We start from the raw sequence: 72,089 nt of genomic DNA on the forward strand, positions 1-72,089 counted from the left end.
CCGTGGGTGTCGGGTTGCCGACCGCTGGTGTTGAATATTAGCTTTCAGAAATTTGCCGATAAAGTATTTATTGATGCATATGTACATAGGATGTTTTTGAAATTCTACTAAGGAGGTAAAAGAAATGTATGTATACGGGAATATTTTAGGTTCAAACTTAGAAATTTCAGATAACGTCTATTCAGACAAATGCACGACAACGTGGACGGGTGCAAATTTTATATATGATAATGCGTAAAATTATTCAAATTGGCCTACATTTTGGTATACTGATTATGTACGTCGCAACTACTTTGGACACACTGCGTGCCAACATTTTGTCCTGCCGTGGGGTATGGTTGTGGTTATGCGTGGATTAGTGATGGTGATGTGGTAGACACATAGATCTTGGATTAAAATTTTGGGCTAGAACAGGGCTACAGTATCCCCTGCCTGTCGTACGAGACTAAAGGGGGACTTCTGGAGTTGCGGGTGGCAAGAATGGGAGCTCTAACCGTCCAGCCAGAGATCCTGGAAAGAACCACTATATGTAAGGCCCCATATAACATGGACGGTTCCTATGGAAAAGTGTAAATAATAATTATTGTATCCTACATGAAACTTATATTTTAAAGAAAGTTTTATTACAGTCTACTAATTAGAGTTTTAGTGTATGATTCTGAAGAAAGCTTGACCAATTTAGGTACACAGTGACGAAAAAAAAGCTTTTATTAATTAAATATTAATGCTACTTTATCGTTAAAATTGTTAAAGGTACAAATTTACGATTACAGTTATTTGTATGTCATATCATATTTTTTTACGCGGGCGAAGCCGCGGGTTCTGCTGGTAATTACATATTTTTTCATACAGTTACAGCTTAGCATAAGATGAGTTCACAGTGACTTTTCAATGGTAACAGGGAGCATTCCTGATAGATGTTTTTGTATTCAAAATTGGGAACAAATGTTAAAAAGTGATACTTTACAGTACTATTATTATTATTTTAATAGTACCTATAGGTATGTGGATAGCTTTCTTACTGCAGCAATAAACGTTTGAAATGCAAAGAAAATATAAATGATTACTATATTTATTTTAGTTTGCAGTGTGACACAACCTTTATAATGCTAATATATATTTAAGTGTGTAATTGTAACGGAGAGTCGCGACTGCGTCCACAAGCGCGCCCCCCGCCGCGCTGCCGCAGCCGCAACCGAGCACCAACACATCGCCTACAGCAGCCCCCTCCGCCGGAAGATTTCCTCCACTCATAGTGGAAAAACTCCCTAACTGGCACCAACACCTCAAGGTGCTCAAGGAGCAGTTAGGGAGGACACCAAATGCACGCCCCTTCGGGCAGGGAGTGAGATTCTCCCCGAAGGACGTCGGTGAGTACAGGCTGATCCAGTCGTACCTCACCGACCTAGAAGCCCGGGAGAGAATCTCCTGGTACACGTACTCCCTGCCAAAGGAACAGAGCTTGAAGGTGGCCATCAGGGGGCTGCCTGCAAATACTGACCCGCAGGACATCGTCGAAGAGCTCCGCGACCTAGGGTACTCACCAGAGTACGCCCGCGCCATCCGGGCCCGCAGAGGACGGCCCGGCTGCATCCATCTCGCTATCCTCAAGCGAACAGAAGACCTCATACCGGGTATATACGCAGTGAGAGAGCTACTGTGTATGCCCGGCATCAAGATCGAGGCATGGCGCGGGAAAAAAGGACCGGCCCAATGCCACCGCTGCCAGCAGTTCCGACATAGTTCGCACAACTGCCACCGGCACTTGGCCTGCGTGCGCTGCGGGGAGCAGCATGCGGCCCATCAGTGCCCAAGACCCAGAGAAGAACCTGCCACTTGTGCGAACTGTGGCGGACCGCATCCCGCAAATCACACCGCATGCCCGGTGTTTCGGCGGGAGGCGCGCAATAAGCGCGCTGGCACGATCGCCCTCTCCACCAGACCGACAGAGAGGCCAAGACTGAATCCGTCGGCCGGTCCTGTACAGCCGCAGCCGGAGGTTGAGCAGCAGCAGGCTGGCTCCCTCATGGCCGCAGCCAACGGACCAACTGACCGTCGCGGAGCTCCAAAGAGGAGCCGAAGAAGGAGGAAGAAGGCTAAGGCCGCCCCCCTTCCAGCACCACCCGCACCAGCTCCCGCTACCCAGAAGAAGAAGCCCAGGAAAAAAGCACGGATCGCCACAACCCCCGCTCCCACTCCCAGAGAGGAGCAGAGCCGGGGGAGCAACAAGGAGGCCTGCGTCAACCAACTGAGGCTGCTGCAGGACTTAACGAAGATGCTGCAGTCCATAATTACTGCACTGAGTGAGGACCACGACGTAGGGCCGGCTGTTCGGAGCGGCATCATAATGATGTCCGCCCATTGCGAGTAGCGGGCCCTACGCCAGTTACAAAGATTCCCCCCGCAGAAAGCGGGGAAGTAAAACCCAGGACCGTCCTGCAGCGCCAGCAGCACCAGACCTCCGCGACCAACTAGGCATGACAGGGGACTCCCTGTCTACCTATCTAACGACCTGCCTGTATTAACGGGCAGCGGGAGCACTCCTCCTTAGAAGGCGAAGCCTTAGCAAGGACACCTTCAGGGCCAAAAGAGGCCCCGGAAGAAGAAACCCACGACGAACGGAGAGAGTAATAAAGCAGACGTGGAACCGATCAGTTGTTTAACTTAATCCGCACCTTACATGGCGACCCTGCCGAGTAATATGAGTGCGCACGCGTGTGGTGTCATTCGGTAACCATCCATATAAAGACTTCGACACGGTGTCTATCCTGTTCTCTGTCTCAACAATGTGCCAATCGACCCAGAATAAGGAAGAAGTATTCTTATCACAAAACGCAGCAATAATGATGGAGCAATGAAGGACATCGGGATGATCCGTGACACATTCAGAAGTTTCCGGGAGTCTGCGTCGTGGCGTCCAAGACGGCCTGGTCCAGTCGCCGCCCGTACTGCGGGTGGGGCAAAAATGGCTTTGTAGGAAAACACCTCTACCTACGAATACCTGCGAGTGATGAACTACGTACCTATAATATGAAGATTGTAAACTCCGATAATAAAGTGTGCGTGTAATTTTATAGGTATGAAAATTATGTATGAGCCGTGTTTAGGGAATTTTATTATAAAAAGCATTTTATAAAAGGATTAATTATGATTGTAATATTTTAATGCCTATATTTACACAACAACAACAAATACACTTTATTTGTACACCACATTTAAGGATACATATAAGACAATAAATAAGATAGTATACAAAAGGCGGCCTTATCGCTTAGAAGCGATTTCTTCCAGACAACCTCTGGGATGGTGTTAAAGAGATATGAAATCGTGAGAAGGTAGGGTGTACACATACAGAAACAAAGTATATACATAGATACATAACAGACATGTCCTGAGTAAATGGCGTAACAGAGGTAAGAACAAACGAAGTTACGTACGAAGGAAATATGTTATGTGGAAGAAGGGATAAAAGGAAGAAGGAAACCAAGTCAAAGCTGCAAGTAATGAGCCTTGACTTGGTTCTTAAAAATATGCAAGGAACTAGATAGACGGATAGATTTAGGAAGGGAATTCCAAAGGCGGACAGCAATAACAGTAAAGGATTTTTTGTAGAAGGAGGAGGAGTGTATAGGAGTGCTGAGGACAAGGTTATTTGTAGAACGTAAAGAGCGGTCATGGGTTAAGTGGAGGTAATTAAAACGATTTTTAAGGTAAGCAGGAGAATTTGGATTACACTTATATTACACTTGGATTACACTTATATCTTATACACGTCTGTTATTTATCTTTTTTTTTATTATTTTAATACTATAGATAAGTATATAGTAGTGTCATGTTATGGCAAAAGAACTTAATGAGATCTTGAAAGAGTTGACGTATATTAAGGATTATTTGATTTAGTTAGGTCCTATAAGAAGGTCGAAACAAGACTTAAGTTCCAAACATAAACGCGCTTGTGAATTGTATGAAAAATTGTTATATGTTTCGAAATGTATTGATAAACAAGTTGCAAAAAATCAAATTAAATCTTCTGACCTTGTATGTATTCAGGAAATTTATGATAGGATAACTTCTTTTTTTTTACGTATTGAGGAACTTTGTTCTACGTGTACCTTTGTAGAGACGAGTAGTACTGACGTAACAATGGAGAAATTTGATCTAAAAACTGCAGTGTCCCTACTGCCGGTCATGACTAGTAGCGAGGAAATTACAAAGTAATTGATTAGTAATATCGAAATGTATGAGTCTATGTTAGACGAGGCCGGAAAAGTCATGCTAGTTAAATTTGTGTTAAAATCTAGGCTTTCTGAATCTGTATGTGTCAAAATTATGCCTCAGTTTCAGATCTTATTTCGGATATGGGACGTTTATCGCTCACCAAAATATCTGATACAGCTATCCAACAACAGCTGTTGCGAGCGAAGCAAGGTGGGAGATCTATCGAGGACTTTGGTAAGTCTGTTGAGAATATGTTCGCTGATCTGACTATTTCCCAGGCTGATGGCGATTCGACTAAATATGAAATATTAAAACCGTTGAATGAGAAAACTTCCATCAAACATTTTTCCGATGGTTTGCGAAATAGTCGCATTAGCACGATAGTAGCGGCTCGTAATTATACTTCTCTGAAAGACGCGATCAGAGCGGCTATGGACGAGTAGTTATCATCGCCTTCCGAAGGAGAGTTCATGAGTTATTCGCCTAGAGTAGCAGGTAAAACGCCTAATAGTTTTTATAGCCGAGGACATAATAACCGTTTTCCTAGGAGTTCTGGTTATCATCATAGGACTCAGTTTACACACCCAGGGAGAGGTGCGACTTCAAATGCATCGTTTACGGGTAATATTTTTTCACGTCGATATGAGCATAACAAACCTTTCGTGAATCGTTCGACTTACGATCGACTTTCGCGTGACAAACAGACTCGTGGTAGGACTCTGATGTTTAGGAACCGTAATTCACTCGGTTCGAGTCGACAAGTTAACGTAGCTCAACAAAATCAGGTAGGAGATACACGTGATACTAATCCTTCAAATCATTTTTTTCGTGCATAATAAAGTAGATAGTTCATGCCGAAACATTAATGCTGTTGCTATAACCACTTTAGGTATTCCGCATACTTGGTTAGTTGACACCGGCGCCTCACTGTCCGCCGTGAGATGCGAAAATTTGATCGCACAAAACATTCCTTTCCATATTGAGAGAATATGTATACGAGGCATAGGTGGTAATGTATATTCGGAGGGATATGTTTACTTGGAATTACAGATAGGGAATGCGAGTGTTACACATAAATTTTATGTTTTTAAAAATTTACCATGTAGAACCGATGGCATATTAGGCCAAGACTTTTTAAGTAAACACAGCTGCATATTAAATTTTGAGTTAAACACTTTATCGATTAATACCAGTTTAGGTACTACAGTTTTAAATTTACAAATGAGAGCCATGGGCTATAATAATTATTTGGTACTGCCCCCTCGGTCTGAGTCGATACATTACGTCGAAACTGATTTAAATCATGATTGTGTAATATTTCCGCAAGAATTATGCGAAGGAATTTTCTTAGGTAGTGCGTAACAACATCAATGACATTTTAGATGCATTGTCTGGTTCAGTTTATTTTAGTCATTTAGACTTAACCCAGAGTTATTATCAGTTAGAGTTGGAGCCAGAAAGTACGCAATATACTGCGTTTACAACTGATAAGCAATATCAACTAAAGCGATTGCCTATTGGTTTGAAAATTAGCGCTAGTGCGTTTAGCCGTGCGATGACAGTGGCAATCAGTCAGTCAATCAGGTTTAAATTACGAAAAATGCTTAATTTATCTGGATGATTTAGTTTGTTTTGGACGAAATATTAATCAACATAACAAAAATTTAATAGACATTTTTGAAAGACTAAGGAAAGTAACCCGACAAAATGTCAGTTTTTAAAGAAAGAGTTATTTTATTTAGGTCAGGTTATTTCAGGAGAAGGTATCAGCCCTGATCCCCAGAAAACAAAAGTCATTCAAAATTATCCTACACCTTGTAATAGTGACGAAGACGATTTGTAGCATTTGCCAATTATTATAGGAAATTTATACCTAATTTTGCAGAGATTACGATACCACTTAACAAACTGTGTCGTAAAGGTAATCAGTTTATTTGGACAAATGAATGTAAAAATCATTTTTAAAATTAAAAAAATCTCTTATAACCCCCCTGTTTTACAATACCCTGACTTTTCTAATGACAACGAGTACATTTTACATACAGATGCTAGTAGCGTTGCAATTGGCTCTATGTTGTGTAACAAAAATAATTTACCCATAGCTTACGCAAGTCGAGCATTAAATAAATCGGAACTTAATTACCCAACGATAGAGAAGGAGTTGCTTGCGATAGTTTGGTCCGTACGTTATTTTAGACCATATTTATTTGGGAAGACTTTTACTATTAGAACAGATCATAGGCCGTTAGTTTACTTATTTAATATCAATAGCCCTAGCAGCCGTCTTATGAAAGGACAATGCCCATGAAAGTATGGACCGCCGTCCAGAGTTGCATCAAATTGAAACTTGTTGTGGACGATGATTAATTAACCAAATACTACCACCAATAATTATTTTTTAGATCAGCACCCGGGTTGTGAAATTATTTACCGAAATGTTACATAACTAAAAATCGAAAATATCCGACGATAGATTGATGGTCGGTTTTAACTGATAGTAGGTACCTATAATGTAGTTCGATTAACATATTCCATTTACTTTTAAAGGTAGTAGGTAAAAAAACCCAAAATAATCCTAAAAAACTAAAATAATCAATTCCGAGTATAAAATACCGCCATTTTAATTTTTAAGCACAACAAATCAACATTTCGTCTTATTTTATCTTAAATGGAATCCCCTCTTCAAAGAAACTATTCTGATCGACAAACTATGTAAAAAAATCAAAAAATAATTTTAATATTACTTTCATTTTGATGCATGAGAAAAATCATTAGTCAAAACTCTAATAGATCTTATTGAATTCCGAGTATAAAATACCGCCATCTTAATTTTTAAGAACAACAATCAACATTTCGTCTTATTTTATCTTAAATGGAATCCCCTGTTCAAAGAAACTATTCTGATCAACAAATAATGTAAAAAAATTAAAAAAAAAATTTAATATTACTTTCATTTTGACGCATGAGAAAAATCAGTACCAAGAATGGGCATTCTCCTTTAGGTTAACTTTGGATGAGTATGACTATAAGATTGAGTATGTGAGAGGAGCGAATAATGTAGCTGCAGACGCATTATCTCGCATAGTTTTGGCATCGGATGAGTTGAAAGATATGAACAGTAATATTATGAATGTAACGACTAGACGAATGAAGAGAGTAGAACATTCTAATTCTTCAAGTGGAAAATCCGAGTCGGTCGACGACAGTTCCACTTCTATAAGTCGGACTGATCACCCGAACGTTGTGGAAATGCTCAGAAACCGAACTCAAGCATATAAATTATAGTAGGAACATATAGGAGTAGAGATAGAATTGAGTTATGTATAAAACATGACAATTTTGTTTATGTGCCCTCTAAATTTACAATTTACGTTAATGTTAATCATCGATTACGTTCTGCGCGAGACGCGTTTATTAGCCTAACGGCGAGCCAGGCGACTTTATAAACAAATTTATGTATTGATATAGGGAGCATAGCTATAGAGCTACATATGGATTAATGTCTGAGTAGCACTTCGACGCGGTCCTTGGTCCTAGTCTATCGGCGACCTTCTCGACTAGCTCACCGTTTCCCCCGTATTTAGAACGTTTGGCCCGGTGCGCATCGTCAAGCGGCCGCTGACCCGAGACCACCTGCACGTCGACAATGACCCCCGCCTCGCCGCCCCGAGAGGCGATGTCGGGCTTCCGGACGCCGACAGCGGTTTCGATCTGAGGCTCCTGCTCAACGGACCATCCTGCCCTACCCAATTCCTCGCTGAGATAGTCAGCGACACAGTTATGGCGTAATATACGACCGCCGTGCGTTCTGTGGCATTGTTGCATGATGTGCGCCGTCGTCTCCCTAACCACGCAACCAGCACGGCAGTTCAACTCCGACTCACGTCCCGTCCTACGACCCCTTGTGTTTCGCACCCTAGAAGGTAGTGCGTTAATGTGGGTCTGAACGCACTGGATGTAATCGCGGCCGTTTAGGTCCCCCATTGGCTTTGTTATCCATTTATTGGATGCTGGGACTTTCGTCGACTCTCTGAGCTCAAATCCGTCGACTGATTGGTGTAAAGTGTCTCGCCAATACTGCGCCACCGTCCTCTCACCGGTCCTCGGGGCATCGGCAGAGAATTTCCGGAGCTGCCTCACGGCCCACTTCAGCTTCTGACGTATCGTGTCAGATTTGGACGCCGCTCTAGCCACTGACCATCGCGACGAGTCCAGCTTCCCGAACCTACGTACAATTAGATCCGGAACGCATGTTCTCAACGACGGGATCGCCAAGCCACCGTCTCTGGTCGAAGCATGAAAGAAGCCGATTGGCACATCCTTCGGAAGCCTCAGCCACTGTCGCACGGAGTGCCGGATCTGCACATCGAGCATTCTGAGCCTATCATGCGAGATGTTGCCCAGCACCAGGCCGTGCAAAAACCTCGGAATGAGGTAAGTTCTGACAACCTCTAGTCGCTGTTGCGGTTTAAGGGGGGCCTTCTTGATGTTTTCGAGGGCCTGTTTTACGTCATGCTCAATTGTGACTGATCCAGAAGATGACATCTCTACTCCCAAATAGCGCCAGTGTTCCTCGCTTTCCACCTGCCTAAGCCAACGACGGCCGAGCTTGAAGCTCCTCGTCGAGACGTAGTGCGGCTTCTTGCGTTTCCCATCCGGCACCATCGAGAGCACGGAGGTCTTCTCCCGGTTGAGTTGGAGTCCCATCATCTCCCCCGTCCTTGCCACAGCGTCGATCGCCTCCTACATCCCCACCTTCGAGCCTGCAAGCAGGACTAGGTCGTCAGCATAGGCCAGAGCCGAGACTCGCTCCCCTTCCAGCCTATAACCAACTTCCTTCGGCAGTGATGCCAGAACGACGTCGAGCGCCAAGTTGAAGAGCAAGGGGGACAACGGATCCCCTTGACGGACCCCTCTGCCTACCACTACAGGCTCGCTGCGGTCGTTACCCACGGCTAAGGTGGTCTGTCCGTGTCGTACAAACGCGCGATATAATCGCAGAAGGCCCCAGGCAGGCCCTTCTCCCTCAGGACGCTGACCAGCGCCGCATGCGACACTGTGTAGAACGCCTTCGCGAAGTCGAGCACTGCGATGTGACACTCCCGCAATTTCTTCCTGCAGTCCCCCAGCACAGCGTCCAGCACAGCCGAATTCTCGAGTGTGCCGTCGGCGCGAACGAATCCGCGCTGTCGTGCATCCGGGGGGCAACAAGCCTCCAGCCGTCGCGCCAGGAGAGCATGCATATGCCGAAGTGGTACCGACGCGATGGAAATCGGACGGTAGTCACCCGGCCCAGCCGGCTCATCCCTTTTCGGCACAAAGACCGTTCGGCATTGCCGCAGTGGCAGAGAAATCTCGCCTCTACTCATCCAGGAGTTGAATATTTCCGCCTGAGTCTTTGCTGCAACTGTACGCCAGTCCTCCGGACGTATACCGTCCGGCCCTGGCGCCGATCTCAGGTCGACTCTGGCCTCCTTCACCTCCTCTTCCGTGAAGGGAGACCACAGCTTCGTCATCGCCAGACGATCCAGTGTACCCCCGTGCTGCCCGTCGCGCCTTACGGCCCTCAGGGCTTCCGGTGTGGGCCCCGAGGCGTCCGACACCTTCTCTAGAATCGGTCGCCAAAAGGCTTCCAACTCGTCGAGTCGGACTTCAGCTGCTGCGCGACCCGGATACTTCCGGAACAGCTCCTGCACCCTGGCGTACTCAAGTCTCCTCCTCCGTTTGGATGTCATCTTCACTTCCGTGGTTTTTCGTGTAAATCCAAGGGCTTTACGCCTTCTAGACGTCACGGATCCCTGCGTCATCCGCTCTGTCGCCCTTGCAAGGAGGTCTTCGACTACGGAAACACAGGTAGACCGAACATCTAGCCGCTGGTCAGCTACTAGCAGCGCATCTTCGGGGCCGCTCATTGGCCGGACTTCAGCAACCACCCCTTCCGGAGGTCCCTCAGCTACATCTTCATCCACCTGCTCCGTTCTATTGCTTTCTGGTGTGGGAGGTGAACCCATAAGGAGGTTAGCGACCATTTCTTTGTATATCTCCTTCCTCCTCACACCTTTAATTGCCTCGAAAGTGCGTCCCAAATTGGGCAAGGCTTTTGCTAGGTCAATGTTGATGTTGCTGGATCCCTCCCGAGTGAGGCGGGTCTCAGTGCTCGCCAAGAGCTCCAGCTCCTCGTCGCGCCACCTTCGCTTCACCTGCGGAGGCGCGGATTTCGCGTTAGCCATTACAGGGTGGGCACGTCGAACGTGAACTCCCAACCCCGTCTTAGTGGCGAAGGATCGCCCACAACCGTCACATCCATAACCGGACGACGTTCCAGGGCCATCAGAGACCCCGGGCTGAACGTCCGGAAGAGAATTGGCAACCCGTCCCGGCTCCTGTGGAACACCGAGAGATCGCCTTATATCCATAATTCGATTCGGTGCACAATTCTTCCCTCTTTGCGGCGGGATGCAAACCCACCGCAGAGGTTCGCCCTCTGCTTTCATTACGCCCCATCCGAAAATAGCAAATAGGCTTGGTATCGTAAACGATACCCTACGGGGCTACTCAAGGACCTCCCCTTGAGTTTCACCTAGGTCACGTCCCAGATCGTAAGGACGCTGCACACCACAAGGGGACCTAGGAACAAGCCTGATTGCGTTCGCCGCAGCAGACCACTCAGATCCGCCACCGCGACCGCAACGGAAACGTGCAATCTCCACACGAGGAAGCATCCTGGAGAACTAATATAGCGCTTTCGGATGCAACCCCCCCTCCCTTGTTAGCTTTGGCAGCGGCGCCGCGTGCAGGCCAAGGGTAGGAGTTGAGCCCAGCTCAACGAAGGCTCCATTGACAGTTTTTGGTCGAGTGTTTGGCAACAATTTCTCACTCTTTTATTTCAGAGAACGAATTGTTCGTGTCTTGTCCAGCTACCAGAAACTGTGAGCAACTGATCGTGCTCCGACCGTTAGGCCCGGCCACTAGGACCGTTAAGAAAGTCATAGTTACTCCCGCCAACTAAAATGGGGTATGCTAGGACCGCAAATGGCGCGAGCAACCTACCTAAAAGGGGGTATGCTAGGACCGCATAGCGCGAGCAGCCTACCTAAATAGTGGGTGTGCTAGGACCGCATGGCGCGAGCAGCCTACCTAAACGGTGGGTGTGCTAGGACCGCATAGCGCGAGCAGCCTACCTAAATGGTGGGTGTGCTAGGACCGCATGGCGCGAGCAGCCTACCTAAAAGGGGGTATGCTAGGACCGCATAGCGCGAGCAGCCTACCTAAATAGTGGGTGTGCTAGGACCGCATGGCGCGAGCAGCCTACCTAAACGGTGGGTGTGCTAGGACCGCATAGCGCGAGCAGCCTACCTAAATGGTGGGTGTGCTAGGACCGCATGGCGCGAGCAGCCTACCAAAATGGCGGGTGTGCTAGGACCGCATGGCGCGAGCAGCCTACCTAAACGGTGGGTGTGCTAGGACCGCATAGCCCGAGCAGCCTACCTAAATGGTGGGTGTGCTAGGACCGCATGGCGCGAGCAGCCTACCTAAATGGTGGGTGTGCTAGGACCGCATGGCGCGAGCAGCCTACCTAAACGGTGGGTGTGCTAGGACCGCAAGTCATGTAAAATGACGAAATAAAATTTGGCGCGAGCAGCCTACCTAAATGTGGGTGTGCTAAGACAAGACCGCACAGGTAAAAGTATTGAAGAAACAAAAGTTTAAGGTATGAGTAAGTTACAAAAAATCAACAAACGGAAATATAACTGCCCAAAGACTACAAAAAAATGTAAATGTAAAGTTGATGAATTTAAACAACTGGGTGTGAACCGCAGATATAATATAAATTAAAAGGCTTGTGGATCAGAGATGCCACGAGAACCTAATAAAATAAATAAGCGGACACTGAATTTCTAAGAATTAAAAGTAAATTAAATGATAACTTCAATGGGAAATAAAAATAAAATCATGCCAATCAATTAAGTGTCAGGGCATGAATATTTGAAGATATGGAAAGCTTGCTAATATGAATTTAATTTCAGGTATATAAAAAGAATGCTTCGAGAGCGAAGCATGGGCAGGAGGGCCGTGTTAGCCTAACGGCGAGCCAGGCGACTTTATAAACAAATTTATGTATTGATATAGGAAGCATAGCTATAGAGCTACATATGGATTAATGTCTGAGTAGTAAGATTTGTTGAATAAAAGAGTTCTGTACTGACAGCCTCTGGGCAAAGACGTATTTTCATTTACCGAATCTCCCAATACTTCTGACACGTTCGTACGAGGTTTACAGTCGTTTTGTAAGAAAATAAACGTAAACGAAGTATATATCGTAAAGAATAACGATACTAAATGTTTAATTAAATGGTTAACCAAGGAAATAAGTAATAATACAAAATGGTCCGGACCGCGACTTTGTGTAATACGAGGAGTATGTAGAAGTGATGATGTAGACGACAGAAGAGTCATAATTAATTAAACGACTTTAATTTATTGCCCACAAGTGGACATGCAGGCGTTAGACGCATGTTAAATAACATTAAACGTTATTATTTTTGGCCAAATATAACAAGTGATGTAAAAAGTTTTGTAAAGAAGTGTGACTTATGTCAACGTCAGAAGCACTCTTTATACGAGTAGTATAGATAGTTGTAGTGTAGCCAGATCGTTTGTAGAGAACTTTATTCTTAGGTATGGCATACCACGTGAAATCTGACCCGACAGAGGCACAGAGTTCATATCGAAAACTATGTCAGAAGTTTGTAAGTTATTGCGTATTAATCAAAACATATTAGAAAATCACGTTTTGATTCTTATGTAAATCCTGTGTCGTACAAGAAAGGTGACCTAGTATTAGTTAAAAATGAAACTGGAAGTAAGTTAACCAAGCCCGTGTATTTAGGCCCTTATCAAATTGTAGAGGACTTAACACCCAATGTAAAAATTTTGAAAGATAACAAGGAAGAGGTTTTGCATAAAAATCGAACTAAATTATCTATCTTCTATATATATAAAAGCGAAAAGATACTCACGTTCAAAACGTATTAATCAAGGTTTTGACTAAACTACTGAAGCTACAATCATAAAATTTGAAATATAGCTTCATTTTATGATGTAGATGCGCACGAAGCACGGATTTTTTGATATTCCACCGTTAAGGGGGTTAAATGGGGGTTGAAAGTTAGTATGAAAGTCCGTCAGTTTTAAAGCAAACTGGATGAAAATTGGTATTTAGCTTTCTGATTTAAAGTAATAAAAATCTAATCTAAGGGTTTTTCCAAAATCAACCCTAAAGGTTGTTAAATAGGGGTTGACAGCTTATCTTAAATTTTTCCATTTTGAAAGCCTGCACTATGAAAGTTAGCCCTTGCTTTACTGGTTAGATATAATAAAACTTTAGTTCTACCGTTTTTGAAAAATCAACCCCTATGTGGGTTAAATAAGGGTTGTAAGTTTGTATGGAATTCCCCCAGTTTTGATGTAAACTCTATGAAAATCGGTATTTGGGATTTCAATTAAAAATAATTAAACACCTTTTTCATTGTTTTTGGAAAATCAACCCTTAAGTTGGTAAAATAGGGGTTGACAGCCTATTTTAAAATTTGCCAATTTGAAAGCCAGCACTATGAAAGTTAGTCATTTCCTTACTGGTTAGATAAAGTGGGACTTTAATTCTACCGTTTTTGGAAAATCAACCCTTACGTGGGTTAAATAAGGGTTGTAAGATTGTATGAAAGTCCTCCAGTTTTGATGTAAACTGTATGAAAATCGGTATTTGGGTTTTCGATAGAAACTAATTAAACACCTATTTCACCATTTTTGGAAAATCTACCCTTAAATTGGTAAAATAGGGGTTGACAGTTTATTTTAAAATTTGCCAGTTTGAAAGCCAGCACTAAGAAAGTTAGCCATTGCCTTACTGGTTAGATATAGTAGAACTTTAATTCTACCGTTTTTGGAAAATCAACCCTTACGTGGGTTAAATAAGGGTTGTAAGATTGTATGTCCTCCAGTTTTGATGTAAACTGTATGAAAATCGGTATTTGGGTTTTCGAAAGAAACTAATTAAACACCTATTTCACCATTTTTGGAAAATCTACCCTTAAGTTGGTAAAATAAGGGTTGTAAGTTTGTATGAAAGTCCCCCAGTTTTAATGTAAATTGTACGAAAATCGGTATTTGGGTTTTCGATAGAAAACAATTAATCACCTATTTCATTGTTTTTGGAAAATCCTCCCTTAAGGTCGTTAAATGAGGGTTGGAATTTTATTTCAAACTCCGTTAATTGGGAAGTAAGGACTATAAAAATTTGCATATGGCTTTCCTGTTGGAAATAATAGAACTTTTTTAACACCATTTATGGAAAATCTACCCTTAAGAGGGTATAATAGGGGTTGAAAGTTTGTTGGGAAGTCCGCAGATTTTGAAGCAAACCCTATGAAAATTGGTATTCTGCTTTCTGATTGAAAATAATAGAACACCTATTTCACCGTTTTTGAAAAATTAACCCTTACTGACGTTCAATAGGGGATGGAACTTTATTTAAAAAACAGTTAATTTGGAAGCAAGGACTGTAAAAAATGGTAATTGGCTTTCTGGTTGGGATTCATACAACTTTTTTAACACCATTTATGGAAAATCTGCCCTTAAGAGGGTATAATAGGGGTAGAAACTTCGTTTAGAAATCCGCAGATTTTGAAGAATAGTCTATGAAAATTGGTATTTTGCTTTCTGGTTGTAAATAATATATCACTTATTTTTCAATTTTTTTGAAAATCAACCCTTAAGGTCGTAAAATAGGGCTTGGAACTTTATTTTATAATTCGTTAATTTGGAAAGAACCACTTTGAAAATTTATCATTGGACTCAATGAAGCATCTGAGTCACTTTATTTTTTCGATCAACCCTTAAGACGGCTACAAAAGGATGTATGCATAATGCCTTTCTATTTACTCATCTGTTTTAGCATTTTAGCAACTCAACAATCAACCCTATTAGGGTACTATAAGTAAAGAAAGTTTCTTTAAAAACCGTTATTGAAGTTACTTCCTTTGGCGTGTCTGGAAAAAGAACAGAGTGCAGAGAGGTTTAGTGTAGGGTGAAATTCCACAACCCGTCATAACATATATTTTTAACATGGGAATGTATTGCGCGTGCTGAAGTGCAGAACAGCGGTTTTTTAGGGTTCCTAAATTATAAAAACGGAACCCTCTTACTAAGACTTCGCTGTCTGTCCGTCTGTCCGTGTGTCACATTTGAAATTCTTACAGGATGCATAACGGTGACCGCTATAACAACAAATACTAAAAATAAAAAAGTTGAATACAAAAAGGGGTCCCCATACAACAAACTGCTATTCGATATTTTTCCAACTAACTTTTGAACCGTTAGAGGAAGACAGTTAAAATTTTCACAATGTGTGTACTTTAATGGCTGCTGCAATATTAAATACTAGAAATTTAAAGAAATGAAAATTTTGGTTGTACGGAACCCTCCAGGTGCGGGTTTGACTCGCACTTGGCAAATTATTAGTAACGCGCAGACCCGCGGGCCACAAGGGACAGTCGCGCGCCACACACCACCCGTGGGTGGTTGCCGACCGCTGGTGTTGAATATTAGCTTTCAGAAATTTGCTGATAAAGTATTTATTGATGTATATGTACATAGGAATGTTTTTGAAATTCTACTAAGGAGGTAAAAGAAGTGTTATATACTCGTATATGTATACGGGAATCTTTTAGGTTCGAAGTTAGAAACGTGAAATTTCAGATAACGTCTATTTAGACAAATACACGACAACGGGGACGGGTGCAAATTAAATGATGATGATGATGATGATGATGATGTTATTTAAATTGGCCTACATTTTGGTATACTGATTAGGTACATCGCAACTACTTTGGACACAATGCGTGCCAAAATTTTGTCCTGCCGTGGGGTATGATTGTGGTTATGCGTGGATTATGATGGTGATGTGGTAGACACATAGACCTTGGATTAAAATTTTGGGCTAGAACAGGGCTACAGTATCCCCTGCCTGTCGTACGAGACTAAAGTGGGACTTCTGGAGTTGCGGGCGGCAAGAATGGGAGCTCTAACCGCCCAGCCAGAGACCCTGGAAAGAACCACTGTATGTAAGGCCCCATATAACACGGACGGTTCCTATGGAATAGCGTAAATAATAATTATTGTCTCCTACATGAAACTTATATTTTAAACGAAGATTCATTACAGTCCACTAATTAGAGTTTTAGTGTATGTTTCTGAAGAAAGCTTGACCAATTTAGGTACACAGTGACAAAAAAAAAGATAAAAAGCTAAAAATTTATTAAATATTAATGCTACTTTATCGTTAAAATGGTTACAGGTACAAATTTACGATAACAGTTATTTGTATGTCATATCATATTTTTTACGCGGGCGAAGCCGCTGGTTCTGCTAGTATGCTACATAAAATTTGATTGTAAAAAATTTATAACTACGTAACAAACTTAAATGTACTTTTATTATTTTTTGAATTCATGTTTATTATTAAGAGGCATTTCATTTTGTTTCTTAATTGTTTATCCTATAGATTATGTAGGTATACAAAAAAATGTTTCAGTTTAATTTTCTTTTCTTGTGGAAGGGCGTGTAGTGTGACACAACCTTTATAATGCTAATATATATTTAAGTGTGTAATTGTAACGGAGAGAGTAATAAAGCAGACGTGGAACCGATCAGTTGTTTAACTTAATCCGCACCTTACAAGTTCGAGACAAAATATTACATACTTTAGCCTCCACTATTACCAGTCAAGTTAATATAAATGATAACCATAGATTAGTAAAGATAATTCGCCGCCTTGAAATTGAATGAAGCCACAAACGGCTTATTTGTAAGTTCTTTTTTTTTAATTCTTGACAAATAAAAACATTTTTAGAGAAAATTTACAAATAAATAACTAATACCGCGTAATTAATATAATAAATAAATAATTATTTCAAACATTTTAGCACGGAGACGTGGCAAAAGTTTTTTACGCAACTATTTCAATTGTCAAAACTGGTTACGTTTTCTTGTTAGGAGCGAGTCATCTTTACTAATCTATGATGATAACTATACATATAATTATGAAACTTGAGAAGTTTGGACTCTGTAAAAAAAAAGAAAAGAAATTCATATAATAATATTTTAAATATTTTGTTTATGTTTCATAAGGAACCACATTTGGTCCATTTGAACCGTTTTGGTGGTATCATTTAGTACACTGTGCTATAGATTGCCTCATCTACGAGTATGCAATCAGAAGTTATACAATAAGTGTTGTTACATACAACTTCTGGGGCCACGGCAGTGCCCCCGCCAAGTTGAAAAACATTTATTTTATAAATACTGTGCTTTTTTGTATTGCATGTATAAGATGCTGAATTATGCTACATTCTCTTATTATATTTTTTAAGTAAAGAAGCCATAAACACACACAGGGAAGAATTAATGAAAGCGCGGAGTCGAAGCAGAATTTATTATTTGATTTTCAGGATGTTTCCTTATTGAACACTGCGTTTCCGACCGGTACAGCGACCGTTCCACCACACAGGTCAGCACCTGCGTGGCGTATTTAGTTCATAGCTGTCTGATGTTTGTCCGTATTGATTCTACAACAGGTCTTTGAACATCTAACAGTCAGTATTCTGTTATCGTCGTTAATACGAAGCTTGAATATTAACGATATCGCATTTTTTATATTAGTACTTTAAAATAATAAGTCACTCATTTGATTACTACAGTTCAAACATAGATACAGTGTACAAATATCATGGCGACGCTCGAGTTAACAGGGAGCGGCATTCTGGTCGGCGACTTCAGCAAGAACAGTTTAATAACGGGAATAGTTATAATACCTCTAATCACTAGTGTGTACCTACTTACGTGTAATTGTAATATCGTTACTCTGTACCGTATATGTGACTAAACTTAAACATGACTACCTTCAAGAAGACTTCGATTACATCAGAAGTGTCCACCGAACCCTGCAGTGTCCAGAAACCGTAAGTGCAGATCACGTTCTTCAAGTTGTAGCAGATCATCATCATCCAGTTCACAATCGGATGGCGATCGGTACGTGAGTACGGACATACCTACTTGACACAGGACTAAAAACCGTGAGTTAAAACATTATTTTGTCACAATATGTGAATTCAAGCTTAGTACAATAAGTAAAAATGGGGGTAGATAAATATCGTTGATGTAAGAGCAAACGCGTTTGAATTGAGAAAACGGATATGTTGAGACTAGTATATTGAAAACAGGATGTAATCTATTATTTTTACCCGACTGCCAAGGAAGGGTTATGTTTTTCGCGCGTATCTTGTATGTTTGTCTTTCTTTATTTGATCCGATCTAACAAACGGCTGGATGAATTTCAACAGTTAAAGTGTCATTAAATTTGTCTCAATGACCCGAGTGTCCCTAGATAGGTGTTAGTAAAAAAAAAATCAAAATGGCGGATTTTTGGCGCGAAATAATAACACATTTAAAAAAAAAAGTTAACCGAACGCATCGAGTAGGGTATCAAATGAAAGGAAATTAAACGGAAATTATAAAAACATATTTGTATATATATATATATATATAACAGTAAGGTGACTGACTGACTAACTAAATGACTTTTTCATTTTTCAGAAATCAACGTACAGCCTAAACCAAGGACCTTACAGTTCTGAAATTTTGCACACAGGTTCTCTATATAGCTTGAATAAGTACTAAGAAAGGCCTTTTGGAAATTCTACACTTAAGAGGGTAAAATAGGGGAAAACAGTTTTTTTGAAATCCTTTAATTTTGTAGCAACCACTATAAAATTTTGTATTTGGCTTTCTGGATAGAAACAAGGACGCACATATTTATCCCCCTCCGAAAAATCAACCCCGTAGAGGGTAAAATAAGGGTTAAAAGTTCATTTGAACAATCGTCAATTTTGAAGCAAACACTATAACATTTTGTATCAGGCTTGTTGGATAAAAATAATGAAATGCTACCTCTAACGAGGTAAAATAATGACCGAAACTTTGGTTTACTGAAGTTATATATTTTATAGACCGTAAATGGTGATTTTTTTCGCGAAATAGTTACACATTTTAAAAAAGTTAACCAAACCTATCGAGTAGGGTGTTAAGAGGAGATTACACATAAATTATATAATATATCTCATATATAAAATTTTAGTGTTAGTTACCGTACTCCTCCGAAACGGCTTCACCGATTTTCACCAAATTTTATATACATATTCAGTGGGTCTGAGAATCGGCCACTATCTATTTTTTTTACACCTAAGTGATAAGGGTTGTTCATCCTTAACATTTATTTGTTTATATGGCAACACAACGTTTGCCGGGTCAGCTAGTACATATACTCGTATATACACATCGAGATGACTGTCTGACTAAATGAGAGAGTTGCTGTGCCAGAGATCAACGCAAAGGGAAACCGCTGAACTTAAGCGTGCTGGAATTTTACACATAGGTTCTTTATATAGCGTAAATGAACACTACGAGGATAAAATAGGATAATATTGTTTCAACATCTTTTGTTTTTGAAGCAGACACCTACTATGAAACTTTGTATTTGGCTTTCTGGATAAAAATATTGAAATGCCTATTTCACTGCTGTTGGAAATTCTACTTCGGCCTTTTTGGTGCAGTCGGGTTTTTGATTTTTTAAATTAATTACTTCTTTTTATTGCTATTATTGGAGACTCAATTAAGAAAAGTACCTAGTTGTGCATACCGGCAATTCTTAATACTGGATCGAATTGTCCTAAGCCTTACATAACTTAACTAATAATTCAGTGGAATGTTAATACTCTCTGAAAACGATATACTTATTTTTTTGTGAACAAACGTTGTTCTTCTCACATTAACAATAACATTGTAAACGGAGGCGTTTACTTTAAAATAAATGCATTTTCTGTGAAGTGTGAAATATAATAAATTTTGCAAGGCTGTTTTTGTGGTAAATCTGATCATTTGGTTATAGTCTGTTGTGTAAAAATACACGTACTTATGAAAAACATTACAAGGATTTTTTTTTTTGATCTTAAATGACATAGACATGGGAACTTAATGTTTGGTAATATGGGCTAATGTGCGCCAGAAATTGCATACAGATTAGATATGAAATTCATTTTTGATAACTTCTCTTGTTAAATTAACTTGGTTCGCGTATGTGCATTTGTTATTATTGTATGGAAGAGACTATACGGTAGCAACAAACGCAGTTACAGAGTACAGTACAGTTAATAAAACGTACTCATTTGGTAGGATGCAAAATGTTTTGTCCCTGTAGTTCCGGGACTAGAATAGGGCTACGGTATCCCCTGCCTGTCGTAAGAGGCGACTAAAAGGGGGCTTCCGGGGTTGCGGGCGGCAAGAGTGGGAGCTCGAACCGTCCAGTATGCTACCCCGGGAAGGACGGCGGTATGTGTGGTCGCATACCGTCGTAATCACCAGATGTTGCGGGAGGAGCGAACGCTCCCCTAGGGCAGAGCCCGATTTAAATTCAAATTCAAATTCAAATTTTTATTGCTCATGCATACAGTACATAATTATGGTGTTACAAGTAGGGTATTCGAACATGCATGTACCCTGCTAGGGCATTGCAATGAAATACATTCACATTAGCTCATATTTATCTTAACTTAGAATCGTCATTGTTTATATAAAATGGAAAATACATTATTATTACATTTTAATAAGTTCATATCAATAAAATGTCAATATTTATACAAAGTCAAATTAATCAATTATATAAAATTTATATTAATGTATGTAAATTGTATTTAATTAAGTACAGGAATGTCAACATTATCATTATTTAGGTTAAAGGTGAGATTTTTATTGATGTAGATTGTAGGTATAGTCATTCAAAAAATTCTTGTAGTGAATAGTAGCATTTACTTATTAATAGTTTCCTCAGTTTGTTTTTAAATGTAATCGAGTCTTCATCTTGGATTTCTTTCGGAATTTTATTATATATTTTGACGCACATAGAATAGGGTCCGGAGCCATACATTGCTAGTCTAGATTGTGGTATTGCGAGTTTGTTCGGATTCGGGCATCGCGCTTGGAGGACTCCGGTTGTGTTCCGTTGGAGATCCCGGAGTTCTCCAACAAGCGCCGAGGACGGCCACCGGGGGGGGTTTTAGTGCGGTAAAAATCCCACATAACCCGACGTCGCTCCCACGTCGTCGGGTACCTTTTGAAGGTTTCCCCCTCGAAAAGAAAAAAAAAAAAAAAAAAAAAGGATGCAATATGTTTATTATGTATAATTGTACAGAAATATAAAATATCCACGTCGTAGATATTTAAATGACTGCAAATAAGCCAGGATCACAACCGTATCGAGTGGCCGATTATACCCACAAGAGAAATTGTAAATGTATTAAAAAAAGGTTTACGTTTATTTGAATATAGTTTGAGTCTTCCACTAATCGTAGCCGAACTCACGCAGTACTATGTAATAAGTAAGCAGGGGTGTAGTGGATGGCCCAGTAATAATTGTTGATCGACACATCAAGTGTGTAACAATTCGAATGCACTGAGGCTGTCCATAATCTCTCCACTAGTGGCTCCCCGTAGCTGCAGTGTACGCAACGGCCACACCCTGGTAACCACTTCGATCAGTGGGCTAAACCTAGTGGAGGGGGCTGTGAGAATCAAGTCACCACAGCTCAACTCAGTAGATCTACTGAGATGTACACGAAGTCTCCATCGGCAAGGAAGGCGAGCACAGTCGATAGGCAATGCTAACGGTGACCGCGGCGATGGAGCAAGGTGACGTGATGTGCCTTTAAGGGCGCCGTTCAAGGTCTTTAAATGACTGGCGGCCAATTCACTGCATCCTTGCTACCACCGATCGTGCCGGGAAACTGGCCGATTGGACAAAGGTAGCATGGGACAAGAGAGTGAGTTTGCACCTGCGCAACTGCTTACTCACTATAACTAGCAAAAAGCGCAGCTTTATAAGGGCTCGCGTATCGTGAATGGTATATTCAGTTTAAGATCCTATATCAAAGATGATGTGGTCACTTATTAATTAACAATAAATTATTAAATCTATCTTTCGTCAGAAGACCTATGAAGAGCAAAGCTACCTTTGATCCAGAACCAGAACCACTTTAAATGCTTGTGGTGGATAACTTATATTAGATCCATTTTTTGGGATTGTAATTTTTTTTTTTTGCGATTTATCCTTGGTATCTTTTTATTTACTCTTGAATTTAAACTCCGCCATACTTATAAAATTATTGCGTCTGATTTGCAAAAAAATATTTTTTAAGTATATATAGGTATAAGCTATTGTGGATGTCTGAAACGCAGTACATTATAATCTAATCTGGGGTCTGTTACCAATCAACAAGATGGTGAATGACCTTTATGACCTTTTGGTGTCTACGGATTCCTCTCGTTCAGACCATTCCAACGATACCTCATTTGTTTCTTTCCGAATAATAGTTTGTTAAATAATTCAATTCCTAGTTTTCGCATTTTTCACTTTCAGTTTTTCACCTATTTCTTCATGTCGATTTGGGTCATTTATCAGTGAATGTTGAATTCACCACGACTTCTTTAATTTACTAAAGCCCCGAGGGATACATTCCGTAAAGCTGTTCTATTAAATAACATTTTTATCAATTGTTAAATTAACTATTAAATTTATGAATTAAATTAATGAATTATGTGTGTGGCCTGCTCAATTAGTTTTGTATTTTCTTTTATATTTCTACCTAACATAACCAATTCTATACAAAACAGGAACGAATTTCCGTAAAACACAATGTGATAGTCGCTAAATTGTAAATTTGTCACTGGGCTTTTTGTCACAAACAAAGTATTTTTTGACAATGGAAATGAAATTTGCGGATGGATTCTAAACGGGTAGTATTTAAGCGAGTGACTGCAAATAAAAGTTTTGAATGACAAAAATAATGAATTTTGGTTATAGTATTACTAAGGGAGCAACTGGCTGCGAGTGACGAGAAATCAACAGAACAGCAACTTACAAACATTAATTTGAGCGACCTAATATTTTTCTAAGTGTAAACATTACGTCCTGCGTTTTATTCAATATTTAGCAAATGTTTTTTTTAATACTGAGCAGCATTTTATTTTAAATGAAGTGTTTCGAATACAAAAATCACTTTGAAAAATACTATAATAAGTAGAATATTGTGTGCTCATGTCATTGATCATGAATAAAGGTAAGGTCTGAATTCATACAGATTGGGCCCACCCGCTCGCTGGGCGCTGTCGCGCCCTGCTCGCTTCGTTTTATATTGTCTTATATGTTCCAACCTAACCTAACGAATTCAATTACAAAAACTACTTAATACTAACTTACTACAAAAACTACCTAATCTATCTTAATACTAAAGTTGCCTCTCTATATTTCCAGTCGCTCACTTAGTAATGTAGTCGCACAAGTTATTAAAACAGTATGTCATTATCAGTCGCTAAGTTTTTTTTATTTGATTGTTTTATAATTTCCCACTGTAAACAAAAACTTAGATTAATCGGATATGTGGAGTTTTTGAAACTGCACTGCGTCAAAACATTTATAATATCCAACGAATATTATAAAGGCGAAAGTTTGTGAGTATGGATGGATGTTTGTGCCTTATATTAATCTGATTTGAATGAAACTTTACAGTATTACAGTCTATAAGTACACCAGTATAACCTGGAGAATACAATTCATAAAGATATGGCTATACTATACTTAGTTGTCAGAGCTATATTTATGTACCTACCATACGATGATACGTAAATTTTATATGAATGGATTAATAGTAATTAATTAGATACATTTTCGGTACGCATATTGTAAATACATTAACTTTTTCTTTGACACTAAATAAATCGGACGGATAGTTTAAATTAAGGTGGTAGAACCCTATGTGGTTCGACTCCGGCGGCACCACCGCCACACCTGGTTCTGCCTCATAACAGCAGCGCTGTGTTCTGGTTCGAAAAGTGTGGTAAGGGATACATGGTTTTTCGAGGCGTTCCAGCTTAGTCCAGTTTAGTCCAGGGGTAACGGCGCATCTGTGGCCGACCTCAAGTAGGAATATGTAATCCTCTCTGGGTTTGATTGCAGATGTCCATGGACAGCTGCAGCCACTTACTACAGGTGGACTGCATGCTCGTCTGCTACTCATATATTATTAAAAAAAAACTTATATGAGACGTTCCAGTTTAGTCCTCAGGGGAGCGGCGCTTCTGTGGCCGACCTCTGTTAATTACAGATGTCCATGGGCGGCAGTAGCCACTTACCATCATATGGACTGTATGCTCGTCGGCTACTCCTATATTATAAAACCAAGAAAAACTTGAAACAAAACGCTTTTAAAATACACCGGTGAAACCTCGGTGAAACGCTGCCACGTTAGCATTTTCATATTTTTGATTGACATAATTATGTCATAATTCATATTCAACATGACGTTTTCTTTTTATTCTGCCATTATTTAAACAAAAATAATCCAAGTCATACAGCCATCAATGTTACACTAAATTTAAATTTGATAAAAAAGTGTTTTTTTTTTGTGTACAAAACCTTATTTCAATCGTGTTGGTCCAATCTAGACATGACCTTAAGTAACTATGTTAAGTTTCAAATTTATAAGCCCTGTAGTTTTTTCAAAAAAGGGATGGAAAGCTTGCAAGATTTTCGAATTATAGAGGACTCGCTTCGCTCGCCCTAATCAACTCTCGCGTAGAAGAACAAATTCAAATTCAAATCTCATTTATTCAAAATTGATTCATATAGAATACTTTTTGAAAGTCAACAAACTACCACCGCTTCGGAAGGTATTTCGCTATGGAGAAGAAGCGGCGCAAGAAACTCCATACGTGTGCATATTTGCATCTTTTAAAGAGTAAATAATATACAATTTTACATAGTGGTACATATAATTAATTTTTGATGTTGGAGCTGGAGTTGTCATACCATACGGATTTATCATTTAAGTACTGATTTACATTATAATAAGCTTTTTTACATAAAGTTAATTTTATAGTAGATTTAAACCTTTTCTCGGATAGATCGGTAATGTCTTTTGGTATTTTATTGTAGAAACGAATACAGTTCCCCATAAAAGAATTACTCACCTTGCTTAATCTAAATTGAGGTATGGCCAATTTATCTTTATTTCTAGTATTATGACTGTGCCTATTATAATTTTTGGTCCACAATGTCTAAACGTTCTTTAAATTTAATATTATTTCTCAGTAATATTAAGGTACCACCATGAATTGCAGACTTACGGTTGAATGAACTGGCTATAATATAATTTTTATAACGTATAAGCAATTCGTGATTTCTTAACCAATGTTCAGTTATACACATTATGTCATATTTATATTTTTCTAAAAATAATTCCAGTTCTAATTCTTTACTCGCAAGACCTTGTATATTCTGGTGAAAGATTTTTAATATTCCACTTTTTATTTTATTTTTGCCAGAAATACCTTGTTCAGTACATTTACTTAATATAGTTTTATGTGGTATTTCTGTTGTCAGTATATTTAATTTAAAAAATGATTGTTAGTAATACTACTAACATCAGTCTGTAAAGAGGACTGCGTTATAGTGTCTATAACTGAATCGTGTATATTAAATGCTACTAATGTAGCAAGTCGTTTTTTCAATTTTTTTGACAGGTACATAGTATCCTGAGTCAAGATAAAATTGTATATAAATTTATTTATGTCAAAATACATAATGTCATTATGACGACATGTCAAATTATAGATATGCATATTATTTTTATAAATTCTATTATTTTGCTCCTTTGTTAAGTTAGAGCAATATGGGAGGGCACATAAAATAAATCTGCACTTGTAGTTACTACTTAATTTTAACAATATATTTATACACCTATTAATGTCCTTATAACTCACCTTAATATGATTTCCTAACATAATAACTATGGTAGTATGCTCATCATAGCAACCAGCAGCTATTTTGTCCATAATATAGTTAAAAGAAGCCTCCGGATAGCACATGTTAATAACCGTTTGCCTCAAACAATTATGTAATAAAGAACCAAATCCTACACCTATTCTATCTGAGAAAATTATTGTTTTTTTGGAAACACTCGGTGTAATTTCAGGTTGTGTGGAGTGTTTAACCATAGGACTTTTATATTGTGTGGGCTCGGTATTATCTGAATTGCAGTATTTGTATTGGAGGTCCTTCAATTTTGTCATTAATTTTTCTATACTTTTTTCAGACTCCAGGTACTTATCACTACATTTTGTAAGTTTATCCTGGAGATCTATAACATTTTGTTTCAATGATACTTCTTTTACTTTATTGGAATAACTTTTTTGAATATTTTTTAATAACTGAACTTTCTTGTGAGCTTTTCTTATGAAAACTTTTAACTTTAGATATTTTTTTACTTTTTTATTAGAATTAAACTTTATACAACGTGCAGATTCATTTACGGCCTGAAACTCCTGACATAAAGAAACTGAATGGCTGGTCTCATATACTTCTTTCTCTTGGTACAACTCAGCCAGTTGTTGATGTGCTTCAAGAAGTTGCTCGTCAAGAATTTTGTTGCGCTCGAGTGCCACTTCCAGTTTAACATGCAGGTCTTCGCATGCTTGCATTGCTTTCTTATAATTTTCAATTTCCTCAAGAGACTCATCACATGATTGACGCAGCAATGCCAATCTGTTGTTAAGAGCCGCATTCTTGGTTTTTAATTTTTTAATCTCAAGCTCTAATTCATTTCTTTCTTCTAATAAGCGGTCACTTAAGGCTTGAGTTTGTTTGAGCTCATCTTGGGTCTTCAGCAACTTCTTCTCCACAACTTCAACAGCAATTTTCCTGGTTGAGATCATGATGCTATTGTTGTACGACCGTCCACCTACAATACAGTATCAGAAGGTTAATATATTGTATAAGAAAGAAAGTTTATTCTAGTGAGTGTAACCTAACCTATATGCTACACAGTAATAGAATTAAGTAACAGCTTTAAAACTGTTTAAGATAATGAAACAACCTAAATAATTTACTCAACTAAATAAACGGTGCAGTGTTATAAGTGTTATATTTGACTGTGGCTAGTATTTGTCATCAAATTTTGCTTCCACTTATATAGTCAAGCAAAAAGAGGCAAATAACCTCGGCTAGGCTTTCGGATAATTGAGTAAAAGTCCTATGGCGATGGAGTGATGGCAGTGGGAGCTCGGAGCACGGTGTACCCGACTCTTAGTTATCACTCTGCACATAAGGCGGTCAGATGAGACTGGTCGCTCCTGGTTTCGACTGAGGCGAGAAAACGGGTTCGGCAGCACATCTGACGACTAAGCAGCCCTATTCAGGATCGCTCTGCTTACCCCTGCATTGGGGAAGGGCCTAGAAAAGGTGGCCAAAACATAGTTCGTCTCACCCCCACATCCCAATGGCAAACCGCGGTCATTGGGCACCGATCAAGCGCGGTCGAAATTGCTACAGGAAACATAAAATACAGCGTCAATTTAACTTCGCTACGTGGAACATTCGTACGCTCCTGGACAATCCCTCCAACTTATGCCCGGAGCGTAAGACTGCACTTATAGCTAGAGAATTATCAAGGTACAACATAGACATTGCTGCACTAAACGAGACCCATCTAGCCGAATCCGGCGAGCTCTGCGAGGGCGGCGGTGGTTATACCTACTACTGGATAGGGAAACCCTCGACTGTTCGTGCAAGCAGCGGAGTGGGTTTTGCTATTAAAATAAAATTTGCACAGTCCCTTCTTGAAACACCTAAAGGTATTAATGATAGGCTCATGACGCTGCGCCTTCACATCAGCGATAACAAGTACTTACATCTGATAAGTGTTTATGCGCCTACAATGACCTACAGTGATGAAGAAAAACTTCAATTCTACGATGATCTCCGCATAATTTTACGCGGTATCCCACCGAGTGATAAAGTCTTATTAATGGGTGATTTTAATGCCAGAGTCGGATCTGACTTGGCAGCAAGTCCTCGGCAGACACGGTGTAGGTAAATGTAACACTAATGGAAGTCTTCTCCTATCACTATGTGCAGAATTTAATCTCAGTGTAACAAATATGTTCTTTCGTATGCCAGATAAATTTAAAACATCGTGGATGCACCCGCGCTCTAAGCATTGGCACCTTATCGACTATGTAATTGTGCGGAGAGCCGACTTAAAGGACGTACTTGTTACAAGAGCAATGCGAGGGGCGGAAGGATGGACTGACCATCGCTTAATAAGATCGAAAGTACGTCTCTGCTACAAACCTCCTCATCGCGCGAGCCACAAGGTACCAATCAGGCTGGCATACGCTAAACTGACTAATGATGCTAAATTGCAGGAACAGTTTAACACGAGTTTCGAACCAATCTCATACGATCAATCGAGTACCGTAGATGACAACTGGCGTTTGCTGGCAAAATCACTGCGTGATGCAGCTCAAAGGGTTATTGGCAAACCGGGAAAGAAAAACCAGGACTGGTTTGACGATTCTGATGCGGTGATACTGAAACGCGTAAACGACTACAGACGTACTCTGCAAAGCTCGACAAGCGATGCACATCGTAGGAGCGCTCAGCGTGAACTAAAGGCAAGAGTGAGAGAACTCAAAGACCGCTGGTGGTTGGAAAAGGCTCAGGAACTACAACATCTTGCTGACACAAAACGAATCGGACTGTTTTTTGAAAGGCTTCGCACTATCTTTGGACCAAGGTACAAATTAACATCCCCCATATACTCCCGCGATAAAACTAAACGTCTTACTGAACATGGCGAGATACTAAGTCGGTGGGCTGAACATTTTTGTGATGTTTTGAACCCAGCTAGTCACAATGTGGATCTCGCTTATGTTAATTCCCTCCAAACTTTACCAATATCTTATGAGCTTGATGATCCTCTGTCTTTTGATGAATTTCTTCATGCCGTAAACCAGCTCAAGAATGGAAAGACTGCGGGATCAGATAATTTGCCAGGGGAAATATACAAATACGGCGGCCCTAAAGTGCATACAAGTCTTTTTCAGTTTATTTTGCATATCTGGGAATCTGGAGTGATACCTCAAGACTGGAAAGACGCCACTATCTTCAAAATCTTCAAGGGCAAGGGGAGTATATCGGACTGCGAAGCGTATAGAGGCATCGTCCTGTTGAATGCAGCTGGTAAAATTCTTACTCACATCCTAAATCGTAGATTGGGACGGCTAGCCGAACGCATACTACCAGAAAGCCAATGTGGGTTTCGGCCGAACAGAGGTATGGTTGATGCTATATTCTTCGTCAAACAAATGCAAGAAAAGCGCATTGAGCAATATCGCCCGCTGAATATGTGCTTTGTTGACCTACAAAAGGCATTTGACCGTGTGCCGAGAAATGCTCTTTGGATGCTTCTCTCAAAGGCTGGCTGTCCGGAGAAATTTGTTACGCTCGTGCGCCAATTTTACGACGGCATGATGGCAAGAGTGCAACATGAACATGACTTAACAGATCATTTCCCTGTTACTAGTCGCGTTAAACAAGGATGTGTGATAGCACCAACGCTTTTTGCTATTTATTTTGCTTTCGTACTAAGGGATGCCTTCGAAACCTGTAATGGTCAAATATGTCTGAACGTCAGAACCGATAAGAGTGTGTTCGATATTTCGCGCTTTAGAGCCAAGCGCCTGGTTAAAGAGCTGTCTGTTGTGGATGCTCTTTACGCCGATGACGTTTGTCTGGTGGCCAGTGACATCAGCAGCTTGCAGGCATTCTTGAATAGCTTGGATGAGTCGTGCCGTAGATTTGGCCTAGCCATTAGTGCATCGAAAACTCAAGTGTTGAAGCAACCTCCGCGATGAACGACGTCAGACCCAGTGCCGATAACTCTAGGCGAAACGATACTCAAGGAGGTGTCGTCATTTAGGTATCTTGGGTCTGTAATAAGGAGTGATAATCGCCTTGAGTCTGAAATATCTTCCAGAATAGCGAAAGCATCAGCGTCTTTTGGTATGCTTAGCAGGAGAGTCTGGGAAGCTCATGATCTTCGGTTACATACAAAAATCGCCGTGTATAAAGCAATTGTTCTGCCTATTTTGCTGTATGCCACTGAGACTTGGTGTCTCTATAAGGGAGATATACACAAATTGGACACATTCCACATGAGGTGTTTGAGGTCAATTTTGCGTGTCAAGTGGCAGGATCGAATACCAAACACGGAAGTTTTGCGGAGAACGAAGCTGAGCGGGATGGAGGCTATGCTGATGAACCGTCAGCTGCGCTGGTGCGGACACCTTGTACGTATGAACGATTCCAGACTTCCGAAAGCTGTTTTCTATTCGGAACTCAAGGAAGGAAATCGCAAATCTGGAGGCCAATTCCTGCGCTACAGGGATGTCCTTAAGCGCCACCTAAATGCTTGCAATCTACGCAGTGACCACTGGGAAGATCTAGTACGGCAGAGACAGCAGTGGCGCAACGCTGTAAATAAAGCCATAGGAAGCTTTGAGGAGCGTCGACTTAAAGATCTTGATGACAAACGCCTTGCGAAAAAGAATCAGCCTAGACCTTCCTACACTTATACCTATAATTCTTCTGGCCAGTTGTACTGTGCGCTCTGCAACCGGACGTTTTAGACCAAATTTGGCTTCGCCAGTCACTTTCGCTCGCATGCCCGTTCTCAAGCCATCTAGCCAGGTTCGCCGTTGACGGACACGTCAAGGAGGATCATATATACTACTGCACTAAACGGTTCAGGGTTTTCTCACTCCTATCATATCTCGATATATTTCTACTTAAAGAAATAATAGTTTAGTATATAAATGTACATTAGTAATATAATGATCTATAAGAAAACTGAGACTTATGAAACTTATCTGCAGCGGTTTTTGGAACATTGTATTCTGAAAATCTCCCATTTTACTTCTGACTGACTCACTGATACATAATATTACATGTCGATTTTAAATTTCTGCACTCCTTCTACACATACAAACTAAGTATGCAACGTTTCGCTTTGTGTTAATAATTCTTTATAACTCTTGATTTGAAACCTCAACATTACACGCCCTTTGGTTTTAAAATTGGGCGCTATCAAATGCTGGTAAATGAGGTTTTGTACCTTAAACGTGGTTGGTCATTCAGAATTTGTTGAGACACTTAGACTATCGATATTTCAAGAATTAAGTTTCGTATTGGGTAAACTTAGACTTCATAGTCACATAATTTATATAGATGTTTTAAGTATTGCAAAGAAAATTAGACATGTTTAATATTTGTTTACGTCTAAATATTTTATAAAAAAAAGGGAATAAAGTGCACTTTAGGTGAGCCACTTACGAAATAATAAAAGGATCCACTTGGTACGGATTCAGAATACAATTTGAATTATACAATGCCCTCTGCTATGATCGAGGAGCACGTTGGTAAACTTATATAAGTTTTGAAAAAAAAATGATGTATGCTTTTAACATTAAATTGTTGATAACTTTGATTTGATCGATTGACGATCGATTAGAAGGATACAGACTAAATGTTAATTCAATATGTTGACTAGAAACATATTGTCAATTCATTTCCATTTCCAATTACAAATACGTACAAACAGACAGACTAAAATTCTAAAATCATTGAAATTGCTTTTTATTTCTCTTTCTTCTATTTTGTTTTTTTAAATACAGTCGATGTATTGACACGCGAAGCTTTCATTCTTATTATATGTGAATCATAGCCAAATGAATAATAATGCTGTTTAATATGCCGAATAAAAGCATAGTTAAATTTCGATGGGTTTTTATTATACAGTAATATATAATTGTCATTAACAACTATATCAAAAGTCAGGTAAAGCCGAGGTGTTTAAAATATAATTAATGAATATGAATTTTTCGGTAATAAAGTTTATCGTAAGACAGGTTTTCACAGACACAGCCTGGTGCAGAATCATAAACAACTTAAAAAAAAAAACCTTTTCATAATTAAGCAGTATAATTAAGCAGCACAAAAATTCAACGTAGCAAGAGCTTCGATGTACAAGAAAATAACAGCTTCAGAATGCTTTGAGGTGATCTGTAGTAATTATTGTAACTGTAACATATGACGATAAATATGTAGAAAAGTTCTACTGTGTGTACTCAATAATAGAACCATATAAACCAAATAAAAGACTAATATTAGCACATCATGTATTTTTAATTATACAGTCCTGTAAGTTAATTAGTGCACATACACAAGAAATAGTAAATAACACAGTCACGAAATATTTTAATTGTGTCCTATCATTGATGTATAACCTAAAGATTAGTTACTAGCGGGAAAAACTTGAAATATCCTACATACGTCAAGTGATATAAATCGACTCCAGCGAACTTTAGTCGCTCTTGAGCGGCGTAGTAATTCATTCGTATGTCACTGTACACGTTTAACGTCATTATTTGTCTTTTAAGTCTCAAAATGCCTTCTTGTCCAATGCGTAAATACACAAGTTATGCGCAAAAACAATAATAATAATAATAAGCCCCACAAAATCTAACTTCACGTCCGGCATGACCATCGATGCCACGTGAGGGGCAGACGATGGCAACAGACAATTAGTCTTAATACTTACCAGCGACTAACGAAGCTCTAGTTTCCCGTTTTCCTTCACCTCCTAGGGGGTCATAATATATTATATAGACCAAGGGATATTAGTCAGGTACATAATCTTACCTACCCAAGCCAAGGTGGAACTGCATACGCCGAGGGCTGCATGGCTGAGGGGAACTTAGTAGTTAGTATGCGAACTCTGGGCACCGGGGGAAACCCAGTTTTATTTACCCTTATCACGGTGAACGCAGGGCTCTGCCGTGGTCGACGCTTATAGTCCCTAGCTTCTCGTGGGAATAAAATGAGAAGATCAACTAGGATAAAAAATAAAAATAAAAATAAAAATTCTGCCCAGTATGGGACTGTTGCAGAACTATCATCTCATTCTTCATCACCAATGTCATCCACACATAGCTTATTTCAGTCAACTAATTCAACTCCTCTTTCATTTAATTCAGTAAGCCGTTCAACTACAGTTTCGCCAATTTTAACAAATATTGAGCACACCCAAGAAACTACACTCCCAGCCTTTGCTGTTGCGCGGGGGGCAAATGCCTTTTTACCCGCGTCTACTAAGGCTGGAAAAACAAGAGTACGCATGAAATGGAGTCAAGACGTTAATATTTTCATTATGCGTACTTACTATCATATCACGAAATTAGAGACAGACGTGACAACATATAGGAAAACTTTGCATGAACTTTTTTCAATTCAATATCCAGATGTCAAAGTTTCGGAGCAAAGAGTTTCAGATCAAAGAAGAATGATTATTAAAAATAAATATTTAATACAAGAAATTTTAAATAAATTAAAGGAAAAAAAAGGGAAGAAGTTTTAAAACAGTTACAAGAAGCCGAAAATATTAACCTAAATAATTCTGACAATTCTCAAATTCATATAGACGCTGATCGAAACACATTAGAATCTCAGACACAATCACAAAATAATTTATCTCAATCACATATTTTATCACAATCCTATCCTCAATCATTCTTACCAACCTCACATACATTTACACAAACTGAATTTATTACATTACTTTTAGAAAATGAAACAGAGATAATTCTAGATCTCGTTCCATTGAATGAGGACAGTTTTCAAGATATGTACGATAAACTGTTATCAGCATTAACACTCAGGGATGGATCCAACAGCTAGACCAAAGCTGCCTAGAATAAAACACACAAAACATCTTGATGAACTAGTTCATCTGTTTAATCAAAATATCCTACACCGATTCATAACAAAAGAAACACAACTCAACGACATTCATACTCTCATTTACTGCACAGCTTTAGTAATAGCGGAAGAACTTAATTACAAAATCATACCCAACACAACACATATAAAATCAAAAGACTACACCAAACCATCGTGGCAAGTCCGACTTGAAAGAGATATAGAAATGTTAAGAGCAGATATTGGTAGACTCACTCAATACATAAACAATAATAGATCTGATAGATTAGTTAAAAAAGTACAAAATATATTTAATAGGATTGCTATACACACTAAACACAAAAGTAATAATAAAAAACCTGAAGAATTTCTGGACACATTAAAACAAAAATTGGCACTAAAAACACACAGACTTAAAAGATACAAAAAAACACAACAACGTAAAAAAGATAATACACAATTCGCTAGAAATGAATTCTGTCGATCCCGGGGGATTTCCAATTATGTAGTCGCGCTGTTATGTTACTTATGTCACCCATGAAACTGCATTTCATCTATTACCTCCCATTTGCCTTGTTCTTCTGCTATCCAATCTGCTTTATCGTTATGCGTAATGTTTTCCTCCCATATATTAGACCAGTAGGTTTCAAGTTCTTCTTTTGTGGGTATTTCTGTGTGATTATCACCCTTGGTCGTAACACTCGTAACTCCTATTTTTGATTTATAAAGGTTTCTATTAAACAGTTTTTCATTACCTACAATTAACAACTTTGGATTAATCACACATTCCTCCAGTCAAGCACTCAATCCTCAACACACGCAGACGCTCAATCAATCACACACACAACACACTTACACACAACACTTACACACACACTCGCTACCCATAAACACATCAACACAAACATCTCAGGCTCCTGGAAATAGCGAACACAGTCAAACATTAGAATCACAAAGAACAATGAAACCGTTAGATCCAATAGACTATGATACAATAGAAAATACATTTGCTGAAATGCTCATAAAATATACAGGCACAGACCCCACTCTTAGGCCCCCAATACTTAAACTTCAAACAACACGTTATACTATTAGAACTATTCATACCGTTAATGAAATAGTAGTCAAACACTTAAACACTAAACACTCAGTAACTCTTGAAGAAATTCATACATTTATTTATTGCGCAGCACAAACTGTTGCGACATTACAAACTAAACATAATTTATTTACATACATATTATTTATTATTATATTGTTTTATTTATTTATATACATAATTTATTTTATTTATATATAATTAACACCTGCCGCCATTCTCTCCTTCCACCCAGGGTTGACTGGCAGAGAATGCCATCAGGCATTAAGTTTGCTCTATAGTATCTTTTTATTTTTATAGAGGTGCAATAAATATAAAAATAAATAAATAAATAAACATCAAAAAATCCGTAAGCAATAATAATAAATATAATCCCAATATTATAATCATACAAAAGAAACCGCAGTGGGAAGAAAGGATAGAGAAGAAGATTATAACGTTAAGGAAGGAAATAGGTCAACTTACTCAATATCTAAACGGAAATCTAAAACAAAAGAAACAAAACAAATTAAATCCAAATAATAAAAGCAGAAATGAAATTATAGACCAACTAGATAATAATAAACAGAAATTATAGGCATACTCCAAACGACTACGTAGATATAAAATAAGCAACCAAAGAAAATCACACAATAAATTGTTTACCACTAATCAAAAACTGTTCTATCAAAAATTAGATACAGAACATATACAAATTACACAAAACCCTAATAAGGATGACATACACAATTATTGGAAAAATATATGGTCAAAACCAGTTTTACACAACACACACCCTTCATGAACCGAAATAGAAGATCAGGAAATAGACAACATAGAAGCGATGCCCGGAATAATAATAGATAAAGATGTTGTAGCCCAAGCAATAAAGAAAACTTTAAATTGGAAAGCTCCTGGACCTGATAAAATTCATAACTACTGGATCAAATACCTACCAGCGACACATAAATATATAGCAAACACTTTTAACTACCTCATGAATAACCCACAAGATACGCCTTCTTTCAAGGCATAACCTACCTAAAACCCAAAGACAACGACACGACTAATCCATCTAAATACCGACCAATCACATGTCTTCCAACTATCTACAAACTACTAACATCCATCATCTCATCCAAACTTAACACATCACACAAAATCACATCATACCCGAAGAACAAAAAGGCTGCAGTAAAGGATCAAGAGGGTGTAAGGAACAACTGATAATAGACACAGAAATACATAACCAAGTGAAACAGAAACACAGAAACACAGAAACCTATATTATGCTTACATAGATTACCAAAAACCATTCGATAGCATTCCTCACTCGTGGTTAATACAAGTCCTCAAAATATATAAGGTTGACATTAAATTAATAGATTTTTTACAACATACGATGAATCATTGGATCACTAAATTAAATTGGCACTCAAATAACACTTCAATTTGCACGCAACCACTAAAAATATTACGAGGTGACTCCCTCAGTCCTCTGTGGTTCTGCCTAGCTATTAATCCCCTATCCAGAATACTTAACAAAACGGGTTACGGTTACGTTATTGATAGGGAATCTAACATAAAACTCACACACCTACTTTACATGGATGACATCAAACTATACGCAAGTAACAGACAACAAATAGATCACTTACTCAAACTAACAGAACAATTCAGTACAGATATAAAAATGTCATTCTAACTAACAAGTGTAAAATTAATAGTATCATTAAAGGCCAACAGAAAGAAACAGATCCGTTCGAACTTGAAACACAGGGGGGAAGAATAGACAACATGGAATCAAAAGAGACATATAAATACCTTGGTTATCAACAGTGCATTTCCATAAATCACACACATATAAAAAATACACTTAAAACTAAATATAAACATAGACTACACAAAATACTCAATACACAATTATCAACAAGAAATAAATTAAAAGCAGTTAACACATACGCAATACCTATATTAACATAATCATTCGGCATCATTAAATGGTCAGAGACTGAAATAGAAGCTCTTAACACAATAACCAGAAAAGCAAGCAATACACATAACATACATCACATTCACTCTGCAATACAAAGATTCATACTCAAGAGAAAATTCGGTGGCCGCGGATTCATAGATATCAAAAATTTGCATTACACTCAAATATACAACCAACGTACATATTTTCTTACAAAAGCCAAGGAAAGCGATTTACATAAAGCAATAGTCCACCTTGCCATATCTGGAACACCTCTACAATTAAACAATAGAGTATATGACCCAAAACTTCAAATTCTCACAGATGAACAAAAACTAGAAAACTGGAAAAAGAAAGCGCTCCATGGCAAATATCCCCATCAGTTAGAACAGGATCATACAGACTATAATGCATCCTGTACATGGCTCACTAAAGGCAATATATTTGGCGAAAAGAAGGTTTCCTCGTAGCAATACAGGACCAAATTATGTATAATATTATTTCTCCTTTTATTTATGTTTGTTTTAATCAATGTTAAAATTTTACATTAGTTTACTTTTGTTTTATTATTATTATTTTTAATTTTTTTAGTTATTTTTTTTCTTTTCTCTGCTCTGTGTAGTTTCATATTGTTATTAATTTTCGTTAAAGTCGTTTCATGTCAGAATTTCTGTTCTTCTCAAAATAGATGTCGATGTAATTTATTTTTATTTGTTTTTTTTTTTGTCTATGTTTGTTTTAAAACACATAAATAAAAATTTATGTGTTTTTTTACTCAGTGGTATAATGTTATTTTATTATTTTTTGTATTTTTTTTTTCTTTTCTTTTTTAATGTTCTCTGTTTTGCATAGTTAAGTGTTAAACTTATTTAAAATAATTTCTTGTTAGAAATATTCTTTTTCTGAAAGTAGATGTCACTGTGAGTTATTTCTTTCATCAACCCTAATGGGGAGTGCTAGGGGTCTATGCACATATTATATATATACTATATTTTGTTAGTTAGTGATAGTTTTTTCTCCTGCTCTTCGTCATCTTGTAGCTTTGTTAGTGCGGACAGTGACTCGTCTTCCGCTTGTCTAACTCTGCATGAACAGATTTCCGCTTCTTACTCCGGTTACTTAACCAATTTTAACGTTGCTCATATAAATGCACAAAGTATTCCTGCACATTATTCCGATCTTCTGGAATCCTTTGGTACCACACACTTGGACGCGTTACTAATTTCGGAATCCTTTCTCAAACCCTCTCTTCTTTCCTCCCAGTTCGCGTTACCAGGATATGTTCTTATACGTAATGATAGAACAGGTAAAGGCTGTGGAGGTGTATGCATTTACCTACGCGCAAACATACCGTTTAAGGTGGTGAGTGCTTCTCCTTCACAATACAGTGAATCAGCTGAATACCTGTTTCTTGAACTTACGCTTCATTCATCTAAAGTGTTACTTGGGGTATTATATTCTCCTAATCTTAATATTGATTACTTTAGCACTTTAGACGATATTTTAGCTGACATGTGCCCTATATTTGATCACATCATATTAATGGGGGATTTTAACACATGTTTATTAAAAAATGACCTTCGTGCGTTAAAATTGCAATCTCTTCTAGCTTCATATAATCTTCAGATTCTGCCACTTGGGCCAACTCACCATTTTCCAAATTGCACCCCGTCTCTCCTCGATCTCATGATTGTTTCTTCACCTGGTAACGTCGATACTCATAGGCAACTCACTTTTTCTTTTTCATATCACGATCTTGTGTATTTATCTTATCATATTCGTACTTCTAAGCGTAGATCGCAATATCTCACACTTCGTAGTTACAAGAGCATCGACTTGGAGGCATTGCGGCGTGATGCTGATACTATTGACTGGACACCACTCATAAATAGCGTCAGCATAGACGACAAAGTCCGGGAATTCAATCACCAGATTCTTAAACTGTACGAAAGCCATGCACCTCTTAAGCGCGTAAAAGTTAAGCATGCACCAGCTCCATGGCTTACTTCTGCTATCAAAGAATGTATGGCACTTAGAGATAAGGCCAAAAAGAAGTTTAAACGTTGTCCTTCCGAACAGAATCTGGCCATGTTTAAGCGCTTACGGAATCGCTGCAATCGTCTGTGTAGGGATGCAAAGAGACGCTATTTCCACGACTCTCTTGTCAACCGTAGCTCCGCTGAGGTTTGGAGGTTCCTTAAATCTGTAGGAATATGCAAGCCTGAGTCTTTTGTTGATAGTGGCTTGGATCTAAACCAATTAAATAAATATTTCTCTCTTTTGCCTTGTTGTTTGGATCCCGTCACTAAAAACAAGACATTACTTACACTTTCCAATATCCCAAAACCATCTTGTTCACCATTTAACCTTACGGTATCTACGGAAGAAGACATTAAAAAAGCAATTAAATCTATAACTTCGACCGCGGTAGGAAATGATAATTTGTGCTCAAAGATGATCTTATTAATTCTTGATAATATCCTTCCTATAATTTCCCATATTTTGAATTTTTCTTTATCCTCCTGTACTTTCCCTATTGTGTGGAAGCAGGCGAACATTACCTCTTTGCCGAAAATCCCGAACCCCGTTTCTTTTTCGGATTTTCGTCCTATCTCTATCCTGCCATTTCTTTCAAAAGTACTTGAGCACATTGTCCGCAAGCAACTTTCCACTTTCTTATTTAATAATTCTCTTCTCAGCCCGTACCAGTCTGGTTTCCGACCAGGTCATAGCACCGTAACTGCGCTGCTGAATGTCACTGATGATATTCGGTGGGCGATTGAGAAAAAGTCTCTTACCGTACTGGTTCTATTAGACTTCAGCAGTGCTTTTACTTCCGTAGACTTCGACATCCTTACTGGAGTTCTCAGTTCCATAAATGTCTCATCTTCTGCCGTTTCTTGGTTAAATTCCTATCTTCGAGGACGATCACAGCGGGTCCGCCAAGGGGAGTATTTCTCGGACTGGTGTGAGCTCACTGCTGGTGTTCCTCAGGGTGGCGTTCTCTCTCCATTACTTTTCTCTATTTTCATTAATTCCATTACAAAAATGATTTCCTCAAATTTCCATCTTTATGCAGATGATTTGCAGCTATACCGTCATTTCACTGTACTTAACGCCGTTAGTGAAATTAACATATTAAATAATGATCTCTCTCGGATAAGTGAATGGGCTAAAGCTTTTGGTATTTTGGTAAATCCCAAAAAATCGCAAGCAATTATTGTTGGTAGTAGGTACCATCGAAACTTACTGAATTTTAGTACTTTACCAATGTTACGGCTCCAGAGGTCAGAAAATTTAAAAGACTTGATTTTCGAGGATGAATTTAATTCTTAACGTGGATGGAACGAGACAACAAGGACAAGTAAAAATAACATGATTTAATTAAAGCTAACAGATTTTTGCAGGCGCCAATTAGTTTAGTGGTAGGAAAGATGCTGCTATTGATTAGTAGCAGGCGTAAACATGCCCCCAGGCGTTGAAAGCTCTGCATTCATCCATCTAGACGGAATCGCTACTTGGAAGCGGACAAATTCGACTGAATGATCTCTTGACGATCCCACTGGACGTCTTGATTTCTGCTACACGAGCGACGTTATCCGATCCGGGGAATAGTGCCACAATTCGACCCAGCTTCCACTTTAACGGTGGTAGATTTTCCTCTTTCAAAAGGACTAATGAGTTGATCTCCAGTGGTGAGGATGGTGTCTGCCACTTAGTACGTTATTGCAATTCGGATATATATTCTTTGCTCCACCTCGTCCAAAAATGCTGACGGAGTTGTTCAACTCGTTGAAATCTTGTCAAATGAGTGTCCTTGTAATGTTGAATATCCTGGGTCGGAATGGCGGTTAGTGGACGCCCAATTAAAAAATGACCTGGCGTCATTGGGATTTAAATCATCTGGATGCGAAGACAAAGGAGTGAGTGGTCGCGAGTTTAAAATAGCTTCAATTTGCGTCAAAGTTGTATACAATTCTTCATACGTTAAATTGCTATTTCCTAACACTCTTACCAAATGAAATTTAGTAGATTTTACAGCTGCCTCCCAAATTCCACCAAAATGCGGTGAATACGCGGGAATGAAGTGAATATTAATTCCCTCATTTACTAGGTCACCGGACAATGAGTTAGAGTTTTGCTTTAAGAAAGTCGCTAACTCATTGTATGCTCCAACAAATGAAGTTCCGTTATCAGAATATAATTATATGTCGTGGCTTTCCACGACGAGCAATAAATTTTCGTAATGTTTGGATGTAGCTATTACTTGTCAAGTCACCTACCAATTCCAAATGGATGGCTTTGGTAGTGAAACATATGAAAATCGCTATGTACACCTTCACGATACGACAACCACGTCCTTGACGACTTACAGACGCAATAGGACCGGCGTAGTCAACGCCGACGCATTCGAACGGATAACCGCCAGGAGTGAGGCGCTGCCGTGGTAAATTACCCATTATAGGAGGTTTAACCTTTCCTCTCATTCGTGCGCACCTAATGCAACGATGACAAGTAGCCTTTGCCAAATTACGGCTACCGATTGGCCAATAGACTTCTCTAATTGATGCTAACAGAAGTTTTGGTCCAGCATGTAAAAGCTTTATATGTTCATACTTAAATAACAACTGTGTAAATCTATGAGTGGACTGTAAAAATAAAGGATGTTTTTTGTCATATAAGAACTCTGAATTATTAATACGACCACCAACACGCATTAAATTATTTTCATCCAAAAAGACATTAAATTTTAATAAAGAACTCTTAGGAGGCAAAGGTTTCTTCTGCAATAATAGCTGATATTCTGAAAAGGATTCTCGCTGAACGGTGCAAATTATAATATTTAATGAATGATTTAATTCAGTTTCAGTAAGGAAATTGTTTGTAGGACGCTGTCCCTTACATGATGCGATAAATCGTAGCACATATGCAATTGCACGTTTCAGGCGAATAAAATTCGAAAACCGTTCAAATTTTATAAATTCTAAAGGGTGATCATTATTATTCATTTTTACTAAACACGATATTTCGGTACGTATTTCAGGCAGTGGTTCACAATCTAACAATGATTTCGTAGACGGCCAATTCTGACTAGGTTCCTTTAAAAAAGCAGGTCCTGACCACCACATCTCGAGAGATTGAATGGCATCAACACTAACTCCGCGTGACACATGATCTGCTGGATTTTGATCAGAAGGAACGTGACGCCATTCGCAATCGCCAGTTTTTTCGAGTATATCTCCAACACGGTTACGGACAAACGTATGTAACTTGGTAGGCAACATTTTTAACCAACCTAAGACAATGGTTGAATCAGTCCAGAATTTTCATATAGCTTCAGCATCATATAGCAAGCCTTTTCATATAGCTTAGCCGCAACTAGAGCACCACAAAGCTCAAGCCTGGGAATTGTTGTGGCTTTGATAGGTGCGACCCTACTTTTAGCTAGTAATAAACGTACTAATATTCTGTCTTTATGATCTATGCTGCGGACGTACAGACACGCACCGTAAGCCTTTTCCGAGCTGTCGGAAAATACGTGAAATTCTACTCGAATAAATGAATCGATTATTACGCAGCGTGGTATACGTAAATGGTTTAAAGCTTGTTTTATTACATTAAACCAGGTCTCTTGAATGTCCCGAGTCAAGGGTTCATCCCACGATATATTGTGCAACCATAACATTTGCAAAAATATTTTAAATTTAATAACGACCGGAGACACAAGGCCTAGTGGATCAAATATTTTGGAAATTAATGAAAGGATCTCACGTTTTGAATATCCCTTTCTTTTCAGTAGTTACACTTATCCCAATAGGAAAATATAAGTCATCGGGTTTAGATAACCATCCTAAACCTAAAGTTTTACTGGAATCGTTACCCCCAATATTTAAATTATGCGTGGACTCCGTAAACTCTGACACTAACTGAGGCTCGTTTGTCTTCCACTTTCTCAGTGGTAAGCGAGCAGAGGCAAGGGTAGCCGTTATCTTCTCACGAAGATCTCGAACTTCATTCAAATCATCCCCACCACTCAACAGATCATCAACATAAAAATCGTGAAGTATTACCTTTGAGATCTGAATGTCTTTACATTCGAGTCCAAGTTGCTTAAGGCACCTAGTGGCAAGGTACGGTGCATTCGCCGTTCCATACGTTACTGTATTAAGTTCAAATGCCCTAAGCGACTGAGTTGGCTTATCGCGCCACAGGATACGCTGTAAATACCTATCGTCAGGATGCACAAGTATCTGCCGGTACATTTTCTCAACGTCGGCTAAAATAACGTACTTGTGCTGTCTAAATCTTAACAGAATGGATAAAAGGTCGTCCTGTACAGTAGGACCTACCAATTGAATACTATTGAAAGTAGCTCCACTACTGGTGGGAGAACTAGCGTTGAATACAGCCCTTAATTTGGTCGTCGTGCTACTCTCCCGCTGGACGCCATGATGTGGGATATAATGTGCATTAATTTCCGATTTGAGCTCACACTCTGACATGTGACCCAACGACTGGTACTCCGACATAAACTCCTGGTACATTTCATAAAGTTTCGGTTGTTTTATAAGCCGGCGTTCCAACGATAAAAAACACTGTTTAGCTCGTTGCAACGAATCACCTAAAACGTTAGGGTTCTCCTTTAATGGGATTCTTACACAAAACCGGCCATCTGGCATACGAGTAGTATTATTAATGAAATGTTCTTCGCATAACTTCTGTTCCGGTGAATAACTAGAATGATTAAAACTGTTAACTTCCTCTAAATTCCAAAATTCTGCGAGTTGATTTTGTATAATTTGATTTGATAACTTGTCGATAGTCGAATTGTCAGTCACATAATTGCACTGAATGGGTTTAGGTGGATATACTTTAAAAGACTTATTATTAATCGGACCAGAAATTATCCATCCTAACCTAGTTTCGCAAAGCGTAGGTTTATTACTTCCTAAATTAATTCTTTGCGATCCAATTAAATCCCAAAAAAATTCCGCACCTAAAACTAAATCCACTGACTCGGGTCTATAAAAGTGAGGATCCGCCAAACAAATGTCAGTGGGTAAATAAAGATGCGAAATATTAACTGTACGACTCGGTACATTATCCGTTAAAGACGGCAAAACAAAACAATTTATATTACGCATAAAAATGTTATCAAGTGACTGCAAACGCAAACTACACATTTTATCAATATACGTAGTCACATTGTTTATGCCCTGAACAGATTGATTTATCTGATTATAAGGCAAATTTAACTGTCGGAACATTTTATCCGACAATAAGCTCGACGTGCTACCGGAATCCAAAACGGCGCGCCCGATATGAACGCGATTGTTGGAATCATATAACTGAACCAGCGCAGTCGCTAGAATAACGTCGCCGCGGTTAGTTACTTCATGACTCGCGGACGACACGCTCGCTGATAATGTTATTTGAACCGGTGGAGGGAGTCACGCCGATGACGTCATCGGTGCGCTCACTATGCACAAGTGGCTTCTTATCATTAACTGTAACGTGAACTAACGCCGAATGCTTGCGCTTACAAATTTTGCAACCTTGTTTTTTACAACTGTTTGAAAAATGAGACTTCGAAAAACAGTTAAAACAAACCTTGAACGTAGGTAATAATTGCAGCCGAGCTTCATTACTTAACGCTAAAAACTGAGGACAGTTATTTAACCTATGCTCGCCGCTGCAATTTGGACAGGAGTCCTTCGAAATTAAATTGCTTAATTTATTTTGTGTTGTGACCATAGCCTTAATTTTAGAATGTCTATTGTTATTATGATTGTAATTGGTAGGTAATTGGTGCGTCTGTCGCGAAAATTCGATTGTCTAGTAGGTTGGTGCGTATACGCATAAACTCAATGAAATGTTGAAGCTGCACGCGCGTCTCAATATCCAAACGACCTTTGTACTCCTCCCACTCACGATAGGTTTTGCTATCTAACTTATGAGTAATTATGTGGAGGAGAAGAGTATCCCAGTGCTTAGTGGGCTCGCCCAACGAATCTAATGCACGAATATTTTTATTTAACTGATCCATTATGTTTTTAAGGTTACTGGCAGACTCCCGTGTACCCGGTTCAATATTAAATATCGCAGCTACATGGTGTTGAATTAACAACCGCTTATTATCGAAACGATCACATAGGAGTCTCCATGCGACATTATAATTGATGGACGAAAACTCAATGGATGAAATAACCACCGCAGCGGAACCCTCCAACGACGTAAATAATGGAATTTATTTACATCGTCAATGTCGTCATTGTCGTGTATGAGGCTAGTGAAAGTATCCCTAAATTCTAGCCAATTATTAAACGAACCAGTAAACTTTGGTATCTGTATGGTAGGCAACTTGACAGGATTTAGCTTCCCACTACGTGATCCGCAATCGCTAGGCAAGGGTACTTGGGTTCCTTTGCAATTTTCAAGCATTTCGCGCGCCTGACTCATTGCTTTATAATACCTATTCTCAAATTCTTCTCGTTCCTCTATTTGTTGATCAATATTTTCAGCTATACATTCTAATCTGGTCTGAATCTTATCGTATTGGGCATACAATGAGTTTAACCTATTCAAACGCAATTCCAACTCACCTATGTCCTTAGAGCTTGGGGGTCCAAGGGATTTCAGAAATCCAATAAAAATTGTAACCTGACCTTTGTAACTGCTACGTTTCTTTGTTAATTCAGAAAATTCCTTTATTAATTCGCTTTTCTCAGACATTTTGGGAGTCAGCTGCACAACCCTGGAATTAGTATATAAATATACAATTATTTTACAGTTTAAATATGTTGTTACGTTTAAACCACTAAATTAACCTAATAATTGGGTACCTATACGAACAATAAATAACCAAGTTCAACTGTATTGGCTAACTAATTAACAATTTGTAAAATACATTCAAGAAATAATGTTTAAATTATTTTTAATAACGTTACAATTTAATACAAAATAACAATTGGCTAGTAGATACTTATCTATCTTACAACCTTAAACATGCATGAACTATTGTAGCAAGGTAATAGGAACTTGTCCCTGTAGTCTCGGGAGTAGAATAGGGCTACGGTATCCCCTGCCTGTCGTAAGAGGCGACTAAAAGGGGGCTTCCGGGGTTGCGGGTGGCAAGAGTGGGAGCTCGGACCGTCCAGCAAGCAACCCCGGGAAGGACGACGGTATGTGTGGTCGCATACCGTCGTAAACACCAGATGGTGTGGGAGGAGCCAAAAGTGCTCCCCCAGGGTAGAGCCCGATCGGGGCATTGCGCTTGGAGGACTCCGGTTGTGTTCCCTCGGAGATCCCGGAGTTCTCCAACAAGCGTTGAGGACGACCACCGGGGGGGTTTTAGTGCGGTAAAAATCCCACATAACCCGGCGTCGCTCCCACGTCGTCGGGTACCTTTTGAAGGTTTCCCCCTCGTAAACAAAAAAAAAAAAAAAAAAAAAAAAAAAAAAGGTAATAGGAACTTATTTCTAAGCAAATCTTTGATTCAAACTATAAAACAAGTAACAACAATTAGAAGTAATGTACCTACTCAATGAGAAGTTGTAATTAATGAAATTAAAGGCATACAACCATGGATTTAATAATAATGTAAAGTAATATAATGTGTCCTACTAACAAAATGTTTAAGAATTTTACATAAATTTCTTTTAAATATATTTCTAATAGATATAGTTTACTTTTTACTTAGTGGTTACAAAACATTAAACCAAACCAAAGACTAACTGAAAGTAGGCACTTAGATAAATCAGTTTATGGACTTCCCTTAACTTGCATTATTTATTTAAATAACAACGTTTTGACTAAATTAAGCGACAATAAGAGAATATTAATTATAAAGGAGAGGGCGCTACTGTGCCACGGTAAACATTCGCTCCGTATATAAACAGTATTAAAATTACAATTAAGTAAATTATAGTAGTGAAAACCAGTGCAAAGTGACACTAAAGGTGCAATTATAATCATATAGTGAAGTGAAGGACAAAAGTGAACAAATAACTATATAAAAGCAAATTAATTTCGTAGTGCAAAAAACACTTTAAAGAACAAAAATACCGTGATCCAAAGACTAACATTACTTCAGTGATACTCCACCGAAGAGTAGAAGTGTAAATAAACATAAAACCGTGCATTCCTCGATCCTTGAGTAAAAATTGTGAAATCAAATAACCTCATATTCATGACTTGGCAATTTTAGCACCCATCAACAATAAGAACTCGATCAGCGCCATCTATGCGAAAAGGTGCACACTACGTTCAAATCATTACTATGATTGTTATTGACTGCGCCTACGCAATCAACCTAATACAACTATAGTTAACGAGAGGGCGCTACTTGTACCAAGAACCGCTATAGTAAAATATAAAACAGCAATTATGGAGGAGATTATGAACGCTCTTCAATTGATTCGACAAGAAATAAATGAACAAAAATTAGAAAACCAGAAAAATGCGGATAGAGTGACAGAACGTGTAACACAAAATATGAACAAAATATTGGATGAAAAATTTTCTTCATGGGAAGGAAAATGCCAAATACTAGAAAATAAAGTAGAACAACAAGAAAGAAGAATCCAATTTTTAGAGAAACAATCAAGGAAAAGAAACATTGTTTTCTTTGGTATAGCGGAAAATGAAACATCATACAAAAATTTAGAAAACAACTTACTTCAATTCATAAAGGAAAATCTCCACATTGATTTGGTATACAGCGACTTACAGGAAGTTAAAAGAGTGGGAAAAAAAGGAGAAAAGCCGAGGCCAATTATCGCAACTTTTTCAACTCTTGGACACAAGATAAATATTCTAAAACAAAAAAGATTATTGAAAGATACTCATTATTACATGAACGAGGACTACCCAAGAGATATTTTAGAGAAAAGGAAAGAACTACAAGAACAAGTTAAGCAAGAACGCGAGAAAGGCAATAAAGTTACTATAAAATACGATAAGTTGGTTATACTACCAAAATCAAATAACAAAAGGACACTACCAACTTCACCGGAGTCAAATCCACAACCACAAATGGCTAGCTCTATGCACACTAACAAAAAAAACAAAATATTACTACCGAATTCATCGATACGTAGATCAAACAGTGTATCGGAAGGAGTCCTAAAACCAGGCATTCTAAACTTTCTAGTAGATAAAAAGGCTATCAACACACAACCTGATCAGGACAACGACTATAACAATAAGCAAGCCTAGCAATCAACCCACCCCTCCCTCAAGAACAAAGCATCTAAACAAATTGAAAAAAATAACAACAAACATCTTCCAACACGGCTGGTCACCGAGGAAGATAATGACCAAAACCCTCCAAAGATTTTAACAAACAACGAAAGTATCAACAAAACTACTATTAACTCAATATCCGAAATAACAAACAAACTATACATATTAACATATAATGTAAGAACCCTATCATCCTACCAGCATCTGATTGAATTGAATGAAGCTCTTAAAAATATTAAATTCGATATAATTGGACTATCCGAAATCCGTCGAACTGGCACAAAAATAGAAGAGTACAAAAACTATATACTATGTTACACAGGCCTCACTCAGGGACTTTACGGAGTGGGCTTCATAATAAGTAAACGGCACAAAGAAAGTATAGAAAGTTTCATAAGTATTAGCGATAGAGTTGCCCTACTAAACTTAAATCTACAAGGTTTTAAACTATCACTTATACAAGTGTACGCACCTACTGAAGCAGCAATAGAAGCAGAGATCGAGAAATTCTATATAGACATATATAAAGCTATGGAACAAACTCACAAAGTTTACATAATTATGGGAGACCTAAACGCAAAAATCGGCCAACCAAAACCAGATGAACATCTTATTATGAAGTCAAACGGATACGGCTCAAGAAACCAAAGAGGACAAAGACTGATAGACTTCGCCATTGAAAACAAAATCGCTATCCTAAATACCTTTTTTAAAAAGAAACCTAACCGCAGGTGGACGTGGAGATCGCCAAATGGAGAGCGTAAAAACGAAATCGATTTTATATTGTCAAATAGTCCAGGCATTATAAAAAATATCGAAGTTTTAAACGTCAACTACTACTCAGACCACAGACCAATCAGAGCAACCATAACCTTATCAAAACGAATAAAAAATAGATCGAGTTATACTACCGGCTACAAAGTTACGTTGAACAACGAAGAGGAAGCAAATAAATATAGAGAATACATAACCTCTCACCTACCACATTTACTTGAAGACCACAAAAACACTTCAATACAAACTTACTACGACAAATTGGTCAACGCTATCACCGGGAGCCTCCAGAGTACTAAAGCATCATTAAAAAACTCAACAAGAACAAATAGTATCTTATCAGAAAAAACTAGTTCGCTTATAATGAGAAGACAGATATTACAAAAGACCAAAAACAAAACAAGAGCCATGAAAAACGAAATTTCAGCGTTATACAAAATAATAAGCAAGCACATAAAACACGATTACGCAAAACACAGAAGAAATACTATAGAAAAACACCTACAGAAATCTGGCAGCTCAAAAAGAGCCTTTAAAGCACTGCGCACAAACAAAACATGGATAGAAGGTCTCATAAGTGGAGCTAAAATTACAAACAACCGAAAAAATATAATAAACATATCTACAGAATTCTACAAAACCCTCTACAGCGACCAAAACCAGCAGAATATTTACAATAAAAATAACCATAATAACATAACAACTATCAATTGCAGAATACCACCACTAGATATGAAAGAGGTCACTGATGTAATAAGTAAACTAAAAATTGAAAAAAGTCCCGGCCCTGACCACATAACTAACGAGTCCATTAAAGCAGCTTGTACTCTACTGTCTACACCGTTAACCTACCTGTTCAACCGCATTATAGAGTCAGCCAGTATACCGGCACAATGGTCTGAGACAAACGTAATCTTAATTTACAAAAAGGGAGACCCACAAGACATCAGAAACTACAGACCTATTAGTCTTCTACCATGTCTATATAAGATCTTCTCGACTCTTATAAATCGTAGAATCAGCGTTATCTTGGAAACTGTACAACCAGTCCAACAAGCCGGTTTCAGGAAAGGTTTTTCAACAATAGACCATATCCACACACTAGATCTTCTAATAGAAAAGTACCAAGAAAAACAGAAGACTCTACATATTGCTTTTATAGACTACATGAAAGCCTTCGACACTATATCTCACACAAGTATTTGGAACACGTTAGAAGAGCAAGGAGTAAACAACAACTACATAGAGGTCATCAAAAGTTTATATAGCAATAGCACCGGTAGAGTAAAGTTGGAAAATATCGGCCCAAGCTTTCCTATTAAGAGAGGCTTGAAACAGGGAGACCCAATGTCCCCAACCCTGTTCATTGCTATTCTCGAATCGATAGTAAGAAAACTGGATTGGGATAAATGTGGCTTATATATTGACGGGAAATACCTAAGCCATCTCCGTTTTGCAGATGACATTGTCTTACTATCAGAATCTGCTACCCAACTCCAGCTCATGCTAAACTCCCTAAACGTACACAGTAAACAAGTAGGCCTTGAGATGAACCTATCCAAAACAATGCTTATGACAAACAGCATAGAAAAGAGGACAATCTCGGTCGATAACAAAATACTCGACTATACAGATGACTACGTATACCTAGGTAAACAAATTAGCTTTGACAGAAATAGAAACAATCAAGAAGTAGAACGTCGTGTACAACTCGCTTGGAATAAATACTGGAGTCTGAAAGAGATATTTAAAAGTACCATGCCAGTTAACATAAAAACAAAAGTATTGACGTCATGCATCTTACCATGTTTAACTTATGCCTGCCAAACATGGAAGTATACTACAAAACTAAAGAATAAATTATCTACATGCCAACGAGGCATGGAACGCAGTATGCTTAACATAAGAAAGATACAAAAAATAAGACACACTAAAATTAGACATCTAACTAAAGCAACAGACGTTTTAAACCACGCTCTGAAACTAAAATGGAAATGGGCCGGTCACGTAGCGCGACTGCAAGATGGGAGATGGACAAAAAGGGTGACAACTTGGTCCGGCCCTCCTGGCAAACGCTACAGAGGTAGACCGCTTACGAGATGGCAAGACGAGATAAGCAAGATTGCTGGACTCACTTGGTTACGTAAAGCACAAAATAAGGAACATTGGAAATCTTTGGAGGAGGCCTTCACCCGAGGAGGGGTTCTAGAGAAATAAATTTTGTACAATAAATGCATGTCAACTTAAATTTACATATAACGAAATGTATAAAACAATCATTCTATGTACTTTGTTTATTAATTTAGCAACACTATATTCCTAAAACATGGAAACAACAATGTAATTTTTTTTCTAGAAATATAAGGCTTTTTATTTTTATTTTTATTTTTATTTTTTTAATTATAAATTTTAACTTTATTAACCAAGATTAATATCACAACCTAATAACTCACAATCTTTGTTTAAAATTAAATTTAACTAAGATATTAAAGTCAAGGCTAGGGCACAAAATACACAAAAAATACCGACTTTCTCGCGATCCACTCCTCATAAATCCTTTGTCCAGAACAATAACCTCCACATATGAGCTCCACACACGTGGCGAATATTTCTTCCAATATGTGTATATTCCTTTGGCGTAAATCGCTGATCCTTTAATCGCTGACGCAAATCCAGGCCGAAGTTGACCAATGTTACGGCTCCAGAGGTCAGAAAATTTAAAAGACTTGATTTTCGAGGATGAATTTAATTCTTAACGTGGATGGGACGAGACAACAAGGACAAGTAAAAATAACATGATTTAATTAAAGCTAACAGATTTTTGCAGGCGCTAATTAGTTTAGTGGTAGGAAAGATGCTGCTATTGATTAGTAGCAGGCGTAAACAACCAACAATAATTATTGATGGCGTACCAATCCCATTATCCAACACAGTAAAAAACCTTGGTGTTGTTTTGGATGCCAATTTATCTTGGGATTCACACGTGCGAGAAGTAGGTCGCAAGGTCCACTTTTCTCTACACTCGCTTAAATGTCTTCAAGGTTTCTTGCCCTTTAAAATAAAAATTTCTCTAACTCAAACTCTTATTCAGCCGATTTTAGATTACGCGGACGCTTGCTATTTGGATGCCACAGAGGAGCTATTAAATAAACTTGAGCGCTTGCAAAATCTCTGCATTAGATTCATCTTTGGTTTAAGAAAGTTCGATCGCGTTTCCCATTTTCGCAAGGATCTCAAGTGGCTCCCAATCCGTTTTCGTAGGAATACTCGTATCCTCTGTCTCCTTTATAATATCCTGAAAAGTCCATCCTCTCCCTCCTATATGAAACACCGTTTTTCATATACACGGCCTTCTCTGGCACCTTGTAGATCTCATCTGAAATCCCTTCTTAATTATCCTTCTCACAAAACTTCTTTCTACTCCCGCTCCTTTTCCGTTCATGCAGTTAGACTATGGAACTCAGTACCGCTCCTTATTCGTCTTTCCAACAGTATTTCTTTGTTCATGGTGATTCCTTGGTTCTGCCTTATTATCACTCCATATCCCATAAAATCCTTTCAATTCTACTTAATTATCCTACAGACACCTTTAGACATTGCCTACAGTTGCAAATTCAAAGTAAATATCCTTAAAATACGAAAAATTGCTAACGAACATTTTTATTTAAGTATCTACATTATAAAAAAAAAAATCATTCAAAATTGCTTAAAATCAATAAAATAACATAGATAACTTGTACTTTTTTATTATTATTTTATTAATTTACGTAAAACAAAGGTAAAATTAATTGTTTATAGTGAAATTTACGTATTATATTTAAGTTAGAACGAAGATTAAACAGTCTTTGTCATCCCATTAGAATCAATTGCAGTTCCTACGTATCGTTTTATCTGTCTATAGTAATTTCACAATATATAATATCGCGGCTGACTATTCCAGGGTGCCTACACAGAGGGAGGCTATCAGTGAGTCGTGTAGCTGCCTTCCACAGCAGCGGTGGACCCGAATGAACAACTGGTCCCTGGCAGAATCAGCTTCTTGGAGTGTCGCCGGAGTGAGGAGCGTGAGATACAGATTAGTTCATTTTTTTTTGGTATCTATTGCGCTAGGCTTAATTAACAATGCCTGACCAACACGATAAACAGCGTTTAAAGGAATTATTAACTAAACGTATTTCAATAAAGGGTCAAATTACTTTTTTTTTTGCATGTATAAAGTACCAAATGAGTAATAAGGTACTTTATATTAATTACAATCTAGCCTACTATAAGACTAATGAGTAATTTTACGCTAACTTAAACTGCTAAATAATCATATAATGAAGGCGGCGTCCTCTGACACTGCACTTCTTTGTCTTATCACATAAAGGAGTAGACACATTGTTCTTGTGTTCTATAATGTTCACTTATAACTATTTCACTAACACTACACTGTGTCATGTCACTAACTCAAATGGTTTAATCCTTTTGAGTCTTCTCACTAGGTCCTTCGTATCGAGGAGCTGGATCGCCTCGATATTGACGTGATGGTGAAGTCTTTTTTGGTGACCTTCAGCATAAGTGCTAATCACTTTTTTAACAAGGTCTACTTGACGGTCCCGATGTAGATCTTCGTTTCTTACATACCAAGGTGCATTTCCAATACCCCTAAGTACTTTATTTTGGAACGTTTGTATGATATCTAAATTACTCTTTTTGGTACAACCCCAGAGTTGAATACCATATGTCCATACAGGCATTAGGACTTGTTTATATAACAATATTTTATTGTATATAGACAGCGAGGAATGTTTCCCAAGCAGCCAATGCATAGCTCTGTATTTGAGCTCCAACTCGTCACGTTTTTTTCTTGACGTGAGCTCTCCAGCGCAGCTTCGCATCAAGGGTCATGCCAAGATATTTGGCTGTGTTTGCGTATGGTATGGGTGTATTGTTAATATATATAGGTTGATAATTAGGATTTCTATTTGTAAAATCAATGTGCACTGATTTGCTTTCATTGAGTTTCATACACCACTTCTTCGTCCAATTGATTACTTTGTTGATAGCAGCTTGGCATTTCTCCACTGCTTCAGCGTGATCATTCCCTACAGCTATGATTGCCGTATCATCAGCAAAAGTTGCGAAGATGTTATTTTCTGTTTCTGGAATGTCACAGGTGTATAAGAGGTACAGGACCGGCCCCAATACACTGCCTTGTGGTACGGCAGCATTTATTTTCTTGAGATCTGAGTATGCTTCTCCTTGTCTCACTCGGAAAGCTCTGTTTGAAATATAAGATACTAATATTTCTGAGAATTGCTTTGGTAGCATTGCTCTTAGCTTCAATATCAAGCCTTCATGCCAAACTTTATCGAAGGCTTGCGCTACATCTAAGAATACTGCAGAGCAGATTTTCTTCTCTTCTAGTGATTTTTCTATTGTATTAGAAATCCTATGAATTTGATCTATCGTGGAGTGTTTTTCTCTGAAACCAAACTGGTGATCTGGTATTAAGTTTTTATGTTCTAATATGGGTTTGAGTCGCTTTAACAAGAGCTTCTCAAAGACCTTAGACATTATAGGTAATAGGGAGATAGGCCTGTATGATGCAGCTTCATGTGGCGGTTTACCCGGTTTTGGTATCATTATTACTTCAGCTACCTTCCATAAGTCTGGAACATATTGAATTCTGAATGAAGCATTTATTAGGGAAGTTAACTTGACTACAGCTTTTCTAGGAAGGTTCTTCATAACCTCGCCTGTAATCAAGTCAAATCCAGGAGCTTTTTTAGGGTTAATGTTGCGTTGTATCTCTGTTGACACTTCTTTTGGGGTCACAAATTTAATATCTAGCTCTGTCTGCTCTATACTGTGACTACTATAATCACTATATTCTCCTTCATTTGGTTGAAATATTTTTTCTAGATGAAGGGCAAACTGAGAAGCTTTTTGCATGTCATCAATTATCCATTTTCCATCATCATCATCATCAACCCATTACTGTCCCACTGCTGGGCACGGGTCTCCTCTCAAATGAGAAGGATTAGGCCATAGTCCACCGCGCTGGCCAAGTGCGTATTGGTAGACTTCACATACCTTTGAGAATTCTTTTTATAAATCTCTCAGGTATGCAGGTTTCCTCACGATGTTTTCCTTCACCGTTTAAGCAAGTGATAATTAATTTATAATACGCACATAATTTTGAAAAATCAGAGGTACGTGCCTGGGATTTGAACCTCGGACCCCTCGATCGAGAGGCCGAGTTTCTTAACCACTAGGCTATCACTGCTTCCATACTTGTCTTTAATTGGAGGAATTTGCTTGATAGGTCGTTTTAAGCCTTTGGTTGCTTTCCACAGTGAGTAGTCTGTGCTGCGATCATTATTTAAGCTTGATAAATATGTTTTAGGGTATTGTTATTAAATTGATTGATTTTTCTCCTAAGTGTTTTTGTGAGGTTGTTTAGATGTTTCTTGTCTTCGGGAGACCTAGTTTGGTGCCACCTTTTTCTTTGTCTCCGTTTTTCCCTTATAAGGACAAGTATTTCTCTTGTATACGTCGGACGTGTGACTCTCACTTAGCTTGTGGTGTATTTTTCCAGGCTGAATGTTGGATAATTTTAACAAAACTACCAACTTCCTCGTCTATTTGTTCGGGAGTTTTAAGGGAACGTGCAAGTTTATATTACGTGTGAGATCCACCTTAAAACTTTCCCAGTCTGTATGCTTATTCACAAGGCCGAGCTGGCTATTTTGATAAACAAAGCTTTGATTCAGTGTTAGTATAATTGGCGAATGGTCCGAGCTCATATCGTATGAACCCTCAATGCTCATGAGACTTCCTGATATTTTTTTATATATAAAGAAATCTATCAATTATAAAGGGTCAAATTACTAAATTAAAAAATTATTTAAGTACTTTAAGTACTGAGCCCAAGTTGGTTAAGCTAGCTGAGCTAACGCTTAAACTAGCAAAAATTGAGGCATTGTCAGTTAAGTTTGACGACTTGCGAAGTGAGATCGAGGTTATTAATTCAGACTGTATTAGTATTGAAATAGACGAAAGAGATACTATTGAGCAAGATTTTATTTCAAATATTGTTTCTGCTAAAACTTTATTAGAAGCTCACATAACAAAGCGCGATAGCTGCTGTTCGAGTCATGATGAATCTTGTCACTATGATCATCAAGAAGTCGGTTTAAAATTACCTCAAATTCAAATATCTAAATTTGATGGAGCCTATTTTCGTTGGTTAGAGTTCCGCGATACATTTGAAAGTTTAATTCATAATAATTGTAACGGACACTTAGTCTTTTCTATTTTATCTCTACTGTTTTACTATTAAGAATTTATTGGAAATTGTATTAGTTATAAGGTAGCATATATGTTTGTTTATATTGTAAGATTGTTTAATGTGTATTTACTGATAATTCATAAGTAATAAAGAATGCTATTTTATTCGAATTAAATAAAATGCAAAAGAGATAGACATAAGTAAGAGCGAGAGGGCTATTGTTGTCTCCGTCCGATAGATAGTGCTGTCTCTATCGGACTCGCCCTCGCAAGGTCGCTCGCACCTGTGGCGCGCGCGAAACGAATATAAAGGGCCTTTTTTGTAAGGAGGATTCTGTTAAGTCACTCTGCGTTTGGACGCCAGACCGAGCAGCCCTGCCTGCTCGCGCTCTAGTGTTTTAACCCAGTACATTCTCTGGCCTCTCAGCCGGTTCTCGCCTACTCGATTTTATCGATAGCGGTCCGTGCTTTGTTTATTGCCTGTTGAGAAATGTTGCCACCGTAATAAACCGGACTTATAAATTGTTAGCCTTTGTATCAAAACGTCATATTTTTTCTTGTCTTCTTGTTGTCAAAAAATGGCGGAATAAAAAAATTAATGTTACTAACTAATGAAGCTGCAGTTATTTCAAAACCCCAACATGGTCCATCGTAGCCGAATCTAAAATATCGGAACCAAAGTGGAAAATCAGTGGATAGTGGATAGAACCGAGCACAGTGGATAGTAAATCAAGTTAATTGCGTACGAAGAAAAAGCCGGTATAAAAGCGGGAATAATAATATGCACCCAGCATTCGGTCAAGTATAATAAGTATTATTCAGTCTCTGTATTCATTGTAAAGTGTAAGTAAATCCCTGTGATCGAAGCCTTCTTGAAGGTAGTCATGTATAAATATAGTCACATATACGGTCTAGAGTAACGATATTACAATTACACGTAAGTAGGTACACACTAGTGATTAGAGGTATTATAACTATTCCCGTTATTAAACTTGCTGAAGTCTCCGACCAGAATGTCGCTCTCTGTTAACTCGAGCGTCGCCATGATATCATCCCCACTTGACATCCCCACTGCATCTATGTTTGAACTGTAGTAATCAAATGAGTGACTTATTATTTTAAAGTACTAATATAAAAATGCGATATTGTTAATATTCAAGCTTCGTATTAACGATGATAACATTCGGCCGTCCTGCTCACACGTTCGTCCTCGATCGTGTATGGTCTGATGCAAGAGCTGCAAAAGAAAGCGCATTGTTTAATGCCTAAGTCCACAAGAGTTACACATTTTCTTGTAATACAGACTCGATCGTAAGAGACCCGAGCTGCTTATCAAAAACATGATTTAAACTTTACGCAGTTTCCTGCAATACCGACTCGCACGTAAGAGGCCCGAACTGTTAATGCGAACCAAAGCTTAAACTAGGTGATGTTCATATAGGATCACACTAGTTGTGTATTACCCTGGTTTTAAAACAGTGTTTACCACGGATTTCTGTTGCAGACATAGTTCATAAGCACTCTTTACATAAATATTATATGCGCGACAGGTATTGAAGCGAATGCATTAGATCATTGTTAAATAACAAAAACTCGGCTTTAACTAGGTGATGTTCATATAGGATCACTGTAGTCGTGTATCACCGCAGTTTTTAAACATTATATTATACCTTGTTTATGATAACATTCGGCTAGTGCTCAACTCAAGCTTACTCCAACAGTGCGATATTCACTTAAGGCGAAATGATAGCCCAACGTCCTTGAGAATCCAACACGACACGGTAGGCAGTAAGCGGCCAGCGATTACTGCCTCGCGCGCACGCGCACTCCCCCGAAAGTCAAAGAATATTTAAAAGAGATGCGTTCGAAGCATTTTTGTCACCTATGGACTTCTATCATCATAAAACGATTGAATGTAAGCAGACTTCTAATATTTGCAGTGCTTATTTCCTGAATAGAACATTGTTTAGTAAGTACAGTTATTGTTGTAAAAGTGAAATTGGAGATTTTTTAAAATTCATTACTAACCAACTACTTCTTTAAATAAGTACTTAAATTAGGAAAATTTTAATTTATTTTATGAAAAAAATTATACCACTTGTCTGTGACGTGACCGGGAGCCGGTTGCACAGTGAGTGAAAGGAACCGGCTCCACAGATGCGCCATATGCGTTTTTTAAAAGGTACACTTTTTTATTGTGCTTATTCTAATAAAAAACGGAAATGTGGAAATAATATCTTTATTGAACGTTTCGTTAAGACCGTTTAAAAACAGTCTTGAAAGTACCATTCTATAGCTATCGTTTATTTTAACATTTTTAACGTTAAAATGGCATTTTCTCCATTTTATAGGGATGATGACAAGGGTTCTAGCTATTCGACGAAACATCACGAAGCGAAAATAAAAATCTTAAATTCACTAAACGAACAGAAAGTCACTAAACGTTCTAGTCTTCATTATGAGTATCAAAAACAACGTGAAAATGACCCGATTTCACGGCTGTGCATAAAAATCACATCAAATCACTATGAATACGATAGTTCTCTTTTGCGGAAACACTGCAGTTTCGTTAAATCAATCAAAACTCGCTAAATTTTAAATCCCTAACCAACGTAGATTCTAAATACAGAGATTCAGCTGTATTGCTTTGGTTAGAGTTTGACTTCCCTATATCTTTTTTCTTCAACATTATGATAATAGTTTAATTTACAGGTACTTTTTTTTCCTTCTGTGTTTTTTTTACTGGAGCTTGTCTTCCGTATATCTTCTTCATTTTCTTTTCCTACAGTTTTTTGTTTTTTGTGGCTTGCCAGATTTATCGTTATTTTCTGTACTCGTATGTTTTCGCTTTTCTTTATATTTTTTTTCTTCGATCGCGCTTTGAATGTATTGGGGATCTCTTATTTTCATATTTCGTGGGAACCTGGGATCGACCAGTTCTGGAAGTAGACATTTTGTATAAAATGTGCACAATTTTTCCTCCATTTCATTCGCCCAGAAATTATCGTCTTTGGGAATCAATTCTGTCTGTAAAGGCCGATCCTCTCCCGTCCAAATGCCAAGCAAACCTTTTGGTCTTTTGGTTATATGCAATTGTCCCTGTATTTGAAAATACCAAGCGTGCGTTTTGTTTATAACCATCTCTCCTTTATTAATTTTATAGAACGGTATTTTCTTTTTCTCTACAGCTTTTCTGAAATTTTTATTGTATGCTGTTATAGGGCATTTAATTTCGACAATAGTATCGGCCCCAATCAAGCCATCGGGTGTGGCTCCAAGAAATTGAATTACTTCGTCTACAAAAAGCCCACAGGGTGCAATTTGGACATTCAGTTGTCTCGCTAGCTGATCTAGAGTGGCATCTTATATTCAAAAATATTCAGAGTCCACTCGCAATTACAACAATATTTAATTATAATTAACTATTTACGAAGAGTTTGTACAATAATAAAAATATGTATATTCAGGTGTCTACTTTGTGCCGTGTGGCTCCGGCGGCGAATAGACCACCCCATGCCTGCCCGTGGGTGTCGTAGAAGGCGACTAAGGGTATTTACCGGGTCGATGGGCAGCAGCGTCTTCTCGGGCATTTAACATCTTACTGCGACGGTCCCACTGGTTGCTGGGTCTGACACTGCCTGGCGTAATTCCTAAAGGTGTCCCGCTTGGTGGTAAGATCTCTTCGTGGGATCTGCCTGGCTAGCTACCACCCTCAGGCCGAAGTCTACCGCCATTAACGATTTGTCGTGTTTCGGTAGTGCGCCTGGGAGCCAGTTCATCCCTTTATCCTCCCCTCCCATCCTCTGTGGTGCTTCCGACGGCGTATCTTTCGGGTCCGGTGGGTTCTTCTAGGTGTCGTTGCTCCCGGAGGCGTGGTGTATTGGCGCGGGGGCCAGGGAGACCCGGTGAAACGGTTTTTTCGCTGGCCGCCCGCCGGTTAGTTGGGGACCCGAACCCGGGTAACACTTAATTAACCTCTGGCCCGGGAGGCTGTCCCGCCAACCGGTGAAAAATCCCGTTGCACGATTGTTCTGCCGGAGTAAGAGACCGGAGTGGAGCCGGGCAATCGTGCACGGGGGGGACCGGGGGCCCTTCCGTCCCCCGCGCCAGCATCCCACATTACCACTGAGAGTACGGCGCTACGAGACCCGCACCTTGTCCCGTGGGGCGTCGAAGGAGCATCGCAAATCCTTTCTAATTCCTCCTCTTTTTTTTTAACCACCATCATGAAAAGGCATAATAAGAGAAAAGTGTACTCAGCGGCAACCTCCTCCACACTTACTGTGGACATGTGCAACATCAGGGGGCTTCATTCCAATCTTGATGCTGTCCATCACCACCTTGAGACGGCAAAGCCGGCTTTCCTCTTTTTGACGGAGACGCAGATATCACCCTCGGGCGATACATCGTATTTAGATTACCCCGGCTACAGTTTAGAACATGCCTTCAGGCGTCGAGCCGGGGTATGTGTGTATGTTCGGAGTGATATCTGCTGCCGCCGTCTCAGCTGCCTTGAAGACAAGGACCTATCCTTGTTGTGGGTGCGCGTGGATATTGGGGGGCAGACCCGCGTCTACGCGTGCCTATATAGGTCCTACAGCGGAGATGTTGAGACAACTCGACTGACAAAATGCTGCAGCAGTGTCCTTCGGCGGAGTTGGTGATTCTGGGAGACTTTAATGCCCACCATATTGAATGGCTAGGCTCCCGAATCTCGGACTTCGCCGGAAGAACTGCGTATGACTTCTCCTTGGCATATGGGCTCTCCCAGGTCGTACCCGGTCATACTAGGGTACCTGATATAGAGACCCATACTGCGTCTTTGCTGGACCTTCTGCTGACCAACCATCCCGATGACTACCAAGTGATGGTCAAGGCTCCTCTTGGATCTTCTGACCATTGCTTGGTAAGTTCTTCTGTGCCCTTGTCGCGTCCCACGGGGGCTCGACCTCCGGGGAAGCGACAAGTTTGGCACTACAGTTCAGCAGATTGGGACGGGTTCCGGGAATTCCTGGCCTCGTATCCGTGGAGACAGATATGCTTCGTCTCGGGTGATCCTAGCACGTGCGCTGGCTCTGTGGCCGACGTCATACGACAGGGCATGGAATGCTTCATTCCAAACTCTGTCGTGTCTGTCGGCGGGCGGAGTCAGCCCTGGTTTGATAGGCCTTGCGCTAAGGCATCACGTCATAAGCAAGAGGTCTACTTGGTTACCCCTGCGGGAGTCGAGCCTTCTGGTCGCTGGCCAAAGCTGTCGAGGGTAATTTCTGTCGCTCCTCACTACCGCCCCTGCGGAAATCAGACGATTCTCTGGCCCACACGGCAAAGGGGAAAGCCAATCTTCTGGGCACCCTCTTTGCTTCAAACTCGACTCTCGATGACAAGGGGGCCACACCGCCGACCATCCCGCGGTGTGAGGGCTCTATGCCTAATATACGCTTTACGCAGAAAGCTGTCAGGCGAGCTCTATTGTCCCTTGATGTCAAGAAGTCGAGTGGGCCGGATGAAATCCCCGCAGTGGTGCTGAGGACGTGTGCTCCCGAGTTGACTCCCGTCTTAACGCGCTTATTCTCACTTTCCTATACCACAGGTCAAGTACCGTCTTCGTGGAAGGTAGCCCTCGTTCACCCGATTCCCAAGAAGGGTGACCGCAGTGACCCGGCTAATTACAGGCCTATTGCGATAACCTCCCTGCTCTCAAAAGTAATGGAGCGTGTGGTTAATACCCAGCTTCTGAGGTACCTCGAGGATCGCCAGCTGATCAGCGATCACCAATATGGTTTCCGCAAGAGTCGCTCAGCTGGTGATCTTCTGGTGTACCTCACACACCGGAGGGCGCAAGCCGTTGAGAGCAATGGTGAGGCGTTGGCGGTTAGCCTGGATATCGCAAAGGCCTTTGACCGGGTCTGGCATAGGGCCCTTCTCGCGAAGCTTCCATCTTACGGTCTTTCCGAGAGGTTGTGCACATGGACAGCCAGTTTTCTGTCTGAGCGGCAAATCAAAGTCGTAGTAGACGGGTGCTGCTCAGACACAAAGCTTGTTAACGCCGGCGTCCCTCAGGGCTCTGTCCTCTCTCCCACACTATTCATTCTGCATATCAATGACATGTTGCAAAAAACTGGCAGCATTCATTGCTATGCAGATGATAGTACGGGAGATGCTGTGTACACAGGCCGTGCAAATACCTCTCGGACTCTCGTGGAGGAAAGTAGAAACCGACTTGTGTCTGAAATCGAAGACTCTCTGGAGCAAGTCTCGACATGGGGTCGACTTAACCTTGTTGAGTTCAATCCTACGAAGACACAAGTCTGCGCGTTTACCGCTAAAAAAACCCGTCATAGCGCCACGGTTCCAAGGAATTCCACTCACCATTAATAAAAGTATAGGGATCCTAGGAGTTGACATATCGTGTGATGTGCAGTACCGGGGTCATTTGGACGTTAAGGCGAAGTTGGCGTCAAGAAAGCTGGGCGTCTTGAACAGAGCGAAGCAGTACTTCACTGCGGGGCAACTGCTTCTGCTTTATAAGGCGCAAGTAAGACCCCACATGGAGTACTGCTCACATCTCTGGGCAGGGGCGCCCCAATACCAACTTAACCCACTTGACTCCGTGCAGAAACGCGCAATACGAATCGTCAACGATCCGAGGATCTCCGATCGGCTAGAACCTTTTTACGGAGGGACATAGGTTCCCTCTGCGTGTTCTACCGGCTTTATAATAGTGAGTGTTCCGAGGAACTATTTGACCTGGTGCCTACGTCACCATTCCTCCATCGCACCACTCGCCGAAGGATGAAGTTCCATCCACACCAACTGGACTCGTGGCGGTCCTCCACGGTTCGGTTTGCACGGACGTTCTTGCCACGGACGTGTAAGATGTGGAATGAGCTTCCTCCCGAGGTATTCCCGGAGCGCTATGACATGGGGCTCTTCAAAAAAGGTGCAAAAAGAGCTCTCCTTCAAAGCCGGCGATGCATTGGCGACTCCTCTGGTGTTGCAAATGTCCATAGGCGACGTTAACTAATTTCCATCAGGTAGCACGGTCTGCTTTATCGTCAGGTTCAAATATAAAAAAAAAAAAAAATACTTACTAAAACAATAAAATCTAAATATTTACAAAGTTATTTGCACGCTAATATAAATATTTATATTAAAAACGTCCAAGCTTTGTACCAAATGCACTGTCTGAACTGTTTACTCTTTGACGCAAAGTGTAGAGAGCGGAGCGCGCTGACATGTGACACAACCTCCCCGTGCGAACGCTTGGATAAGACTGGCCCACGCGTCTGAGACAGTCGTGGCGCCATCCGCGACAGAATAATATGGTGTTATTGATTTAATAGCACTTAAGTAGTCATTTTGCAAAACTTTTAACTTAAATTTAATAAAGCAATAAATTGTCTATAATAATGTGAAAAAAAACATTTAAATCGCTTCAGTCCTTTGGAAGCAGTAAGCAAATTCCTGCAAATATATAGACGATATAATAGATTTTTTTTCTTAAAAACCACCAAAAATAATGATAAAAATAAACTTAAAATTTAAATTTTATTATATTATGCATTTTAGGTATATTTTATTTTTTAATTTGATCAATCCGTCTAGTAGTAGTAAGCCTTTAAAGAGAGGTCTATGTCGTAGTTTGGCCTATCCTTTCGCCTTAATGTTTCAAGGTACGCGATGCCTTTGGCCAACCCTCCCAAATGAATCACCAAGAGACACCCGCGAACATCTCATTGCCCGAGGCACCTGCACTAAACCATTTTAATTCCAGATAAATAAAAATCAAACCATCTGTGGTTCCCTACACCCACAGTAATGACAACATCCAGCTGTCCACTTTACTTATGCCTGGTTTCTGAGTCCAACAGTTACATCTCCAACAGCTATTGATTCGATAAAGCTATGCATCAGATAAACGACGTTTATCTTATTAGTGCGTTTCTGAATGCTCAACAACCTGTTTAATAACTATGAAACCGATAGAGAGTTGCATAACTGGCCATTGAATGTCTGTGCTACTCAAAAATACTTTCTTACAAAGATAATTTCGTGTTTTTATTTCCAACTTTCGTCTTTTATCAACTGACAGGGCAGTGACAAAGTAAATTTATTATCGTTATTCATGTTTTACGACTAAACTCGTAATAAGTTGTATGAACTTGGACTTGGAGGATCAATGGACAGAAACATGGTCAGTTAATCCAAACTGAGTTTAAACAAAGTTTGTCTTACATTGATTTCTCGGAAACGGATTTTGGAAATTATCAAACGGGTAGTGTTACATAAACTACCTACCGAAAAAAATACTTCAGAAACCGGCCATTTCTGGCCATCTATACTTATTTATGCCTTCAATTGATAAAAGATTCCATGTTTTTTTTTTTTTACATAACATGTGGCCCCTTATCAATCACAACCTAAATTTTCTATAACCTGAAAAGGTTTTTTTTAAGTTGTTTATGATTCTGCACCAGGCTGTGTCTGTCAAAACCTGTCTTACGATAAACTTTATTACCGACAAATTCATATTCATTAATAATTTTTTAAACGCCTCGGCTTTACCTGACTTTTGATATAGTTAAGTATAAGAAAACCCCATCGAAATGTAACTATGCTTTTATTCGGCATATCAAACAGCATTATTATTCATTTGGCTATGATCCACATATAATAAGAATGAAAGTTTCGCGTGTCAATACATCTACTGTATTTGAAAAAAAAAATAGAAGAAAGAGGAATAAAAAGCAATTTCAATGATTTTAGAATTTTAGTCTGTCTGTTTGTATGTATTTGTAATTGGAAATGGAAATGGATTGACAATATGTTTCTAGTCAACTTATTGAATTAACATTTAGTCTGTATCCTTCTAATCGATCGTCGTCGATCAAATCAAAGTTAACAACAATTTAATGTTAAAAGCATACATCATTATTTTTTTTTTCAAAACTTATAAAGTTTACCAACGTGCTCCTCGATCATGGCAGAGGGCATTGTATAATTCAAATTGTATTCTGAATCCGTACCAAGTGGATCCTTTTATTATTTCGTAAGTGGCTCACCTAAAGTGCACTTTATTCCCTTTTTTTTATAAAATATTTAGACGTAAACAAATATTAAACATGTCTAATTTTCTTTGCAATACTTAAAACATCTATATAAATTATGTGACTATGAAGTCTAAGTTTACCCAATACGAAACTCATTTCTTGAAATATCGATAGTCTAAGTGTCTCAACAAATTCTGAATGACCAACCACGGTTAAGGTACAAAACCTCATTTACCAGTATTTGATAGCGCCCAATTTTAAAACCAAAGGGCGTGTAATGTTGAGGTTTCAAATCAAGAGTTATAAAAAAATATTAACACAAAGCGAAACATTGCATACTTAGTTTCTACGTGTAGAAGGAGTGCAGAAATTTAAAACCGACATGTAATATTGTGTACCAGTGAGTCAGTCAGAAGTAAAATGGGAGATTTTCAGAATATAATGTTCCAAAAACCGTTGCACATAAGTTTCATAAGTCTCAGTTTTCTTATAGATCATCATATTACTAATGTACGTGTATATACTAAAGCTCATTTCTTTAAGTAAGAATAAATCGAGATATGATAGGAGTAAAAAAAAAACCTGAACCGTTTATTCGTGCAGTAGTACTGCGTGAGTTCGGCTACGATTAGTGGAGATTCAAACTATATTCAAATAAACCTAAACCTTTTTTTTAATACATTTACAATTTCTCTTGTGGGTATAATCAGCCACTCGATACGGTCGTGATCCTAGCTTATTTGCAGTCAGTTAAATATCTACGACGTGGATATTTTATATTTCTGTACAATTATCCTTACTCCTTCTTAATATTATAAATCCGAAAGTAACTCTGTCTGTCTGTCTGTCTGGTTGTCTCTTCTTCACGCCCAAACCACTGAACCGATTTTAATGAAATTTTGTACAAAGATAGTCTGAGACCCGAGAAAGGACATAGGATAGTTTTAACCCCGGAAATTCCACGGGAATTAGGGATGGTGATCTAAGATATGGACCCAAAATATCGATTATTTTAATCGATATTAGTATGGATTGAATCGTAAACTATGCATTTGATAGCAAGTTTCAAAATTGAGGGTACAAATTTTCAGTTTTATGTATGGTAGTATGTTTTATTATTTTCTTTTAAACGCGGGCGAAGCCGCGGGTAAAAACTAGTACATAATAAAAATTTTGCATCCTACCAAATGAGTACGTTATATTAACTGTACTGTACTCTGTAACTGCGTTTGTTGCTACCGTATAGTCTCTTCCATACAATAATAACAAATGTACATACGTGGACCAAGTTAATTTAACAAGAGAAGTTATCAAAAATTAATTCATATCTGTATGCAATTTTTGGCGCACATTGGCCCATATTACCGAACATTAAGTTCTCATATCTATGAAAGTCTGTCATTTAAGATCAAAAAAAATCCTTGTAATGTTTTTCATAAGGAGGTGTATTTATAACCTTAACTTTAGACCAATTAGGGATTTACTTTTTATACAACAGACTATAACCAAATGATCAGATTTACCACAAAAACAGCCTTGCAAAATTTATTTTATTTCACACTCCTTCACAGAAAATGCACTTATTTTGAAGTAGACGCCTCCGTTTACAATTTTATTGTTAATGTGAGAAGAACAAAGTTTGTTCACAAAAATTTAAGTATATCGTTTTCAGAGGGTATTAACATTTCATTGAATTATTAGTTAAGTTATGTAAGGCTTAGGACAATTCGATCCAGTATTAAGAATTGCCGGTATGCACAACTAGGTACTTTTCTTAATAGAGTCTCCAATAATAACAAAAATAATAAATTACATCCTATTTTCAATATACTAGTCTCAATATATCCGTTTTCTCAATTCAAACGCGTTTGCTCTTACATCAACGATATTTATCTACCCTCTTTTTACTTATTGTACTAAGCTTGAATTCACATATTATGACAAAATAATATTTTAACTCACGGTTTTTAGTCCTGTGTCAAGTAGGTATGTCCGTACTCACGTACCGATCGCCATCCGATTGTAAACTGGATGATGATGAACTGCTACAACTTGAAGAACGTGATCTGCACTTACGGTTTCTAGGCACTGCAGGGTTCGGTGGACACTTCTGATGTGATCGAAGCCTTCTTGAAGGTAGTCATGTATAAATATAGTCACATATACGGTACAGAGTAACGATATTACAATTACACGTAAGTAGGTACACACTAGTGATTAGAGGTATTATAACTATTCCCGTTATTAAACTGTTCTTGCTGAAGTCTCCGACCAGAATGTCGCTCTCTGTTAACTCGAGCGTCGCCATGATATCATCCCCACTTGACATCCCCACTGCATCTATGTTTGAACTGTAGTAATCAAATGAGTGACTTATTATTTTAAAGTACTAATATAAAAATGCGATATCGTTAATATTCAAGCTTCGTATTAACGATGATAACATCCCTTTGCAAATAGTAAGGTGCGTATATTATTGGTACTTTTTCGTAATTGTTCGTAATTTGTTTGAGTTTTAGTGACTTTGTATTATATCGTTCTACAAAATTAAAATACCTACCTACAACATAAAATTGTTAATTCATTGCTAAAAGATTAACGTAAACAGTATAATTGAGTAATATTGTAACAATTGTAAACCTAAAGTTATTAATTTAAAGCATACTTACCTATTATAACCTTTTTACCTGTCAAATAGTTAACATTACATTGTATCAGTTCCAGGTTGATTTCGCTTGACTCCCAAATGGCTGACCGAGAAAAGGAACTTATTAAAAAACGAGCAAGTTTTAAAGGCCGTTTAACCATATTTACCAATTATATAGATTCACTTTCTGGTAAGACCCTTAATGATCAAGATGCAGCGGAATTGCAGTTGCGCATTGGTAAGATGGAGTCGTTGTATGACCAATATGATGAGATACAGTTAGCATTGGAATGTGTAATGGACAATATAGAGGGACAATATTCTGAACGCTCTGATTTTGAGTCTATTTATTATAAAGGATACCGCCGTACGTACTCGAACAAGCAAGATCTGTTCTCGTCAACTCCGCTATTTTTAAAGCATTAACCAGTAAAAAGTGCTTAGTACTCAATTAAATTGTGTAACTTTTGTGCTCCGTGGAAAACCCTATCTAATAGTGAAAACCGTTTCTCGAAATTCGCACTATCTTAGAAGATACAAGGCAGTGAAGTTTTAAATAATTGCAATTCGTTCATTAACCACGACCTACGACAACTCGCAGCTAGCCCGATTGCGTTGAGTCATCATCGCCGCTGCAGTGCGTCGTGCATCATTCAGACGACTTGAACGCCACCGTGCTTCATTCACAATTGCTTGAACACATCTTGGTTTGCTTCACGTTTTTACTTATTATTTTGTTTAGTCCACTGGGCTATACACACCATGGCTAGCTCTAATGATTGCGCCGGGTGCCTTAACACTTTAAACGATACACCCACTTTACAATGCTCGCGATGCAAAGCTAAATACCACCATTACTGCATGAACTTAAAGCAATCAGATTTCGATGCTATGAGCGATGTAACCTTATCTCACTGGATTTGCGTTTTGTGTCGAAGCAAAGAGCGCAAAGGCGGAGACAATTCAAACACTCCAGTTCGAGCTTCCACTCAATCACCACAGCCTGACTTTGTAACCCAGCGCAGTAAGACACGGAGCGCCGCAAATTGTTCATGCCTCTCGGCGGGCGATATTCGCAACTTAATGAGGGAGGAGTTACATAACTTCTTTCATCACAAAATAAGCCCTCAGCTATCTGAAGTTCGAAGTGCTCTAACGACTATTGAAACTTCCGTGGCTTACTTCAACGAGGAGTTGGAAAAAGTAAAAACTGAGACTGCTGCACAAGCCGCTAAAATTGAGAGTGTTCGATTAGAAAACGAATCTCTGCGTGCTGCCAACCTATTATTAACGTCACGCCTATCGCAATTTGACCAGCAATCACGCTCCTCTAACATAGAAATCCAGTGTGTCCCAGAGAGCAAGCAAGAAAACTTAATTAAAACTGTACAGCAACTTGGTAAAATTATTAAATGTCCAATTAATGAGGCCCAGATCCACGTGTGCTCCAGGCTGGCTAAGATGAACAGCGCAAGTCCAAGACCACGTTCTATTTTGGTGAAGTTTAGCAGTCTAAGCCTACGCGACGAATTTTTAGCCGCCACGAGCAAACACAGTAAAAATAATAAAGATGAAAGTTAAATACCAGTCACTTGGGTATCGGTGGAAGTAATAAGACTCCTATCTACGTTGTAGAACACCTCACACCCGAAAATAAGGCCCTACATGTCGCTGCGCGTAGCAAGGCAAAAGAATTAAAATAAAAATTCGTTTGGATTCGAGATGGAAGGATTTTCATGCGCAGGAACGAAGAGTCAAATTATGTTTTTGTAAAAAATTTAGAAATACTTAATCGCTTGTCATAGCCCCGCTAAATTTGATTGTTGTAACTTAAGGGCTCGCATACTGACTTAAGTATTTATTATCAGAATGTAAGAGGCTTACGGACTAAAACCTGTGATCTGTTTAACAATATTGTATGTAACTATTTTGACATAATAGTTTTTACGGAAACATGGTTAAATAGTGGCGTTCATGATAATGAGCTATTCGACGATAGATACTTAGTTTACAGGCGAGATCGTGAAAGTAGTGGGTTTCACAACAAAAAAGATGGCGGAGGTGTATTAATAGCAATTGCTAAACATCTTAAGTCGTACCGATTACATCTGAGCGAGTCTGATTGCGAAGATCTGTGGGTTAAGATCGAAATGAACGATAAAACTGGTAAAAGTAAAAACATATACATTTGTAGTGTCTATATTCCTCCGCCCGTCCAACAACACGTATTGAACCATTTTGTTGTTAATACAAACCGCACTTTGTCAAACTATAGCGGCGATACAATCATTTTGGGCGACTTCAACTTGAGCAGTTTGAACTGGAAAAAAACGAATACCCTCGCAACTACAGCAGATTCTAGTAACAGTAACTTAAATAACATGATCATTGACTTCATGTCATTAAACAATCAATTCCAATACAACTGCAATTACAACAATAAAAACAGAATACTTGATCTACTATTATGTAATACGCCTATCTCTCAATTACAAGTATCTACAAATCCACTAACTATAATCGACCCCTTACACCCGCCCTTTCAATTTTGCTTTGCATCCGAGCGCATCGAAGTCCTTTCAGTAAAACAAGAAGAAAAATTTCTTTTTCACCGCGCAGATTACCAAAAAATTATCAATGACCTGTACCGTATTTCCTGGACGGCTGAATTCTCGACTTGTATAACGGTGGACGATATGGTCAGTAAGTTTTACGAATTGCTCAAGATAGCAATTATCAAACATGTCCCTAAAGTAAAACCCCGAAACAACAGTTGCAAATACCCCTTTCGGTTCTCCACACCCTTGATCAAAATGCTGAAAGAGAAAAATAAATACAGACTAAAATATCACAAATATGGTAATCCGCGTGACTTACGTACATTTGAGCTTCTCCGCGAAAGGAGCATCAAATTGGGTAAGACAAACTACAAAGCATATCTGGAAAGGCTTGAGCTATCTCTGTCATCGAACCCTAAATTAATATGGTCTTTCCTCAAACATAAAAGAGGAGGCAATACAACGTTCCCTGCTAAAATGTCCCTTGATAATAATACTGCAAACACTGGACCCGGTATTTGCGACCTTTTTGCGTTGCAGTTTTCCTCACTATATAATAAAGTGTCCACTACCATCACAGTCCCAAGCCTTCCTCATATAGACTTAGCCACTAACTCTTTGACCATGCTATCTGTTACTAAAGATCATGTCTATAGAGTGTTAAAAAGACTTGACGCTACAAAAGGAGCCGGTTCGGATGGCTTACCATCCATATTTGTAGTGCGTTGCGCCAGTGTACTGGCTAAACCTCTCTCTATTATTTTCAATTGCTCTTTGCGTTCTGGCTCGTATCCGACTGCTTGGAAGACCTCCCTAATAATACCATTACACAAAAATGGCGATGCTAGCTCCGTAAAAAATTACAGGCCCATTTCTTTATTGCCGGTATTTGCTAAAGTCTTCGAAAGACTATTGTATCCTGTTCTTTCGTGGCACATAAAACAACAAATTATACCTGAACAACACGGATTCATTAAAACACGCTCTACAGCAACAAATTTGACTTCCTTTGTGGAAGACCTTGTCGAGGGAGTTGATAAAGGCCATTCTTATGATGTAAAATAGTATATAATACACGGATTTCAGCAAGGCCTTTGACAGAGGAAGTCATAATGTGCTGCTGGATAAACTTGCCTCATTTGGAATAGCCAGTGTTTTTCTAAAGTGGTGGAGTTCTTACCTTATAGATAGAAAATCCGTTGTTGTGATAGGCGGACATAACTCTCAACCATTCAGTGCCTACTCCGGGGTTCGGCAAGGCTCCCATTTCGGCCCCCTTTTGTTTAACATCTTCATAAATGATATCAGTAATTGCTTTCAAAATTCAAAATTCTATATGTTTGCCGATGATTTGAAATTTTTTAGACGGGTAGATACAAATGAAGAAAGAATTTTGCTTCAAAACGATTTAAATAACCTTGTTTCATGGTGTGCTTTGAATAGTATGAATTTTAATATTTCTAAATGCTGCAAAATTCGTTTTACCAGAAAGAAAGTCAAATCTCAAAC

At 38.8% G+C, this 72,089-nt stretch overlaps 3 protein-coding genes across 3 annotated transcripts; 2 read left to right on the top strand and 1 right to left on the bottom strand.

Moving 5' to 3' along the window:
* The first annotated feature begins 30,378 nt into the window (after positions 1–30,378).
* On the top strand, positions 30,379–30,852 carry LOC140746757 (uncharacterized). Its single transcript, XM_073078854.1, has one exon. It carries the CDS (start codon positions 30,379–30,381, stop codon positions 30,850–30,852), a length of 474 nt encoding a protein of 157 aa, XP_072934955.1.
* Positions 30,853–33,954: 3,102 nt separating this feature from the next.
* Positions 33,955–43,577, bottom strand: LOC140746758 (uncharacterized). Its single transcript, XM_073078855.1, has 3 exons — positions 42,914–43,577; positions 34,541–34,734; positions 33,955–33,969 (listed from the first exon to the last, which is right to left on the bottom strand). The coding sequence occupies exons 1-3, from the start codon at positions 43,575–43,577 to the stop codon at positions 33,955–33,957; spliced, it is 873 nt and encodes a 290-aa protein (XP_072934956.1).
* Positions 43,578–46,906: 3,329 nt separating this feature from the next.
* LOC140746822 (uncharacterized) lies at positions 46,907–51,239 on the top strand. The gene has a single exon (XM_073078916.1). It carries the CDS (start codon positions 47,419–47,421, stop codon positions 48,247–48,249), a length of 831 nt encoding a protein of 276 aa, XP_072935017.1. The 5' UTR covers positions 46,907–47,418; the 3' UTR covers positions 48,250–51,239.
* The last annotated feature ends 20,850 nt before the right edge of the window (positions 51,240–72,089 follow it).

This window comes from Epargyreus clarus, unplaced genomic scaffold, assembly GCF_041222505.1.
Source record: "Epargyreus clarus isolate Ecla_fem2 unplaced genomic scaffold, WU_Ecla_fem_2.2 ptg000013l, whole genome shotgun sequence".
NCBI lineage: Eukaryota > Metazoa > Arthropoda > Insecta > Lepidoptera > Hesperiidae > Epargyreus > Epargyreus clarus.

What these genes read in the sequence shown, in the direction of transcription:
- LOC140746822 (XM_073078916.1), top strand. Translation starts at nt 47,419, where the DNA reads ATGGAGGAGATTATGAACGCTCTTCAATTGATTCGACAAGAAATAAAT.
- LOC140746757 (XM_073078854.1), top strand. Translation starts at nt 30,379, where the DNA reads ATGAGGTGTTTGAGGTCAATTTTGCGTGTCAAGTGGCAGGATCGAATA.
- LOC140746758 (XM_073078855.1), bottom strand. Translation starts at nt 43,577, where the DNA reads ATGTACCAGGAGTTTATGTCGGAGTACCAGTCGTTGGGTCACATGTCA. An exon ending in GCATAATTTAAATATTGGGG is followed by an intron (nt 34,735 to 42,913) that starts GTAACGATTCCA and finishes TGTTAATTGTAG; the next exon opens with GTAATGAAAAACTGTTTAAT.